Source organism: Pongo abelii, chromosome 2 (genome assembly GCF_028885655.2).
Source record: "Pongo abelii isolate AG06213 chromosome 2, NHGRI_mPonAbe1-v2.0_pri, whole genome shotgun sequence".
Taxonomy (NCBI): Eukaryota; Metazoa; Chordata; class Mammalia; order Primates; family Hominidae; genus Pongo; species Pongo abelii.
This window is the reverse complement of record NC_085928.1, coordinates 126,460,843-126,532,931: the sequence shown is the minus strand read 5'-3', so window position 1 is coordinate 126,532,931 and position 72,089 is coordinate 126,460,843. Positions and strand designations below refer to the sequence as shown.

The window sequence follows — 72,089 nt, the reverse complement described above, 5'->3', positions numbered from 1 at the left end:
ATTAAGTGAACAAGTAAAATCCATAGCTTTCTCCCACTCTCTTGTATATGCAGTGAATTTTTCTGGAAGATGGCACACAACTGTAACTGCTTCTAGACAGGGAAACTAGGAGACTGGAGGAAGAAGAGGAAGGAAGATTGCATTTCACTATACAACAGTTGAGATTTTTAACATGTTTATGTATTTCTAATTTTTAAAATTAATTTAATAAATGTATGTGTCACCATATTCAGAACTTACCAGAGGAGACACCTCACCATACAATGGTGTCATCAAAACCTCTAAGGGAGAAAGTTTTCAAAGGCCAAAATATCTAGACTCCTGAGGAGCACAGACACTATAAAACAGACAAACTGAGCACATGAGGCAGATTTGTAGGGCCAAGGGCTTCACAGATAAATGAGAGTTTTAGTAATTTTAAATAGAACACAATAGCATTGAAATTCAATAGGTAGCAGAAATCATGCCTACTGTCAAGGGAGACAAGTTTGTCACTCATTTGCCATTAAGTCCATGATGAAAACTAAATATTAGTCAAGTTACCATAGTTTTTTGCAAACTATTCCCTGAGGTATTAATAAAAGAGCTAAAAGAGGGGGCCCAGAGTAATAAAAACCAACCAAACCAAGAAACAAACAACAGCCACAGTTAGTATCAATCATGGAGGGCCTCCTAAAGTAGGGCTACGAATTAGAGCTTTAAGATGGAGAAAAATAGGGGTTGATAGACAGAAAAATAAAGATGTTCAGGCAGGCGGACAATATGGATGACAATACAATGGTAGGGCTAAAAAAAAATCCAGACTTGGAAATAGTCTGACTTAAGCTGAAAAAGTATTAAGAAGAATGAGGAAAGAAGAAAACATTGATGCCAGTTATTGAATAAAAGATTCAGTTCAGATTTTATATGCTAGGCAAAAGGAAGCTACCAGAGATTCTTAAGCAGGTAATTGATAGATTTCCATTTTACAACTTTTATATAGAGGAGAAAAAATACACTTAAAATCACATTCTCAGGCTTCCATTTTAAATCTGCCCTCATTAATGACCTAATATCAGCTATACTATTAAAATCCTAAGAAATCACCAATTTTCTGATGGAAGACATGGTGGGAAACATAGGAGTTTTAAGATTTCCATGGTAATATATTTGGATTTTTCTTCTTAGTAAATCTCAGTTTCCAGAAAATTCACCCTAAAAAAGATTACTCTTAGAATTTTTGTATAACCATTGACAACCTAAAATGTCATGGTCAAGATGTTAGGTTTTACTGGTATTAACTCATCTTTGACAAATTGAACATGAAAAAGTATTTCTTGTCAGTCAATTAGGTGGTTTTCTCTGCATGCTTAATGATTTCAGGAGTCTTTATTGTGAATTCTGAAGGTAAGATTTGAAGTGTGACTATAGTTGCTTTATAAAAGGCACAGTTGTATTGTATTCGTGATAGCTATGCATTTTGTGATGTCTTCAAATCCAACCATGAATAAAGGCTCATACACTTATTCATTACTATAACCTGTATATATATGTGTGTGTGTGTGTGTGTGTGTGTGTGTATACACCTTATAATTGGGTAGTTCCCAGGTTTGGGGCCCTGAAATTGTTTGTTTATGTATTTATTCTCTAAACTGAGAGTTTGATAAGAATTGAATATTAAATAATTTGAGGTTATTTTCTTGGAAAGGGTTTTGTTTTTCATTTCTTTTCAGCATATAGTACATTCAAGTAATTTTAGATGTCAGAGTGCTAAAAAGGCTTCTAACAAAAACCCAGCCATTTCTTGTTGCCTCTCTTCCCAACCCTTCATAGCCAAATTTTTTTTTCATATGCTTAATTCAATTCCCAAGGTACCCACTTGATCATGGTGGATACGCTTTTTGATGTGCTGCTGGATTCAGTTTGCCAGTATTTTATTGAGGATTTTTGCATCAATGTTCATCAAGGATATTGGTCTAAAATTCTCTTTTTTTGTTGTGTCTCTGCCAGGCTTTGGTATCAGGATGATGCTGGCCTCATAAAATGAGTTAGGGAGGATTCCCTCTTTTTCTATTGATTCGAATCGTTTCAGAAGGAATGGTACCAGCTCCTCCTTGTACCTCTGGTAGAATTCGGCTGTGAATCCATCTGGTCCTGGACTCTTTTTGGTTGATAAGCTATTGATTATTGCCACAATTTCAGCTCCTGTCATTGGTCTATTCAGAGATTCAGCTTCTTCCTGGTTTGGTCTTGGGAGAGTGTATGTGTTGAGGAATTTATCCATTTCTTCTAGATTTTCTAGTTTATTTGCGTAGAGGTGTTTGTAGTATTCTCTGATGGTAGTTTGTATTTCTGTGGGATCGGTGGTGATATCCCCTTTATCATTTTTTATTGCATCTATTTGATTCTTCTCTCTTTTTTTCTTTATTAATCTTGCTATCGGTCTATCAATTTTGTTGATCCTTTCAAAAAACCAGCTCCTGGATTCATTAATTTTTTGAAGGGTTTTTTGTGTCTCTATTTCCTTCAGTTCTGCTCTGATTTTAGTTATTTCTTGCCTTCTGCTAGCTTTTGAATGTGTTTGCTCTTGCTTTTCTAGTTCTTTTAATTGTGATGTTAGGGTGTCAGTTTTGGATCTTTCCTGCTTTCTCTTGTAGGCATTTAGTGCTATAAATTTCCCTCTACACACTGCTTTGAATGCATCCCAGAGATTCTGGTATGTTGTGTCTTGTTTCTCACTGGTTTCAAAAAACATCTTTATTTCTGCCTTCATTTCGTTATGTACCCAGTAGTCATTCAGGAGCAGGTTGTTCAGTTTCCATGTAGTTGAGCGGTTTTGAGTGAGATTCTTAATCCTGAGTTCTAGCTTGATTGCACTGTGATCTGAGAGATAGTTTGTTATAATTTCTGTACTTTTACATTTACTGAGGAGAGCTTTAGGCTGATTCAATATACACAGATCAATAAATGTAATCCACCATATAAACAGAACCAAAGACAAAAACCACATGATTATCTCAATAGATGCAGAAAAGGCCTTTGACAAAATTCAACAATGCTTCATGCTAAAAACTCTCAGTAAATTAGGTATTGATGGGACGTATCTCAAAATAATAAGAGCTATCTATGACAAACCCACAGCCAATATCATACTGAATGGGCAAAAACTGGAAGCATTCCCTTTGAAAACTGGCACAAGACAGGGATGCCCTCTCTCACCACTCCTATTCAACATAGTGTTGGAAGTTCTGGCCAGGGCAATTAGGCAGGAGAAGGAAATAAAGGGTATTCAATTAGGAAAAGAAGAAGTCAAATTGTCCCTGTTTGCAGACGACATGATTGTATATCTAGAAAACCCCATCGTCTCAGCCCAAAATCTCCTTAAGCTGATAAGCAACTTCAGCAAAGTCTCAGGATACAAAATCAATGTACAAAAATCACAAGCATTCTTATACACCAACAACAGACAAAGAGAGAGCCAAATCATGAGTGAACTCCCATTCACAATTGCTTCAAAGAGAATAAAATACCTAGGAATCCAACTTACAAGGGATGTGAAGGACCTCTTCAAGGAGAACTACAAACCACTGCTCAAGGAAATAAAAGAGGATACAAACAAATGGAAGAACATTCCATGCTCATGGATAGGAAGAATCAATATCATGAAAATGGCCATACTTCCCAAGGTAATTTACAGATTCAACGCCATCCCCATCAAGCTACCAATGACTTTCCTCACAGAATTGGAAAAAACTACTTTATAGTTCATATGGAACCAAAAAAGAGCCTGCATCGCCAAGTCAATCCTAAGCCAAAAGAACAAAGCTGGAGGCATCACACTACCTGACTTCAAACTATACTACAAGGCTACAGTAACCAAAACAGCATGATACTGGTGCCAAAACAGAGATATAGATCAATGGAACAGAACAGAGCCCTCAGAATTAACACTGCATATCTACAACTATCTGATCTTTGACAAACCTGAGAAAAACAAGAAATGGGGAAAGGGTTCCCTATTTAATAAATGGTGCTGGGAAAACTGGCTAGCCATATGGAGAAAGCTGAAACTGGATCCCTTCCTTACACCTTATACAAAAATCAATTCAAGATGGATTAAAGACTTAAATGTTAGACCTAAAACCATAAAAACCCTAGAAGAAAACCTAGGCATTACCATTCAGGACATAGGCATGGGCAAGGACTTCATGTCTAAAACACCAAAAGCAATGGCAACAAAAGCCAAAATTGACAAATGGGATCTAATTAAACTAAAGAGTTTCTGAACAGCAAAAGAAACTACCATCAGAGTGAACAGGCAACCTACAAAATGGGAGAAAATTTTCGCAACCCACTCATCTGACAAAGGGCTAATATCCAGAATCTACAATGAACTCAAACAAATTTACAAGAAAAAAACAAACAACTCCATCAAAAAGTGGGCAAAGGACATGAACAGACACTTCTCAAAAGAAGACATTTATGCAGCCAAAAAACACATGAAAAAATGCTCACCATCACTGGCCATCAGAGAAATGCAAATCAAAACCACAATGAGATACCATCTCACACCAGTTAGAATGGCAATCATTAAAAAGTCAGGAAACAACAGGTGCTGGAGAGGATGTGGAGAAATAGGAACACTTTGACACTGTTGGTGAGACTGTAAACTAGTTCAACCCTTGTGGAAGTCAGTGTGGCGATTCCTCAGGGATCTAGAACTAGAAATACCATTTCACCCAGCCATCCCATTACTGGGTATATACCCAAAGGACTATAAATCATGCTGCTATAAAGACACATGCACATGTATGTTTATTGCGGCATTATTCACAATAGCAAAGACTTGGAACCAACCCAAATGTCCAGCAATGATAGACTGGATTAAGAAAATGTGGCACATATACACCATGGAATACTATGCAGCCATAAAAAATGATGAGTTCATGTCCTTTGTAGGGACACGGATGAAACTGGAAATCATCATTCTCAGTAAACTATCGCAAGAACAAAAAACCAAACACCGCATATTCTCACTCATAGGTGGGAATTGAACAATGAGAACACACGGACACAGGAAGGGGAACATCACACTCTGGGGACTGTTGTGGGGTTGGGGGAGGGGGGAGGGATAGCATTAGGAGATATACCTAATGCTAGATGACGAGTTAGTGGGTGCAGTGCACCAGCATGGCACATGTATACATATGTAACTAACCTGCACATTGTGCACATATACCCTAAAACCTAATGTATAATAATAATATGTAAATTAATTAATTAATTTAAAAAAAAAAAGAAGTGCAAAAGAATTCCCAAGGTACTATCCTCTACACTTCTACAATATTGTGGAGATTAATTTTTTCTCCCATATCTTAATGCTCAGAAGAAATTATCCTGGAAGTCTTGTTTGTCATTCATCACCTCTATATAAAATGTCATGAGTGTGCCAACAGAATATTTAATTATTTTTAAGAAACTTTAAAAAAAATGACCAGAATTAATTGACTACCAATGGCCCTCACCTTTCCAAAGTATGAATGAACTTTTCTACTGTAGGAATAATATTGACTATGTATTAACTAAATTTTAGATAAAATTTGCTAAAATTAACTTTTTAGTTTCAGAATAATTAATATTAAATTCTCTTATGGCAATTATTGAAGAATCCTTTATTCTCTGAGGCACCTCAACATTCACTGTCATAAAAGCACATAATTTATATACAGAAGAAATATTATTTGTTCTACTTGTTGTAGTCAAGAGGCATATATTTACATCATTCTAAAGCAGTTTAAAATCATTGAGATACAGGATTAAGAAAAGTACAAATAGGATGGGAGAGGTGGCTCATACCTTTAATCTCAGTACTTTGGGAGGCTGAGGCAGGCAGACCATTTGAGGTCAGGGGTTCGAGACCAGCCTGGCCAACATGGTAAAACCCCCATCTATACCAAAAATACAAAAATTAGCTGGGTTTGGTGGTGGACGCCTGTAGTCCCAGGGAAGTTGCGGCATGATAATCGCTTGAACCCAGGAGGTGGAGGTTGCAGTGAGCTGAGATCACACCACTGCACTCCAGCCTGGGTGACAGAGTGAGTAAGACTCCATCTCAAAAAAAGAAGAAAAGAAAACTACAAATACCACAGCTCCATTTTGAGCTCAAAAGAGTAAACAGACTATTTCTGTGGAGTCTAATTCTCATGTTAGTGACTAGTAAATAGGTTTCAGGAAATTGTAAGTAACTAGGAGTCTGTATTGATTCTTTGCTGAGTCATCCATTATAGTTCCTACGTCTGGAACCAAATACCAAGGAGATGTATATAAAAGTTGAAAACCACATTATAATAATTACAATGTTATAATAATATAATATATACTGTAATTATAACAAAATAATAATTTTTAACAGATTTCTCCATGGGATAATAAAGTATAAAAGCATAATCAATGATGAAAGAGCCATTCCAGAGACATGCTTCCTCTGTGCAAACTATTGGCCTGGGAGACCCAGACTTGCAGGTCATTGAGGAGTCAGCTGGAATAATGTAAAGCTGGGATTTTCATCAAATCGATAGTTCCACACTTGGGTAGTCATGAAAAATTAACTTTTTATTTGCAATAAGAAAAAATTATGCTGTTAGGATTGTACTCATGGAATCCTAACTACATTCACTGTTCTTCAGTAAAAATTTCTTATCACAGTTTAGTTGTTAACAATAATCATTTTTGATACAAAGGTAAACAGAAATACCAAACAAGCATTTTTTGCATTACAAGGGCCTGATGGTGACTGCTTTGTTATATGTAATATTCGTGTTAAAATTGAAAAGCTGAATACTTACTAGATTCTGCAATTGAGATTATTACCAAAAACATGAATTTTCGTCCCACTTTTAAGCTATTATTATTCTATTGTGATAATTTGTTAGTCTAAATAAAGGTCTACATCTAAATCCCAGCAAATGATGGCCTAAATCTGGGCCCCTGTGCAATGGGAGTGATGTGTAAATCAAACACACTTGTGAAACCCAAGTGTTCTCTGTATACTGAAGGGTACTAATGACTTTAATAAGACTGAAACGTTGTGCTTAAAGCAAACTGATTGACCTTGACAACAGAAGTGTAAACAAGAGTCTAATGAATATTAATTTTTCTTCTTTCCTGCATTAGCTGTAGCTGTTGACTGATTAGCTCTGACACCTACATGGTCAAATTAACAAGCACATTTGTAAGACATTTTCCATTGTTTATAATGTCAACAAAATTTCTGAATGTTGGTAGGTTACTATTAGTAAGTTATCATCATTTCTTAGAAGTCTACCAGATTACATTTAAAACAATAGTATATTTTAGCTCCCATAATGTATAAGATACATATTTTGAAATGGATGCATATAGTTCCAATAATTTATGATGGGATTTCAGATGCTAAGCCAAAATGTAATAATTATTCTGTTATTAGACTTACACATGAGCTGGATCAGTTATCAGCAGCATTGATGCAGGGCAGGTTTGATGTATCCTGAGCTACCATATTGAACTAAGTGCCACTTCCCATTGTGCCCTTGCCATCTGTATAATGACATCAAAGGAGAGAAGGCAGGAGCAGATGGCATCAATGGCATACAAGAGCAAAAGTCACACCCACAGCATGCTGCTGAGTAATGAAAGTGAGGTGATGTGCAGGCAGAGAGCAGACGGAAATTAAGAAAGGTCATGGTGGTGCTATGGACTGCTTAGCTCCTACCATCATTACAAGAGCAGCATGCTTCAGTCATTCCTACCTTCCTTTTTATGGGAAATGCTCTTCTACCATTCCTAGCATGTGCTTCTAGCAGGGGTTGTCATGTTTTACAGGACCCCCACCTTTCTGGCCATAGTTGATTATCTCAGGAGGTCAGACCCTGACCCCATTTGGAACCCTTTTGTCCAGAATTCGAACTAGGTAAAAAGAAGTATTCTCTTTTCAATTAAGACGGGACACAAGATGAAAATGTGTGATCTGTCAGTAGTCATGTCTCCAGCCATGAGTAGAGACCCATTCATTCTACAGTTAGAATGACAAATGACATCACCATGAGGTGAAAAGCAAAGAAAGGAAATATTTGAGGCTGGGTTTCAAAGAGTAAAAAATGTCTGAAATGGAATAGAGATGGAACTCAGTTGAAATTGTTTCTATTGATCCCTGTTCGTGCAAGTAAAGACATAAATTTTTACAGGCCATAGTGGAAATGTGTAAAAACTATAGCATCCAACCTTGTCAGCAACAGTCAAGACTGGCCAGAGCAGCACCTAGATCATTTTCTTCCCCTTACTTAAACCTGTAAAATAGGCTGGGCCTTTTTATAGTTAACCACTTTTCTCCCAATAAGGAAGACAATTTAGCTTATGCCCAACAATGCCTGACTCTCTTCAAATTTTACTTCATTCAGAAAACGGATTTAGGACTCTTGAAGTGTTTAATTCTCTTAATGCTCTAAATCTAGTAGAAGCAGACCACTACCATAAATAGATCCTTAAAGATCAAAACATTGGAATGGTTGGGTTCTCTGTTGTAAGCATAATGTGGGTTATCTCTGCAGAGGACTAGAGTTGGGGAGAGAGGTAGTAAGCAAGAGGGAATCTTCAGTGAATCTATATTGATTTCATTATTTTATAGTGATAATATTGTAATAATGATAAGTGCAAAGTTTCCTGGTAAATAATGTATATATATTAATTCATTATATTCTGGCAACAACCCCATAAGGCCAGTACTAAAATTATCACCATTTTATAGATAAAGAAACTGGGCCACAGCCAGATGAACTTACTCAAGGTCATATGACTAATAATTGACAGATCCCAGGTGCTAATAAGATAATCTAGAGTCTGTGCCCTTAACTGCTATGTCCTGCTATGTCTAACACGAAGGAAATTTACTCATGTGTTAGTTTTGTTAAAATCAAAGTAATAAAGGCTTTATGATTTTATAAGTTTGGAAACATGTACACCAAAATGTGAACAGTGGAAATCAATTTTTAAATTTTAGGGATAATTTTTATTTTATTTATTATTTTAAAAATTATTATTTATTCTTTCCAAATAGGTATGCTTTACTTCTGCAATAAGAAAAAATACTGTAAGTTTTCATAGTAACACAATTCAAACTATCTTGTGAGACTTTCCACTCTGTCACAAGGGAACTGTAAAGTATGCAGCAGCTTCCTTTCCAACTGGTAATTGGGTCATTCTGTTCTATGCTGATTGGCAGCAAAAAGAAGATTTTGCAGAGATGTTGCACATGTTCTTTTTAACCCCTTTGGCACAGTGTGCTGTTTGAGAAAATATATGTTATACCAAATAAATATGAAGATAGATATAACAAAGTTGGTTTGCAACGGATACTTGATTAATACTATAAAATGTGAGCCCTGAAAATTTTCTCATGGTACACTGAATATAGTATCTGTAATTTCTGTAATCTCTGTCTGGGAAAAGTCATGCTTAATGACTAGACTAATACGGAGTAGCAGCATGAAACTGAAAAGAACATGAGATTGGGAATCAGCAGACTGAGATTTATGGAGAATGGGTAATTTATCCTGTTAGAAAAGGTTTTAATTCCAACGGACCTTAAATTTTGTGACCTTGTGCAAGCCGTTTAATCTTGTTGGCTCTCAGTTTTCTTGTAAATATTTAGTAGATTTTAATTTTAAAATTATAATATTCCATGATTATATGCTAATATATTTGGTCATGTCTGTAGAACTCACTGTTATACTTTTGATTAAAAGTGAAGTTTCCTAATCATTCAAAAACTGAAATTTCCCATCTTTTGGACAGATGTATAACACTCCCTCAGGGAAACAGGCTGCTATAGCTACTTAAATGTGTTTCTTTATCTAAATGAAAGTCAAGTATACACATCTATAAAGGCAGGGCTGGCTGGTGAAAGTAACCCATGAGACATGTGAGTTTCAGGCTTGTTATCAACAGCACAATGGATGTCAGCTTTCAGCTCACGTAGAGAAAGCAGCATTTAATATTGATAGCTTCAAGTCAATGCTTTCTGACACAGATTCTAGCAGAAAAGAAAACAGACATGTATAAAAATTAATTTCTGCCTGAAGACAGTTTATTTAGTAATGGGATGGCCTATTTCTAAAAAACTTTATTTATCCCTCTAAAAAGAAAACTGAAAGTAAACGGGATCAGTTCTCAAAACATGGAAATTGCTAATGAACACAAGGGAACTTGAGGGTAATGGAAATGTTCTGTTTCTTGATTATGGTGGTTGTTACATAAGTGTATACATTTGTCAAAACACTGAACTGTATAATTAAGGCGGCTATATTTGATTATATCAATAAAGTTGATTTTTTAAAAAAACCTCATGGGTACACGTCAGCATACTCAAATGGATTCCTTTTCATTTCTTTGTGCTAAAGATAATCAAAAATCCCAAAATGCTTAACTTAAAATATTCCTACCTTTCAACTCAGAAATTTCAGCTCAATAAATTATCATTATAAGGAAATACTAACTGATGAGAACTAAAATTTATTTTCAAGGATGTTCCCTGCAATGCGGCTTGTAAAGCAAAAAAAAAAAAAAAAAAAAAAAGATACCATGTAAATTAACTATGGAGAATGGCAGCAGGGTGAATGATTAAGACCCCAGACACTGAAGCCAGGATCTTCAGTTCAAATCCTAACTGTTGCTTAGTAGCTGGAGACGTTAACAATTTTTTAACATCTCTTGCCTTAGTTTCCACATTTCTAAAATGGGGTTAATAATGGCGCCTATTTAGCGGTATTATTACGAGGATGAAATAAGTTAATATTTGGAAAGTGCTTAAAACCACGCCTCACATATAATAAGTGCTGAATATGCATCATTAAAGTGAGCAGTGTTTTTCTTCTTAGAAAGCAGCATTCTAGCCTTACAATAGTCTAGTTTAATGTAATTTCTTCCACTAGGTCTATGCTAATGTAATAATCTTATACTAAGTGGATCTGAATTTTAAGAATAAAAATAATGTTATTTTTATTAAATAACTTTTTTAATGAGTAGTACCTTAAGATTTGTGAAGATTTGATTTGTGGAACTTTATTTAAGAGCATTCTAAATGCTGTCTTCTTCAAAATAGTATGTATACTGTGCTATCTTTTTGTAAAAAAGGAGGAAGGTACTTGTGATTTTTTTTAAATGAAAGAGTAAACCAAAAATAAATATAAATGGTTATCTATCTACAAGGTGAGATGAAACAGATGAAAGCTAAACTTTTCTGAATGCAATTAGTTTTATACCTTTGTCTTTGGACCCACGTAAATGTTTTATATAACAAAAAAATTAACCTAACATTTAAAAAAATTTCTAAAAAATATATTGAAATGAAACAAACCAATATAACTATGTAAGTTGTTGGCTTAACCACACAGATAGAAACTATTCTAATGACTTTCATTATATATATGCTTTATTTGTAACTATAAATCTCTACATTTATAATATAAATATATTTACATATAATTAAAATAAACATTGATATATCACATGTATATTTAGTAACACATATTTAGTGGAATACTAAAGACAAAGACTATAAATAAATCAAACTATATTTAATAATTATATTGTTGGTAATAATATTGGTATATAATTTTGAAGTTTTATATTGCTAGCATAAAGCAAAGAAATAATATATTTATGTCATTAAAAACAAAGATTTTTCAGTATATGAGAAAGGTACTAAAACTGTAAAATCAAATAAGTTAAATAAAAATTCTAAATTTATGTTGGAAATATTACCATGAACTCATGATGTAATTTTTTTAAAACATAAATATTTTCTACTTCTGTCTGTTGGAAAGGCCTAGAAACAATGACCAATCCTGTGGCAATGAGCACCTTTAGTGCTCAGATTATGGTTTCTAAAAACCACTTCCCATTAAAAGGAAACAAGTTTCCTTGGAGAAATGGCTGATTGTAGACATGAGTAAGTATAAAATGAGGCTCTTGTCATTCCAGAAAGCAAGGAATCCCACGAAGACATCAGAGGAAAGTCAAAAGGAACATGATGCCAACTTGAAGGGCTCCTTAGGGCAAAGATGGATGAATTCGTGCATTTAAAATATATGTTATTTCAATGTATTGAAGCACATCAAAAATTTTTTAAAATTCATGAATTGCTAATAGACAATTTCATTTCTTCTATACTTCTTTTATAAACTATTGCCTCAAGGTACTGGCCAACATTAAAACAGTTGGAACAGACTAACAGCATGTGAATTCAATCATCAACATTACCAAAAAAAGAGATAACCAGACATTAAATGCCTCCTGATATTACACAGTAGGACTCAGCCCCACTCATGAACTACTCTTGAAGAAAAAAATCTAATCTAATCAAGCCTCTAAGTCTAATTATTGGTTTATTGGAAACTCAGAGGCTAGGATAACATGTTACATAATAATTAATCAGTAAATCCAGAAAGTGGAAATTTATACATAACAAATGCCCTGGTTCTTCACAAAATAAATAGCAACCAAAAAAATAAATAAATAAAAACAGTGAAGAATCTGTAAATTAAATGAGACTTAAGTATATTTCATGTGTGATTCTTATTGCATCTTCATTTGAACAACAACAAAGGAAAACTGCTATCAAATAAAAATTATAAGACAACTGGAGAAATTTGAACAATAACTAGATATTTAGTGAATTGATGAATTATTGTTACTTTTATTTTATATATCATAATGGCAAGCTATCTGTTTTTTAAAAGTTCTCTTTTAAAGATAAATATTGAAGTATTTATATGTGAAATAATAGGATGCCTGAGATTTGCTTTCAAATAATCTAGGCTGAGTATCAAGGGTAAAAAGTAGGTGTGGTTATAAATGAAACAAGTTGTGTCATGTGATAATAATTATAGAAACTGAGTGATGGGTTCATGGGGTTTATTATACTAGTGTTCCTACTTTCATATGTATATATTTGAAAAAATCCATAATTAAAAGGAACCACCTTTTTCTGATTTCTAATCTGGTTTTTAGATTCTTTGTTCTTTTTGGACTATTCCTGGTTTAGGGTGGGTGTTTATAATTAAATTGTCGGCTGATGCTTCTTACAATTGAATCAAAACAAGGCATGGGAATGAAGTGATACGTAGGAAGCCACAGGTATATTAAACCTAAAAATCTTCTAGCTTCCAAGTAACACTATATTACTATATAATTAGGTGTGTCCTCACTTTTGTTTGACTTCAAATGAAGCTGCATTTCTTCAATTGCCTGCCACTGGATAATAGTCTGAGATGAATGTCAAACATAATTAAAACATAGCAGAGCACAAGGAGAGACATTGTCAGCAGCCAGTGAATACAGTGCTGTTCTCATCCAGTAAAAAACCGTGCCACAGGCAGATGAACAGATGCTGCATTTACCTCAAAAGAGTTTATAGTAAAAGGAAGCAATTTCACAATACAGTATAACCCTGTTCATTTCATCTCCTTGTCCTTATTATCTGAACTATTCAGAGGGTCTCTTACCTGTTTTCCTTGCTTCGAGACTTTCCCTCTCTAATTCTTATTTTCCTAAAATTTGCCTGGCTCAGATCTTGCCCTTGGATACTCAGATCCCGTATAACCTGCTCAAGTCAATTCTGTTCCTTATCCTATCATTCAAAGCCTTCCACCATCTGCCTGTAACCTTTGTTTCGGGCCCTAACTCCAGCTACTCATTATTTCCTGATCACAACCAAACTCTTCTTGTAGAATTGCCACGAAGTTATACTCATTTACTCCCCAACTTTACACTTCACTTCCTACCTCCCCCAAACCATAGTCACTCCAGTTACTCTGAAAGTTCCTTTAAGAAAGCAAACAAGAAAGACAAAAAAAGCTTCCAATTTTTAGCTTATGTCAGTTCCTATCTCAATGTCTGCCAGTAGTCTTTCAACATCATATATAAATGTGAATTCAACTTTCTCCTTCAAATTCCAAAGCCATCTGTCAGTGTTATTTTATTTTCCTTATATCCTTTTTCTCCTGCCAGTTCCTTCTTTCTAGTCAAACTCCCATTTCACCCTGTATTTGGTGGGTTCGTATATTCTTCCTTTGTGATAATTGCTTGAACAATGTGTATCTCCCCAACTAAACTATAAATTCTATGTGGCAAGGACTATGTTTGTCTTTTTCACATTGTAATCCCAGGACCTAGAGCAAAGAGACAAAACAAGTATTTTCAGTGATTGAATAAATTCAGCAACATAAACATCATTTTCATCCAATATTAATTCTGTTTTCTCCTTATGTTAGGAATCATCTCACTCTATATCAGGAATCATCTTTTTCTTTCCTTTTCTCATTCAAAAACATTTTTAAAATAGAAAGTTCCTTTATAAAATTTTTTTTCAAAGAGAGTTTGTATGAACTCTAGCAATCCTAAAACACCCAAAAAACATATTTTCTTTTCCTTATATATCCATATTAAGGCTCCACAATAGAAAAATTGTAAAATAAGTACAGGTGACCTTCTAACAATCTAAGACTTAGGGGCACCAACCCCTACACAGTCAAAAATTGTAATATAACTTTTGACTCCCCAAAGCTTAATTACTAATAGCCTACTTTTGACCAAAAGCCTTACTAGAAACATATGATCAATTAACACACATTTGGTATGTTATGCATTATGTACTGTATTCTTTTTTTTTTCTTTTCTTTTCTTTCTTTCTTTATTTTTTTTTTTGAGATGGAGTCATGCTCTGTCACCCAAGCTGGAGTGCAGTGGCATCATCTCGGCTCACTGCAAGCTCTGCCTCCCAGGTTCACGCCATTCTCCTGCCTCAGCCTCCTGAGTAGCTGGGACTACAGGCGCCCGCCACCACGCCTGGCTAATTTTTTGTGTTTTTCAGTAGAGACGGGGTTTCACCGTGTTAACCAGGATGGTCTCGATCTCCTGACTTGTGATGCACCCACCTCGACCTCCCAAAGTGCTGGGATTACAGGCGTGAGCCAGCACACCCAGCCTATGTACTGTATTCTTACAAGAAAGTAAACAAGAGAAAAGAAAATGCTATTAAGAAAGTCATATAGCCAGGCATGGTGGCATACACCTGTAGTCCCAACTACTCAGGAGGCAAAGGCAGAAGGATGGATTGAGCCCAGGAGTTCCTGAATTTAAATACAGCTTGGGGAACATAATGAAACCTCATGTCTTAAAAAAAGAAAATCATAAGGAAGAGAAAATATATTTACTATTCATTAAGTAGAAGTGGATCACCATAAAGGTCTTCATTCTTGTCATCTTCATGTTGAGTAGGCTTAGGAGGAGGAGAAAGATGAACAATTGGTCTTTCTGTCTCAGGGGTGGTAGAGGCAGAAGAAAATCCATATATGGACCCTAGAAGCTCATGCCCATGTTGTTCAAGGGTCAACTTTTAATGTTTGGGGTAAAGTTAAACCTAACCAACGACAGTGATATGTGTATAGACTTATTATGGTCCCAGCATGGTGGTATAGACACAATCTGGTTTCACTCCCCTATACAGAAAACTAAAAACAAATGCAAAATGCTGAAATTATTACCAGCAATACCCAAGAATTCAAATGTGAAGATGAGACAGTTCTCAGAGAACTGAAAAAGAGAAGTGAAAAAACTCCAAGCAAACAGGAAGAGAGTCAGGCTTCCACAATTGAGACCTCCTGCCCACATTCTGCCTGGCACCAAGCATGAAGAAAATTTTCTTTCAACTTAGCTTCTACGCTGGAAAAAGTGAGATCAAGGGGAACAGCCAGTAGACGTCTTGGAATTGAGACATATGTTTGCTGAACTGAAAAATTCAATGGCAGAATGAATCAAACAAAAGAAAGGAACAGTGAGCTCAAAGACAAGCTATTCAGAAATATACAGAGGACAAAAAACAATAAAAAGCAACAAAGAATGCCTATGAGATATAAAAAATTACCTAAAATGACCAACCACCAAACAAAGAAAAAACAAGCAAAAAAAACTTCTACATGTTAACTTCACCCCCCTCCCCACATTTTGACTTTTGTCACAATTTATATATTTTTATATTACCCAATAATAGCTATAGGTTCCTGTAGCTATTATTGTTTTTGATAAATTTATCTTTTGGGCTTCACACTAGAGTTATGAGTGGACTGCCACACCACAATTACAAAATTAGAGTTCTGGGTTTCTCTGTTGTACTTCATTATATTAGTGCATTTTATACTTTCAATTTTTTTTGCATGTTAGTATTTTACGGGTATTTTTCTAATGACATCAATGCTGAATTATACCAAAAATTTAAAGAACTATTCCAAATCTGCTCAAACTCTTCAAAAAATCTAAGAGGAGATCATACTTCTAATTACATTCTGCAATGCTAGCATTATCCTTGATAACAAAACCAAACAAGGACACAACAACAACAGAAAAACTACAGGCCAATAGCACTAATGCACATACATGCAAGAAAGCCAAATTCAGCAACACATTAAAAAGATCATTCACAATGATTGAGTGGGATTCATCCCAAGAATGCAGGGATGGTTCAACATATTGTATCAAATCAACAAACATAATACATCACATTAACAGAAGTGAAAACAAGAACTATATGATTATTTTAATAGATGCTTTAAAATCAATAAAATTATACATCTCTTTATAATAAAAACCCCCACTAAACTGGGTATAAAAGAAATATACCTCTAAAAATTAAAGGCCATATTTGACAAACTGACAGCTAAGATCATACAAAATAAGGAAAAATTGTATACTTTTCTTCTAAGATCTGGAACAAGACAAAAGAAAGCCATGTTTATCACTTGTATTCAATGTAGTACTGGAAGTCCTGGCAAGAGCAATTAGGCCAAGGAAAGAAACAAAGGACATCCAGGTTAGAAAAAAAAGAAGTTAAATTAGCTTTGTTTTCAGATGCCATTATCTTATACTTAGAAAAACCTAAAGACCACCAAAAAACTGTCAGAACTGATTAAAAAGTTCAGTAAAGTTGCAGGATACAAAATCAACGCACAAAAATCAGTAGTATTTGTCTACACCAACAGTGAACAATCTGAAAAAGGAATCAGGAAAGCAATTACATTTGCAATGGCTTCAAAAAATATAAAATACCTAAAAATATATTTAACCAAAGAAGTGAAAGTTCTATAGAAGAAAAGCTATGAAATGATAAAAGAAATTAAAGAGGATACAAAAAATTGGACAGATAGTCAATGTTCATGGATTGGAAGAAGTAATATTCTTAAAATGGCAATACTTTCCAAAGCAATTTACAGATTCGATGCAATCCCTATCAAAATACGAATGACATTCTTCACAGAAATAGAAAAAACAATTCCAAAATGTATATGGAACCATAAAAGATCCTAAATAGTCAAAACAATCCAGAGAAAAAAGAACAAAGCTGACAGCATCATACTATTTGATATAATTTGGAAATCACTACAATGCCGCCATGTGAAGAAGGACATGTTTTCTTGCCCTTCTGCCATGATTGTAAATTTCCTGTGGTCTCCCCAGCTCTGCAGAACTGTGAACAACTAAACCTCTTTCCTGTATAAATTACCCAGTCTCAGGTATGTCTTTATTAGCAGCACGAGAATGGGCTAATATGGTAATCAACCTAAGTGTTCATCAACAAATGAATAAATAAAGAAAATGTGGTATATATACAAAATGAAATATTATTTAGCCATAAAAAAGAATGAAATCCTGTCATGTGCAGCAACATGGATGGAATTGGAATTATGTTAAGTGAAATAAGCCAAGCAGAGGAAGACAAATATCACTTGTTCTCACTCATATGTAGGAGCTAAAAAAGTGGTTTTCATGAAGATAGAGGTATATTAAAAGAAAATCAGGCAGAAATTCTGGAACTGAAGAATTCATTGAAGGAAATACATTCAAAACCTTCAACAGTAGACTAGACCAAGCAGAATAAATCATTTCAGAACTTGAAGAAACGTATTTTGAAATAATCCAGTCAGACAAAAATAATTTTAAAAGAATAAAAAAGAATGAACAAAGCTTTTAAGGCATTTGGAACAATATAAAGTGACTGAATTTATGAATTATTAGTGTTCTAGAAGGCAAAGAGAGATCAAAATGTTTAGAAAATCTATTAAACGAAATAGTGGATGAATAGTTCCCAAGCCTAGCAAGAGATTTAGACATCCAGATAAGTAGGCTCAGTGATTCCCATGCAGAAACAATGAAATAAGGACTTCACCACAGCACATCAGAGTGACATAAGACGTCTAAAGGCAAAGGGGAAATAGTGAATTTTAGAAACAGAAAGAGAAAAGTGTCTAGTCACCTGTAAAGGAAATGTCATCAGACTAACAGTGAACTTCTCAGCATAACCTCACAGGCCAGAAGAGAATGGGATGATATATTCAAAGTGCTAAAGAAGAAAAAAATAACTGGCAGTCAATAATTTTGTATGCAGCAAGATTAGCATTTATAAATGCAGGAGAAATAAAGAGTTTTCCAGACAAGCAAATCATGTGGGAATTTTCATGACTAGACTAGACCTACAAGAACTACTGGGAGTCCTAATTTTGGAAATGAATAGACTTGCCATGATTAAAAAAAAAAAAAAACAAGAAAATATAAAACTCATTAGTAAAGCAATCACACAAAGGAGGAAGAGAAAGGAATCCAATGGTACCACTACAGAATTCTAACCACAATGACAAACACTAAGAGAAAAAGAAAGAATTTATAAAACAACTAGAAAATAATAGCAATATGACAAGAACAAAAGTTCACATATAAATAATAACTTTGAATGTAAATGAATTAAACACTCCACTTATAAGAAATAGATTGGCTGAATGGATTTTTTTAAAAGATCCAACTCTATACTGCTTACAAGAAACTCACTTTACATGTAAAGACACATAAAGACTGAAATTAAAGAGTTGGAAAAAGATATTGCATGTAAACACAAACCAAAAGCAAGTAGGAATAGTTATACTTACATCAGATAAAACAGACTTTAAGTCACAATTGATAAATAAATAAATAAAATTTTTAAAAAGAGTAGATATTATTTAATGGTGTAGTTATCAATTCAGCAAGAGCATATAACAATTCTAAATTTCTATGCAGTCAACACTGGAGCATCCAGGTTCATAAAACAAATATTACTAGACCTAAAGAGAAGGACACACCACAACACAATAATTGTGGGGGACTTCAACACCCAGTTCATAGCACTAGATAAATCACCTAGAAAAAAACAACAAGAAAGAAACATTGGACTTAAACTGGACTTTAGACCAACTGGAACTTACAGACATTTACAGAACATTCTAACCAACAACTGCAGCACGTACGTTCTTTTTATCAGCAGATAGAACATTCTCTAAGATAGATCATATGTTAGGTCACAAAACAAGTCCCATCAAATTTTTAGAAATGAAAATCATATCAAGTATCTTCTCAGACCACAGTGGAATAAACCTAAAAAATAATACAAAAGGGACCTTCAGAAATTATAGATACATGGAACTCAAACAACATGCTCCTGAATGACCCTTCAGTCAATGAAGAAACGAAGAAATAAAAAAAATTTTTGAAACAAATCAAAATGGAGACACAACATACCAAAACCTGTGGGATACAGTAAACAGTGCTAAGAGGTAGATTTATAGCACGAAATGCCTACCCCCAACAAGTAGAAAATTTACTAATTAACAATCTAATGATGCACCTCAAGGAACCAGAAAAGCAAGAATAACTCAAACCCCAAATAAGCAAAAGAAAAGAAATAGCAAATATCAGAGCAGAACTAAATTAAATAGAGACTAAGAAAACAAAACAAAGAATCAACAAGACAATAAGTTGGTTCTTAAAAATGATAAATAAAATTGATAAACTGCTAGCTAGACTAACCAAGAAAAGACAAAAATAAATAAACTCAAAAATGAAAAAGGAGACATTACAACTGATACCATAGAAATACAAAAAATATAATCAGAGACTTATGAATAACTATATGCTCACGAACCAGAAAATCTAGAGGAAGTGGATAAATTCCTGGAAACATACAACCTCCCACAATTGAACCAGGAAGAAATGGAAAACCTGAACAGACCAATAAGGATTTCATCAGTAATTTTAAAATCTCCCAACAAAGAGAAATCCAGGACCAGATAGATTCAGATTCATGCCAAATTCTACCAAATGTACAAAGAACTAATATCAGTCCTCCTGAAAGTATTCCAAGAATTGAGGAGGAGGGAATTCCTTCTAATTCATTCTACAAGCCCAGTATCATCCTGATACCAAAACCAGACAAGGACAAAACAAAAAGATAATATCCTTGATGAATATAGAAACAAAAATCTTCAACAAATTACCAAAGTGAATCCAACATTACATCAAAAAGATAATGTACCATTATCAAGTGGGGCTTATACCAGTAATTCAGGGATAGGTCAACATACATGAATTAATAAGTGTGATAAATCACATTAACAGAATTGAGGACAAAAACCATATGATCATCCTAACAATACAGAAAAACATTTGATAAAATTCAACATCCTTTTCAACAACTGGGAAAAAAAAAATCCAGCAATGCTTTACGATAAAACCCTCAACTGGACATAGAAGAAACATACTTCAAAATAATAATTTATGGGCCAGGTGCAGTGGCTCACTCCTATAATCCCAGCACTTTGGGAGGCCAAGGTGGGCAGATCAGCAGGTCAGGATATCAGGACCAGCCTGGCCAAGACGGTGAAACCCTGTCTGTACTAAAAATACAAAAACATTAGCTGGGCATGGCAGCACACGCCTGTAGTCCTAGCTGCTCTGGAGGCTGAGGCAGGAGAATCACTTGAACCCTGGAGGCGGAGGTTGCAGTGAGTCGAGATTGCACCACTGCACTCCAGCGTGGGCGACAGAGTGAGACTCCATCTCAAAAATAATAATAATAAAAAAAAAATAAAGGTAATTTATGAAAAACCCAAAGGTAACATCATACTGAATGGGGAAAACTGAAAGCATTTCTTCTAAGAACTGGAATAAGACAAAGATTCCCACTTTCACCATTTCTATTAACATAATACTGGAAATCATAGCTAGAGCAATCAGGCAAAAGAAAAAGTAAAATACATTAATTTAGAAAGGAAGAAGTCAAATTATCCCTGTTTGCTGATGATATGATCTTGTTTACAAAAACCTAAAGACTACATTGAAAAATTCTTAGATTTGATAAATGAATAAATAAAGTTGCAGGATACAATATCAATGTGCCCAAACTATAGCATTTCTAAACATCAATAATGATCTAGCTGAGAAAGAAATCAGGAAGGCAATCCCATTTACAAGAGCTACAAAAATATAAAGTACCTAGGAATAAATGTAACCAAGGCAGAAAAAAACCTCTACAAGGAAAACTACAAAACATTTTGAATATAACACAAATGGAAAAATGTTGCATGCTCATGGATAGAAAGAATTAATATTGTTAAAATGATCATACTGCTCAAAACAATGTACAGACTTAATGTAATCCCTATCAAAATACCAACTTCATATTTCACAGAATTAGAAAAAAAATCTTAAAATCCATATGGAACCAAAATTAGCTCAAATAGCCAAAGCAATCCTGAGCAAAAAGAACAAAACGGGAGGTATCACATTACCTCACTTCAGAATATATTACAAAGCTATGGTAACCAAACAACATAGTACCGGTAAAACAAACAAAACAGACACATAGGTCAATGGAACAGAATAGAGAACCCAGAAACAATCCACTTATTTACAGCCAACTAATCTTCAACAAAGCCAACAAGAATATACATTGGGAAGGTCAGTAAATGGTGCCAGGAAAATTGGATATTCATATGCAGAAGAAAGAAACTGGATCCATACCTCTCACCATATACAAATATCAACTCAAGATGGATTAAAGACTTAAATGAAGACCTGAAACTAAACAAATACTAGAAGAAAACCTAGAAAAAACTCTTCTGTACATTTGTTGAGATGAAGAATTTATGACTAAGACCTCAAAAGCACAGGCAACAGAAATAAAAATAGACGAATGGGACTTAAACTAAAAACCTCTGCACAACAAAAGAACCAACAGGGTAAAGAGACAACATCCACTTTCCACTGGCCAGAGTTTAGTCATGTGGCTCCACCAAGATTCAGAACATGCTGAAAAAATGGTGTACAGGGCTGGAAACTCCTTTCCTGCAACAATTTAATGCTGTTAAAGGGCAATATGAACTTTTGCCGAGGGCTGACTATACTGCAACCTTCCCTATAAAGGTGAGGCACTATTAACAGTGACATGCATAAATACGTACATGGGATCTGAGTTCTGAAAAAAGCAAGCTTGTCAAAGAAATGCAGAAGTTCACATTTTCTATCACAAAAAGGCTCACTGAGAAATTTTAGTATGCTGTATCAAAGCTTCTGAATGCAACCCATAGGTGATTTCACACCAAAAGCAGAAGAGGACAGGTAGGCATAAAACAAAAGTTAATATGGGTTTTTCTTTTTTTTAGTGTAACTTTATTTTACCACTTTTATTAGATCATTTGGTTGTTTTCTCAAAATTTTTCCTTCTTGGATTTATTACTATAAACTCAGGATGCTTGAATGAACAAATAAATAAATCTCTGTTGGAGATTTGCTTGATGAGCATCTATCATGGTGTTTAATTATATATTAACAGTAACCCAAAAAAAGTCTTAATGGCTCTTTCAATTTTGAACTGTTCATCATGAAATTGTGTTGATCATGTGTTGTTGTACTATGAAGTTTTTGTCAGGAAAAAAAAAAGAAGTTTCTGATATCACAGGAATTCTGGGTCCTAATTATGCAATCAGATTCAACAAAGTGTATATTAATGTAAGATCACATACCTCAGGGGCATTGAAAAGCTGAAGGCTGTTCTCTGAAAGTCATTTACAATTTGTAGTGTCACAATATCACTGTAAAGTGTCCTAAATTATAACTGAAAGTATCTCCAGAGGTAAGTAGAGGGAGAATGTTTTAATCCTGTCACTGTAGGTCACTCAGTCTGAAGGACATTTACTTCTTGATCCATATATAATTTTATTGTGTAATAGTTCTGTCTGCTTTTACCTAACAATGTAAGTATGTAATTATTTATTGATGTCCCTTTTATGTTACATTATGCCAGGTAATGTTGTTTGTCACCTATAATGATGAAATACAAAAAGATATAATATTTAGAAAAGAACACATTTACTGACAGACGGTATGTTTCAACAGGAGCAATAATGTTCCTTCAGGGTCTTCAGAAATCTGTGAGGGCATATTTGGTTGTCCCAATTATTGGAAGGCACTGCCTAGTGGGCAGTGGCCAGGGATGTGAGATATCCTGCAATGTGCAGAACACTTCCATGGAATGCAGAATTGTCCAGGAGTTCACACAGCTTTAGGATCCCTCCAGACATCCATGAAGATGACATACCTTCATTACATAAGCTTAGAAGCTAACTTTGTTTTATATATTAACACAAAGTCTATTTTTGCACAATTTGAAATTTTTTATTTATTTCTTTATTTTATTTATTTGTTTACGATGGAGCCAGGGTCTCCCTGTGGTGCCCAGGCTGACCCCAAACTCCTAGTTTCTAGTGATCCTCCCATCTTGGCCTCCCAAAGTGCTGGGGTTACAGGTATGAGCCACCGCACCTGACCTATGTTTGCACAATTTTTAGATTCACTGACCTTTCCAGAAATGTAACTACCCTGTAAACTGATGGAAGATTACTTTTTGTTTTGTGCAGAACTTTACAAAGAAATATTTATTTCAAAATACCATATATATCGTTTCAACAAATTATGTTTCTAACTGCAATGCTGGTTACGGTATTTGAATCATCAGTACTGGACAGTCAGCATTGTTAGCTCTATCATTTGTGTGGATTCTAATTTTAAGTAAACATGTGACTACATTTTTGTTTTCTTATACAGTCTATGCCTGAACTTTCATAATTCTTTTATTATATACTACTATCCTTTTATTTTGTTTTATCATTTATTTGTGGGTAGGGTTTTATAGTTTTGGGGTTTTTTAACACACAAATATCAGAAGACTTAAAAATCTTTGTGGCACTGAATCTGAGAGAATTGAGAACCACTGTTTAGGACAGCGTAGGTTTTCAGAATTGCAATGAAATCATAATTATAATAATAGCTGCAATTTATTGATTGTTGACTATGTACCAAGCACTGTGCTGATCAGTTAACCACTCTAGAAAAGATTGATTATTGACTGAGGGAATAACCAAAAGCAAGTAATAACTGTAAGTCTGAACTATCATTGCTTCCACTGCAGCAAAACTATTATAGTCTCCTATTTTCAGGAGATGAGAAAGACCCTAAAAAGTACTACTCAAACTTACCTGTGTACTGCTGAACACACTCACCTGGGGATCTTATTAAAATGTAGATTCTGATTCAGTAGGTGGCTGCTGGTCTACAAATCACTTTCTAAGAAGCAAAGACCTAAAAATAAGTTTCAAATATTAATGCATCCCAGGTGTACAAAATTGTTAATATTAATATAATTAAAGCAATTTTTTAAATGCAAATTAAAAAGGACATGCAACACTTTCAACTTTTTCATAAATGAACATCTGCATTATTATGAGGTAAAAAAATAAGAAAATACACTAGAACAAATCAGAGAAGTTTGTGAACATAACATAGAACTTGTATATATAATGAGGGACTCTCACCAAAACCTCAAAACATAAGCTCCCAAATTAGCATATATTTAACATAGAAAATATAAATATTAGAATAATACAATATATGCTAGCATATATATAAAATCATAAAATATGTCAATTGCTCTAATTATATAAATATATTAAATATTATTTGTTGGAATAAAACATTAAAATAAGCAATTAGCCATAATTTTGCTCCCCGTATGCCAGCTAAAATATAGATACATATCTACTAACTTAAAGCCAGTTAAGCTGTGGAAAAATGTGTACATTGGAATTTCTGGTTGCAATATAAACAAATGTGAACATTTTGTTAGGATAATCTGCCAACTATTATTAAAAACCATTAAAAAGTTCATACTGTATGACTAAAAATTATTTTTATACTAAGCTATTTACAGCACCCAATAATTTACTCTGAGAAAAGAATTCACAAAAGAAAAAGATGTCTAGAGCCATAGATTAACAAATATTAATTGAATACCTACTGTGGCCTATGCTTGAGGCATTGTTGTAGGTACCTGGGGTACACTGGTGAATGAAAAAGGTGAAGATCTCTGCCTAGCCAGGGGAACCAGGCAATAAATGAAAAATGTAACAAGGAAATTTATTATAGTATGTTAGAATGTAATCAGTTCTGTAGAAGAAAAAGAAAGCAGAGGAGGTTAAGAAGGATCAGACTTTAAGATGAGGGCATAGTCAGGCATGGTGGTGCATGCCTGTAGTCCCAGCTACACAGGAGGCTGAGGCAGGAGGATCACTTGAGCCCAGGAGTTGGAGGCTGCAGTGAGCTATGATTGAGCCAACTCACTCTGGGCAACAGAGTGAGACCCTGTCTCTATAAAAAAAGGAAGAAGAAAAGAAGATAAAGGGCTAGGGTGAGGTGGGCAGGGATCATCTCAGGTTTTTAAGCTGCATGCAACATAGAACCCGTATAGGGTCCTGAGCAGAGGAGGAGCAACAATAGTTATAATATTGCAAAAATAAAAACAACTTACAATGTGTTTTAAAACAAATTACACTGTTCAAACACAGAAGAAGAGTTTAAGACTTTGAAGATAATAGACTCCATGGAAAAATACAAAGTATTTACAATAAAATAAAAAATAAAAGCACCATTTCTAGATTGAAATCATGGGACATGGAAAAGATAAAATAAAATTGAATATAATCTTTGATTATCACCATATTGAAGTAAGAGATAAGATAGTAAAAAACAGGAGTAAGTGAATTTTTTTACATACATATAGTGTAGGTGTTTTTACCTGACCAAGTGGCAAAATAAAGAAAAAAAGAAAAGAAAAGGAAAAGGAAATCTCTATATCAACCAAGTAAGTCCTCAAACTAGTAGCACTGTACATGTGACAGCATAACATCAAAGTCACCATGACACACATTCCTATGGTCTTCTTTCTATACAATAAAGGTAGATACATTCAGGCCAAATATACAACAAAATTAAATCTTTCTTAAGGTCTGCAGAGTTCTTCCCCCTTGGACTCTTTTTTCACCTTTATATTTTACAGTGATAGATATAAGTTTCTTTCTAACTAAAAATCTATGATTCTTTGGTACTTTTACAATTAATTTAGGTGCAAACCTCTGACCTCTATTGCTGTGGCACCTATGGGAAGGCTCAAAGCTATCAGGAGAGGCAGAAGGAAGAGCTACGGGTATACAGAATTAACAACAAACTTCAAGTATAGCTACTTCTCTTCCCAATTTAAAAGTAAAAATGCAACAGAAGTCTCCAAGGTCAAAATCTCCTCTGTTCTGCTCTTCTCCATGAACAACTTCTTTTTATACTCATGCAAAACCTTTGACCCCTAAGAAGCCTAACAGTCTTCATAATGATGTCTCAAAAATAACTCTTTATATGGTATCCAGTGCATAATTGATTCAGAGACATGAATAAAACATCTTAATTTTCAAGTATTTCTTTTTGAATTAATTTTTGAAAGAAAAATGTCTTGTAAAGAAAGAAGGTTTTTTTAAGGCATGCAGCGCTTGCATAGAAGGATATAGTTTTCATGGCCTGTCTTGTTAAAAATGTTCTAGTACCCATCTGATGCACATTTATTTATGGATTTTAGACTAAAAGCTCTTTTTTGCCGGTTTTCTTCACAAGCACTTATCTCGACATCCTCATTAGGTGGCTTTTTTTTTTTCTTTTCTTTTTTGTTGAGGCGTAGTCATGCCCTTGGTACTCTCTTTTGTTCCATGCTGCAAAAGGAATGGTTTTTAAAGGCTCCCTCTCCACCAGTCCCACCTTTTTTTTCTTTGTAATTAGCCTTGAGGACCAGAAAAGAAAAAGACTGGAAAAAATACAAAAACTATTGAACAAAAGATATGATGTTTTTTCCCCCAACCATATGCTGTACAGCTCATGTACAACCTGGGTCAGATGACTTGCATATATGCCTTTAAAATGAAAAGAAAGTGAAAAAAGAAAGGAAAGGCATTGACTTACACAGCAGCTGCATTGGTATAAACAGGCTCAGAGTAAATGTCACAATGAAAGGAGAATAATACATTTTATCTTTATTGCAAAAGTAATTCACTTTAAAACCAAAGAACATGATGAAACTAGGTGTCTGATGACAATACTTGCAGATAGCCATTTGAAATATCTTAATATTAATTTGGTTTAATTAGAATGAGAGAAACAATTTTCTTTCTTCAAATGCAAATGCTTTTTTATTAGAGCAACACAACTGAAATTGTTCAGCTCTTTCCTTTAAAATGGGTTCATTAGAATTATTTTGATGCAGTGATGATTAACGAAACATTTTTTCTGCCTTCTCTTTCCTTAGTTTACTAGTTAACAGCCTATGTCTAAGTAAAAGGCCAAGGGGTTTATACTATCCCTGCCTCTAGAAACAAAATTCTAGCTTTCAAAATATTAAGATTTATAAATAATAACTGGACTTTTGGGCCTATAATAGAGTGGCTCACTTCAAAAAAATTTTTTTTTTGTACAAATATGATTCTATGAAAATGATTATCAAAGGCAGCTTTAATGAGATAAATGTTAGGAAAACTAAGGATTCTGGAAATACAGTTGTCAAGAAGCCAACCAGTCTTCTTCCCTCCTCTAACCCATGAAGCAAATACTTTAAGTTGATCAAAATATGGGCTTTGTTTGTTGTTTGTTTTCCATGCTGATTAGGCAAGCATGAGTCAATATCCAGAAGGAAACATAGGGCATACTCTAACTGGGTAATTTAAGGAGAGTTCAATACACAGACTATCTCCAAAGCTATGAAACAGGTTCAGGAAAACCAACAACGGGTAGTGTTGATATCAACTTCCAATCCTAGGCCTGAAGGGGAAAAAGAAAGAAACCATTATTGAATCTAGGGAGGTAACTATATGTAATAAATATGGCCTTTGAAAGAGACTTGTGGGCAACCCACAAGACATGGCAATGCAGAAGGTAAAGGAACACATACACCATCCATTCTCTCCTCCTGCCCTCTGATTTTCTGCAGATGTTTCACATTAGACAAACTCACCTGGGAACCAGAGAACAAGGAAAGCTGGTGATGCCATCCACATAGATAAATGTCCCAGGCATCGAGCAGGTGGAGACAGAATCAAAAGCAAATTAAAGTTATCCTTTTTTTTTTTAAGTATTCAGTAAGTACCTCTTTCTCTCTGCTTTTTATTATAGATACAGCCATCTATTCTCCTTAAGCTTTCTTTTCTTTTTACATCAAATCAGTTTAATGAAATTTTTTAGAAACAATTTTGAACAGTGAGCTTATATCCTCTTAATTATTTTAGCAATTCAAAGAGCTCAAGATACCTAAAAACGTTAATGCTTTCTTCTCACCCCTATTGGGTGTACATTGATTAATGGATATAGCCATTTCACTCAGCAAGTATTTATTGAGTACTTACCATATGCAAGGCACTATCCGAGAACCATGGGGTACCCAAAGGTAAATCAAGTAAGGATGCTATCACTAGCATATATCTCTGGTTTTCTCTTTCCTGCATCCCTTTCTGTTTTTTTTCTGCCACCCATGATCAGACACAAGATTGGGCACATGATTTAGGCCTGACAATCAGTATGCCCCTTCCTCCTGACCAAAATGATAAGCCAAGACAGACAAATTGCCTAAGTTAGATCACTACAGTTTTATTTGGAACTTTCCTGCCATATTTATCAAGAAAAAGGTACACTTTCAAACGGAATTGTTCAGTGAAAAACATGCAGTCAAACTGAGATAAAGAGCTGAAAAGGAGACAGAGACTAAGACTCCAGCCCAGCGATTCCTGGCCCCCATTCAACTTCTCAGTGTTCTGAGACAGTGAATTATCTTGTTTTGCATAAGATATGATTTTATCCCTTGTAACCAGATAAGATTTGACTAATATATTATCCTCAAGAAGTTTATATGTAATAGATAAAATATGTGTGTACGCAAAACACAAAATATAGTTATAAATGGATTTTTTAAAAGATAGAGTTCAACCATTTGATTCAGCACTCCCACAACTGGGCATCTACCCAGAGGAAAAGAAGTCATTATACGAAAAAGATTCTTGCACACACATGTTTATAGCAGCACAATTCATGATTGCAAAAACATGGAACCAACCCAAATGCCCATCAATCAATGAGTGGATAAAGGAACTCTGAGAGGTACATATATATATGACGGAATACTACTGAGCCATAAAAAGGAATGAATTAATGACATTTGCAGTGATCTCGATGAGATTGGAGACTATTATCCTAAGTGAAATAATTCAGGAATGGAAAACCAAACATTGTATGTTCTCACTTTTAAGTGGGAGCTAAGCTATGAGGATGCAAAGGCATAAGAATGACACAATGGACTTTGGGGACTCAGAGGGAAAGGGTGGGAAGGGGTGAGGGATAAAAGACTACAAATAGGGTGCAGTGTATACTCCTTGGATGATGGGTGCACCACAGTCTCACAAATCACAACTAAAGAACTTACTCATGTAACCAAACACCACCTCTTCCCCAATAACCTATGGAAATAAAAAATTTTTTAAAAATAAAATAAAAGATAGAGTTCAAAGAGGCTAGGTTTACTTACAGAAGTAATTATCTGAACAGTCAAGGCAATTAAGATGTCATTTGAACTAAGACCTAAATCATAGATGAAATTATAGGCAAGTTGTTCATTGGGGGGAGGGGCACAGAGAGAGGTAGCAGATGTGGTATTTGTGTATTTGTATTTCACAAAGAAAGTGAGGTGAATAATACAGTGGGGAACATGTTACAATCTATTACTTGTGAGAACACAAACATTTAAACAATGTATATGACTCCAAGAATATATAGAACATTATTTAACAATGGTTGAATTTTGATAGTAGGACTGCATAGAATTTTTTTTCTTTGTGCTTTTCTATTTTTCAGACTGCAGTTTGGAATAAGTAGAAAATAGAATTATTTATTACATGAAAAAATGCCAAAATCTATCAAAAAAGAGGAGGGGCGTCACAATTAATGTTGAGTTTTAGAAATATTAATTCTTAAGCTCATTTAGTTTTGAATTGTTTGAAGACTGATGGTGCATTGGTCAACAACAGTTCTTAATTTCATGCCCACAAATTCAAGGCTAGAATTCACTCAGACCATTGCAGCTCTAGGCTTCATGCCACTTACTGTTTTTACAGGTTGCCTAAGATCAATGTATGTGTCAGAGAACTTGTTATCACACTTTTTTATCACTTTAGGAAACTAGATTTTTAGCACACGGTTTTATCAAAGAGAGCCCAAAACTCAAAGAACATAATGGCATGAACCTAACAAAACCATCAAAACCTGATACATTCAAGCAGATTATGTATGTGGTGGGGCTGCATCAAAAACTAGTAAGAGTTTGAGTATTCGTTTACATGAGGGAAAAATTGATTTTATTTGTGTAAAACTAAACAGGACTAAATGTGAACATACCAGCCTCCATCCATTTGAACTAACAAAGTAAAAACAAAAACGCCTTTAAAAATTAATTGAGGTATTTTAAAGACTATGTCCAGTTTAGACTCAAGAGGAGTTAACAATTTTATCTCTTCTGTCACTCCTGAAAAATATTTTTTAAAAAGCCCTCCAGTGTATCTTAGGCTGTTATAGACACTATTATTTTATCAATTAACCTAAACTGGCTTATAATCAGAATTTAGAAAATAAATTATTAGCATCCTTCCTCCTCAGCCGACTTTAATCTTCTCAACAGTCTTCTTTTTCCTTTAGTTTTATGTGGTACTCATTAGCTTTTAAGGGCTAGGGAGTTTGGGAAAGCAGAAAGAGAAGGATTTAGATCCCTCAGAAAATAAAATTGAAGACTATTTTATGGACATCACAGAAATAGTTTGTCAGGTTAATCTTTATTATTTCTTCCAGGTATTGTTTGTTTTGCTACTAGAGCTTCTTTTTATAGTTCCAAGATGAAATATGATTTGTACATATTTCTTTCACAAAATGTCTAAGTATGTATTAGTATTTTGTTGGTGCAAATGTAATTGTGGCTTTTTGCCATTAAAGTGGCCAAAACACCAATCTAATAGATTAGACAGATATATATATATGTGTGTATATATATATATATATACACACATATATATGTATATCCCTGCTGTTTGACATATAGGATTTAATTATTTCAAATTTTGGAGCAGGCTGAACAATTAACATCACTATGCTAAAGAAAAACTCATGATAATTTCAAGAACAATGCTAATGTATGAACAGAAAAAAAATCAATGGAAGAAATAGTGTCTGAAAACAATCTAGGTAACTTTCAGGGTCTTAATACCATTTTAACAAAGCAAGAAAATGGCAAATTATTCAATAAATAGTTTTGGGAAAATTGGTTATCCACTTGGAAAAATAATAATATAACCTTTACAAAAACAACCTCCAGCTAAATAAATATTTAAACCTATTTTTTGAATTGTAAATGTTCTAAAAGAAAATATACTAAAACAATTTTTATATCTTATTATAGGAAAAATCATTAAAAACTTTGCCAAAAAATGTAAAAAACACGAAGGAAAACTCTAAGTCCTGACTGTATAAAATTTTGTTATTTTTTTATCTTTGTAAATTGAAAGACACCATAACCAAAAATACGTGGTTTATATATCAATACATTGGAATAAAATATTTTGCATACTTATCTCAGACAAAGGGCTAATATTCTTAATACATAAATGCTTCTTAAAATCAATAATGAGAAAAGCAAACAACCCAATTAAAAATGGTCCCAGAAGAGGGAAAAGTAGGTGTTAAACTCATATAAAGTTATTTAATGCCACTAATCAAAGAATTCTCATTAAAATAGAGCTTCTAAAAATGTAGAAGCTTAATAACAAAGTATTGGCAAGGATGTAGAGAAATAAGCAATGTAATCAAGTATTGGTATAAGTATAAATTGAAATAGACTTTAGGAAGACATTATGACAATATCAATATGTTGAATCCACATACTCAATTACCCAGTAATCTCACTAGGGAGACTCTATCTTATAGAAATACAGGCATGAGTGTGCAAACATATCTATAAAAGAATGATAATTAAATCTTGTTTAAAATAGCAGAAAAAGTGCTAATCTATATATTAATAAGACACTAGAAAAATGAATTATATTGTATCTATGTGTTTCAGTCATCTATTACTGTCTAATAACACTCCAAAACTTATGGCTTAACGCAACAATTCTGTGGGTTGGGAAGGTTGGGAATATAGACAGTTCTTCCTTTCTATACAGTATTGACTGTGGCCAATCGCATGCCACAACAGCTGGTGACTGGCGCATGCTGGAATTTCCAAAAGCCTTCACTCATTCATGTCTGGTGCCTCAATGCTTCTCCACATGACCTTGTATTAGGCCATTCTTTGCACTGCTATAAACAAATACCTAAGACTGGGTAATTTATAAAGAAAATAGATTTAATTGGCTCATGGTTCTGCAAGTTGTACAAGCATGGCATCAGCATTTGCTCAGCTTCTGGGGAGACCCCAGGAGTTTTTACTCATGGCAGAAGGTGAAACGGGAGCAGGCACTTCACATGCCACACACTTTTAAACAACTAGATCTTGCAATAATTCACTTACTATTGGGAGGACAGCACCAAGCCACGAGGCATCTGTCCCCACAGACCCAACACCTCGCACCAGGTCCCATCTCCAACATTGGAGATTATATTTTACCATAAGATTTGGGTGGAACAAATATCAAAACCATATCAGCCTAGTTGAGCTTCCACACATCATCTCACATGTGAGAAGTCAGACCTCTCACATGGCAGATGACTTTCAAGAGAGAGCATTCCAAGAAGATAAGCCCTGACATGGAAGTTCTTATCAAGTTTTGCTATCCCATCAGTCAAAGTAAGTAACATGGCCAACCTCAGCATCAATATATGCTGATGCAGCATCAGCATCAGCATCAGAGCAACCTCAACTACATATAGGCATCGTTACCAGGAGGTGTGATTCTTTAGGGATCACTAACATAAGTCTCCTAAACATGCAATAGAAAATAGCTGAGCCATTTTTTTAAAGGAATAAGACATTTGTATATTTTTTGATAAATAGAAACTTGTTCTGGATGTATTTTTAAGTGCAAAAAGCAAGTTATAGAACAATATTCATAGTCTGATCACATTTAATTTCTTTAAAAAGCAAAATTACTGCGTGTGTATATAATACATATGATATATATATGTGTGTATACACACGTATGCATGTGCATGGGTATACACACACAAATAGATATTGAGAGAGAGAGAGAGAAAGAGAGAGAGTGATCAAAAAGGATATGCTCCATATACTCCAAACTGGTATTAGTGGTGATTACTGGGGATTAGGATTGGAATGAACAAAGGTTTTTTAAAAAAATTATTGTTTGACTTGGGTTATAATTTTTACTTTATCTCTTGTATTCTTTAAATTTAGTACAACTAGTATACATTATTTCGGTATTTTTTAAAGAGAAAGTATTCAGAACAATCTTTAGTTCATTCTACAGACCTATAAACAGCTGCAATAAATCATGTTGATTGTGGTCTGCCAAAGCAGGGCACTAAAGAAGGGTGACAGATTAGTAAAATAGTACAGGCTCATCAATTATGACAGGACAATCTACCATAATATCTTTTTAAACAGCTTTAAAGCATGAAGAGTTACTTTGGTAATTTCTCCCTTTCCTGAAAGTGATTTGTCCTAGGCAAAACCCAAGTATAATTTTGGTAGTAATTAAAATTGTATTTGTTTTGACACACACACACGCAAAATCTACTAGATGAACTTTTAATTTCTCTTTCCTTGTCGTCTGCATAATAACTAGAATGGAATGATGATAGTGATGATGATGATGATGATGATGTTGATGATGATGATGACAAAAATAGCGCTTACTTACTAAGCATGTCACCTGCACAACAAGCTGATAGGGTATCTACTACTGTTATGCGCATTTTGCAATCAAAGAAACTGACACTTACTCTATATCATGTAATCAGCATTGTGGAAACTGAGATGTGACCTCAGGTAGCCCTGGTCCAGAGCTCTTTTTATACTGCTTCTCCTGGCAATGATGATAGATGATCTCTGTGTATATACAAATATACTTCAAGAATTAGGAGTCCTATTTTTAATACAAATCAAGAAAGAGTAACACAAGTTTTCACTATTTAAAATCCATTTCTGATTACCTTTTAGGGTATAGCTAGTTGAGATTAAGCATTCATTTATGTCTATGATCTTGGTTTTGGCATCACACTAACTCAAAGACAACTCAAGTTGTCTAGGCTGCTTCTAGAACCACATATCAGTCTCTCTGTGCCATAAGAATTCACTGTGCCAGGCTGAATTCAATCTACCAATATTCTAACACTGAAATTAGAGAGCTCAAACAACAGCTGATTGCACACCATGAGATCCACTAAAATCTGACAGCAGGTGCATTCACCAACTTTGACCATAATGATGGCAATAAGGAGACTCTGTTAAAGGGACAAGAGCACAGATATCTGGCACCAGGACCTGGAAAAAAGCAAGACAGTTTTAAACAAGTACCACATGTGGTGACTCCTTAGATGTTGAGAGCTAATAAGAGGCTGAAGATTTTTAGCTTAGCACTGATGCTGTGGACAGCAGGATATCGTAACATCTAGAAATTGAGAATGAATCAGGAGGTAGTGATAAATCCTGTGCTGATACCTGGTATGTAGAATGGTTATATTTTTAGGATAAATGCAAAGATGTAAAAATTAAAGAGCACGCTGGAGTGAAGCAAATATACTGAGAGATCTGCACATTTGCAGATTCATTCATTCACTAAGCAAGTACTATTTGAGGGTAGCATCCCAGGTTTCAAAATATAGAAGCAGAACAAAACGACATGGCCCTTTTCTTATGGAGCTGAGAGTTTAACAGAAATGAAACAACCAGATAATGATTATAATGTGCAATGGGTGTTATGATACTAGAAATATAGGATATCATGGGACCATTGTATAGGGAAGTGAAGAAATTCCAATGGAGGTGCGGGTCCAGGACAAGGACAAGGAAAAATGCATCCATGGAGAAAAAGCCCATAAATGTGGACATCAGCATGTAAGGAGGTCAGAGATGTCAGAAACTAGGTCATAAGTGGTGAGAAATGAGAAGATGGAGAGATGGACGGGGGCCAGATGTTGGTGTTCTGTGAAAAAGCATCTGTTTTTACAGACATGAAAATTATTTTAATAGCCGCTTTTATTTAGAAGCAGCCAGCAAACCAACATTTATGAAACTACTATGTGCCTCACAGTGAACAAGACAGTCTCTGTCCTCAAGGAACTTATCTATTAGTGGAGGGATCCAGACAAAAAAAAAAAAACTCATAGAAAATACAAATAAATATCTAGCAAGTGTTAAGAAGAAGAAGAAATCAAATTCTATGAAGAAGAATGAGTGAAGGGGCACATTTTAGCTGCCGTAGTCAAGAATGACCTCTCTAGTGGAAGAAATATTTGAATTGAGATCTGAACAACTGAGAAAGAGGGAGGCATGTGAAGGTCTCAAGAGAGCATTCAACGCAGAAGGAACAGCAAGAGCAAACAAAAGGGGGATCAAAGCAAGTTTGTGTTCAAAGCCCAGAAATTAGGCCAATGTGGCCAAAGACAGTGAATGAAAGGAGGTGTAAGGGAGTTGATGTCAGAGAAACGGCTAAAGGACAGATCAGGTAGAACCTTGAAGGAAGACCAGCTAAACATCTCACTCGCCCAAGATTATCCCAGTTACCACTCTTTAGCTCTGTTTAATTAAGAAAGCCCCTGCTTTACTCATAAGTTTATAGGGTATGGCAAAGAGCTTAGACATTGTAGTTCTGATGAAAGCCACTGGAGAGTTTAAAGCAAGACAACAACATAATCTGATTCATGCCTTAGAAAAGTTGCTTTGGCTGGTTTTGAGTGAGTTTCTTAATCCTGAGTTCTAGTTTGATTGCACTGTGGTCTGAGAGACAGTTTCTTATAATTTCTGTTCTTTTACATTTGCTGAGGAGTGCTTTACTTCCAACTATGTGTTCAATTTTGGAATAAGTGCGATGTGGTGCTGAGAAAAATGTATACTTTGTTGATTTAGGGTGGAGAGTTCTGTAGATGTCTATTAGGTCCGCTTGGTGCAGAGCTGAGTTCAATTCCTGGATATCCTTGTTAACTTTCGGTCTCGTTGATCTAATGTTGACAGTGGGTGGTTAAAGTCTCCTATTATTATCATGTGGGAGTCTAAGTCTCTTTGTAGGTCTCTAAGGACTTGCTTTATGAATCTGGGTGCTCCTGTATTGGGTGTATATATATTTAGGATAGTTAGCTCTTGTTGAATTGATCCCTTTACCATTATGTAATGGCCTTCTTTGTCTCTTTTGATCTTTGTTGGTTTAAAGTCTGTTTTATCAGAGACTAGGATTGCAACCCCTGCCTTTTTTTTGTTTTCCATTTGCTTGGTAAATCTTCCTCCATCCCTTTATTTTGAGCCTATGTGTCTCTCTGCACATGAGATTGGTTTGGTCTCCTGAATACAGCACACCAATGGGTCTTGACTCTATCCAATTTGCCAGTCTGTGTCTTTTAATTGGAGCATTTAGCCCATTTACATTTGAGGTTAATATCGTTATGTCTGAATTTGATCCTGTCATTATGATGTTAGGTGGTTATTTTGCTCGTTAGTTAATGCAGTTTCTTCCTAGCATCAGTGGTCTTTACAATTTGGCATGCTTTGCAGTGGCTGGTACCAGTCGTTCCTTTCCATGTGTAGTGCTTCCTTCAGGAGCTCTTTTAGGGCAGGCCTGGTGGTGACAAAATCTCTCAGCATTTGCTTGTCTGTAGAGGATTTTATTTCTCCTTCATTTATGAAGCTTAGTTTGGCTGGATATGAAATTCTGGGTTGAAAATGCTTTTCTTTAAGAATGTTAAATATTGGACCCCACTCTCTTCTGGCTTGTAGAGTTTCTGCTCAGAGATCCACTGTTAGTCTGATGGGCTTCCCTTTGTGGGTAACCTGACCTTTCTCTCTGGTTGCCCTTAACATTTTTTCCTTCATTTCAACTTTGGTGAATCTGACAATTATATGCCTTGGAGTTGCTCTTCTCGAGGAGTATCTTTGTGGCGTTCTCTGTATTTCCTGAATTTGAATGTTGGCCTGCCTTGATAGCTTGGGGAAGATCTCCTGGAAAATATCCTGCAGAGTGTTTTCCAACATGGTTCCATTCTCCCAGTCACTTTCAGGTACATCAAGAAACACTCAAAACCACTCAACTACATGGAAACTGAACAACCTGCTCCTGAATGACTACTGCTTACATAACAAAATGAAGGCAGAAATAAAGATGTTCTTTGAAACCAAAATGAGAACAAAGACACAACATACCAGAATCTCTGGGACACACTTAAAGCAGTGTGTAGAGGGAAATTTATAGCACTAAATGCCCACAAGAGAAAGCAGGAAAGATCTAAAATTGACATGCTAACATCACAATTAAAAGAACTAGAGAAGCAAGAGCAAACACATTCAAAAGCTAGCAGAAGGCAAGAAATAACTAAGATCAGAGCAGAACTGAAGGAGATAGAGACACAAAAAACCCTTCAAAAAATCAATGAATCCAGGAGCTAGTTTTTTGAAAAGATCAACAAAATTGATAGACCACTAGCAAGACTAATAAGAAGCAAAGAGAGAAGAATCAAATAGATGCAATAAAAAATGATAAAGGGGATATCACTACTGATCCCACAGAAATACAAGCTACCATCAGGGAATACTATAAATACCTCTACGCAAATAAACTAGAAAATCTAGAAGGATGGATAAATTCCTGTACGCATACACCCTCCCAAGACTAAACCAGGAAGAAGTGGAATCCCTGAATAGACCAATAACAGGCTCTGAAATTGAGACAATAATTAATAGATTACCAACCAAAAAAAGTCCAGGACCAGATGGATTCACAGCCAAATTCTACCAGAGGTACAATGAGGAGCTGGTACCATTCCTTCTGAAACTATTCCAATCAATAGAAAAAGAGGGAATCCTCCCTAATTCATTTTATGGAGCCAGCATCATCCTGATACCAAAGCCTGGCAGAGACACAACAAAAAAAGAGAATTTTAGACCTATCCCTGATGGACATTCATGCAAAAATTCTCAATAAAATACTGGCAAACCGAACCCAGCAGCACATCAAAAAGCTTATCCACTATGATCAAGTGGGCTTCATCCCTGGGATGCAAGGCTGGTTCAACATACACAAATCAATAAACGTAATCCAGCATATAAACAGAACCAAAAACAAAAACCACATGATTATCTCAATAGATGCAGAAAAGGCCTTTGACAAAATTCAACAGCCCTTCATGCTAAAAACTCTCAATAAATTAGGTATTGATGGGATGTATCTCAAAATAATAAGAGCTATTTATGACAAACCCACAGCCAATATCATACTGAATGGGCAAAAACTGGAAGCATTCCCTTTGAAAACTGGCACAAGACAGGGATGCCCTCTCTCACCACTCCTATTCAACATAGTGTTGGAAGTTCTGGCCAGGGCAATCAGGCAGGAGAAAGAAATAAAGGGTATTCAATTACAAATTGTTTGCTGATGACATGATCATATGGTGGTGATTCCTCAAGGATCTAGAACTAGAAATACCATTTGACCCAGCCATCCCATTACTGGGTATATACCCAAAGGATTACAAATCATGCTGCTGTAAAGACACATGAATATGTATGTTTATTGCAGCACTATTCACAATAGCAAAGACCTGGAACAAACCCAAATGTCCATCAATGATAGACTGGATTAAGAAAATGTGGCACATATACAGTATGCAATATTATGCAGCCATAAAAAAGGATGGGTTCATGTCCTCTGTTGGGACATGGATGAAGCTGGAAGCCATCATTCTGAGCAAACTGTCACAAGGACAAAAAACCAAACACTGTGTATTCTTACTCATAGGTGGGAATTGAACAATGAGAACACTTGGACACACGAAGGGGAACATTACACATTGGGGCCTGTTGTGGGGTGGGGGGAGGGGGAAGGGATAGCATTAGGAGATATACCTAATGTAAATGTCGAGTTAATGGGTGCAGCACACCAACATGGCACATGTATACATATGTAACAAACATGCACGTTGTGCACATGTACCCTAGAACTTAAAGTACAATAAAAAAAAAAAAAGAAAAGTTGCTTTGGCTACAATTTGAAAACGTTTTGTAAGGAGGAAGGACAAGGCTAAGAGCTTACACTTTCATTAATTCTGTTTAAGGCCCAGATACCCAAATAACTCTTTTGATTTCTCACAGAACTACAGAATCTTGGAATTTGGAAATAATTTTGGAGTTTACTTTCTCTATTCTCCTATATCCTGTAAGAATGCCTCCTACAATAGCTGATGCCTATAACTGGCTTTAATGAAACAGAAATCAATGTCAGATTTTAAAGAGAAAACTTCCACTGGATAAAAAGGGGGGAGACTTAAAATAAAAAGAGCACAGTCATTGGAGAAAGGCAGAGCCAGATGCGTGTCCTGACTAGTTAGAAGCTTCTTAACCTGAGGCAAATTTCTTAACCATTCTGAATATTCAATTTGCATTGTCAAAATCAGGCACACCAAAGGAAACTTTTATACAGTTTCATAATAAGGAAAGAAGAAAATTATTGAAGGTCTCCAGCAATCACTACAATAATGTTTTTCAGGCCATATGAATTTTTTGTCCTGAAAAACCTAGACAGGGCTGACTGTTGCTGAAATACACATTCGCATGGTTTCCTTTACTGTTACAACTAGGATAAGGCAACCCAAATCTGTGTGATTTACCACTGGTGCCAAGAGACTAGACCACAATCATCAACACCTAAAGGGGCCTCTTTTCTCAGAAAACTATACTAGCTCTAGTAAGTCACCATGAAGATATTACAGACACTTATATTAGTTTTCTAGAGCTGCCATAACAAAGTACCACAAACGAAGTGGCTTAAACAACTAAATTTATTATCTCATAGTTCTGGAGGCTAGAAGTCTAAGATCAAGGTGTTGGCAGAGTTGGTTCCTTCTGAGGGCTGTGAGAAAGGATCTGTTCCGTGCCTCTTTCCTAACTCCTGGTTTGCATCTTTGGCATCCATTGGCTTATAGATGCATCGCCCCAATCTTTGTTTTCCTGTTCACATGATGTTCTCCCTGTGTTTGTATCTGTCTCTTCAAACGGAATTCTTTTCAAATGGACACCAGTCATATTGAATTATGGGCCCACTACTCGGTATGACCTCATTTTACCTTAATAAATTACATCTGCAATGACCTTATTTCCAAATAAGGTTACATCTTATTTGGAAGTACTGGGAGTTAGGACTTCAATATGTGAATTAGGGGCAGGAGAAAATTCAATCCATAACAATGCTGAAATAAATCATCTTTATTTTACTTTAGTTTATGTCCCCTAGCCCCCAAAAAACATTCTGTTTAAACTTTTCTAACGAAGAAAAGAAACATTTTTAGAATTACTTAGGACATTCTGTTTTAAAAATATTTTTAAAAGCATCTGCCTTGTTAAAAAATATATATACAACATTATAAAAAGGAATTAAAAATGGAGACAAATTTGATGCAGACCTCTTCACAAGGCTACCACTGCCACCACTTGTTCTCAAAGTTGACATTTGAATCTCAAGGGCAATCACAAACATAGAACTCATTCTGAAAATCTCTGTTGCCCTGTTGGAACAACTGTTCGTGTTTATAATGCACATGGTATGATGAAGATTACATTTATTTTATATTAGTCTGGGGGCTGGCATTGTTGTTCTAAAAGTCTGAAGATGAAATTACAAATTTAAATAGTTCCTGTTCATAGCAAAGCCTGTTGTTTGCTATAGCAGATGCTGACAGTGTTCTTCCCATATCCTACAGGCACTCATTCTACTGAAAGCACCTGTGAATCTCTGCCAGAAGGCTTTCTTTAAGCCTGTGTGTAGTGCAGACTAGAAGTGCTGGGGGTCAACACCACTGGGAGCACCCCTCAGCCAATGCTAGATGGGAGTTGGCAGATAAATGCTCCATTTTCTTTGCAACTTGGTTGGAAAATGTCTGCACTGACTTCCAGCAACTCTAAGAAATGTCTACCCTGACTTGCAGTGTTCCCAGCTGCATTAAGCTTCCGTTGCCCGTTCTTGCAACTTGATTTATAATGTACCTTTTTTTAGCTGCCTTCCTTTTCTTCTATCACTTCCCTACATACCCAGAATTTCCTAGCTTCATCCCCTAAATAAACCACCTATACCGCTGACCCTTGAACAAAACAGGTTTTAATAATGTGGGGTCCACTTATATGCAGACTTTTTTCAATAAATATATTAGAAAACCTTTTGGAGATTTGAGACAATTTGAAAAAATTTGCAATGAACTGCATGGCCTAGAAATATTGAAAAATTTAAGAAAGTCAGGTATGTCTATTTTATCATTTGCTATCATAAAATAAACACAAATCTATTATAAAAAGTTAAAAGTTATTAAAACATATGCACACAAACACAGATTACACATGGAACCATTCACTGTCAAGAGAAAAGTAAACAAGTGTGATGATGCAATATTAAATCATAACTGCATAAAATTAACTATAGTACATATTGTACTACTATAAAAATGTTATAGCCACCTCCTGTTGCTATTATGGTAAGCTCAAGTGTTGTATTTGCTTAAAATTCCATGTGTATTAGTCCATTCTCATGCTGCTATGAAGAAATACCTGAAACTGGGTAATTTATAAAGGAAAGAGGTTTAATTGAGTCTCAGTTCCACATGGATGGGGAGGCCTCAGGAAACTTACAATCATGGTGGAAGGTAAAGGGGAAGCAAGGCACCTTCTTCACAAGGCAGCAGGAAGGAGAATGAATGCAGGAGAAAATACCAAGCACTTATAAAACCCTCAAATCTCATGAGAACTCACTATCACAAGAACAGCATGAGGGAAACTGCCCCCATGATCCAGTCACTTCCCACCAGGTCCCTCCCATGACACGTGGGGATTATGGGAACTACAGTGGGGACACAGCCAAACCATATCACATGTGAAGCTAATCATTGCCACATGAGCAGTTCATCTCTCCAGTAAATTTCATTTTGCAGTAAAGAGTGATCTCTAGCAGTTCTCACATATTTTTCATTGTGTTTAGTGCAATTTCGTAAACCTTGAAAAACACCAGGGAACCCATAAAAGCTACCACTAGTGATGTTGGAAGTGCTCCCAACAAACAGAGAAAAGTCATGACATTAACAAGGAAAAGTTGAATTGTTTGATACATATCATAAATTGAGATCTGCAGCTGTGGTTGCCTGCCATTTTGAGATAAATGAATATAGTGTAAAAACCATTGTTAAAAAAAAAAAAAGAAAAGGAAAAGAAATTAGGGAAGCTGTCTCTGCAGCTGTGCCAGCAGGTATGAAAACTTTTCACTTTTTGTGTGAAATACTTTATCTCATATTGAAAATGCAACTTTATATGAGTGAGGATTGCTATTAAAAAGTCATACCTACAGACTCAAACATAATACAAAAAAACATGGTTGGCTGGGCATGATGGCTCAGGCCTGTAATCCCAGCACTTTGGGAGGCAGAGGCAGGAAGATCATTTGAGCCCAGGAGTTCATGACCAGCCTGGCCAGCGACCCCCACCTCTACAAAAATTTTTAAAAATTAGCCAGGTGTGGTGGTGTACACCTGTGGTTCCAGCTAATCAAGAGGCTTAGGTGGGAGGATCACTTACGCCTGGGAAGTCAAGGCTGCAGTTAGCTGTGATTGTACCACTGTACTCCAGCCTGAGTGACGAAGCGAGACCTTGTCTCAAAAAAAGAATAAGAGGAAAAGAGGAGTCATTATATGACAACTTAGAGCAAAAGGAAGGTGAAGGATCTAAAGTGGGAGAATTTAATGCCAGCAAAGGATTGTCTGATAATTTTAGAAAGAGGTTTGTCTTTAAAAATGTCAAGATAGTAGGAGGAGCAGCAGCAGACAAGTTCTAGGACTATATGCCATTAAGAAAATTGAGAACAAAGGATATCTGCCTGAACTGGTTTTTAATGCAGATGAAAGTGCCTTATTCTGGGGGAAAAGTGCCACAAAGGACATTTCTTAGTCAGGAAGAGAAGTGAGCACCAGAATTTAAGGCAGGAAAGGATAGGCTAACTCTAGTGTTTTGTGCAATTGCAGTCAGGTTTATCATAACTCCCTTATCTATAGAGCTGCTAATCCCAGAGCCTTGAAGAGAAAAGATGAACACAAGTTGCCAATCTTTTGGTTGTACAACAAGAAGTCCTGGACAATTAGAACACTTTTTCTGGATTGGTTCTATTGATGCTTTGTCCCTGAAGTCTAGAAGTACCTTGACAGTAAGAGACTGCCTTTTAAAGTACTTTTGATATTGGATAATGCCCCTGGTAACCCATAATCCTATGAGTCAACACCAAGGGAGTTGAAGTGGTCTACTTCTTCCCAAAAGCAACATCTGTAAATCAGCCTCTAAATCAGGAAGTCATAAAGATCTTTAAAGTTCATTACACAGAGTACTCTATGGAAAGGATTAAGGTCCGCGGTTAGCATTATGAAAGAGAATCCCTAATACAGAGAACATCCTGAAAGTCTGCAGAGATTAACCATTGAAGATGCTATTGTAGTTATAGAAAAAGTTGTGAAAATCATCAAGGTTGAAACAATAAATTCCTGCTGGAGAAAACTGTGTCTAGATGTTGTGCATGTCTTCACAAGATTTGTGACAGAGATACTCAAGGAAATCATGAAAGAGATTCTGGATATGGCCCCCAAAAAATGGTAGGGAGTGAAGGATTTCAAAATATGGATCTTGGAGAAATTCAAGAGCTAATAGACACCACAGTAGAGGAATTAACAGATGATGACTTGATGGAGATGAGTGCTTCCGAACAAACGCCACATGATGTGGAAGAAGATGTAGAAGAAGCAGTGCAGGAAACAAATGGACATTAGGTAATCCAGCAGAAGGGTTCCAATTATTCAAGACTGCTTTCGACTTCTTTTACATGAACCCCTTCTTTGATACAGGCACTGAAACTAAAGAAAATGGTGGAAAAAAGGTTTGTACCATATAGAAACTTTTAGAGAAATAAAAAAGCAAAAAAATCAGACAGAAATTATGATGTTATATCGAGTACGCCTGCCTCTCCTGCTTCCCATTCCGCTTCCTCTACCACTGCCACTCTTGAGACAGCAAAAACAACTCCTCCTGCTCCTCCTCTGCCTCAGCCTACTCAGAGATAAGATAATGAGAATGAAGATCTTTATGATGATCCACTTCCACTTAATGAATAGAAAATACATTTTCTTTATGATTTTCTTAATAACATTCTCTTTTCTCTAGCTTACTTTATTGTAAGAATACAGTATATAATACATGTGATATACAAAATATGTGTTAAGTTACTGTTTAGTCATCGATAAGGCTTCGGGTCAACAGTAGGCTATTAGTTAAGTTTTGGGAAAGTTAAATATTAGACATGGGTTTTTTTATTGCATGGGGGAATTGGCACTCCTAAACCCCTTGTTGTTTGAGGGTCAACTGTACATTGTTTAAGAGTTTGCCTCTGGCGTAATTCAAACTAAGACCATTATCTTCTTAACAGCTATTCCCTTCTTCCTTATTTACATGACTTCAATTTTGTGAAGCTCCCATCCTCCTCTCCAGTGCCAAAGACTTTAAGAAAGGTTGACACAGTCCCATCTCTGGAAAGGGTCCTGAGTGATCTAAATTGATAATGATTTCTTATTTTTCTAGGCATGAGCAGGCAGCTCCGTTATGATCAATGAGAGACATGCAGGAAAGTCAGCTCTAGGACTTTGGAGACATAGAAAAAAACAGTTTATTTTCAGCCTCTGGATTTTGTCATGTCTAGATGAGACACTAAAACTGTTGCAGCCATCTTGCAACAATGAAAAGAGGTATTGGGAGGACAGAGCCAACACACTGGTAAGGGCAGAGCCATGAGAATACCCAAGAAGAGCCGGAGCTCTAGTTACACTGAACCTGGAGCTGCCCTTTCTTTAGAATTCTTGTTATGTGAAATAACTCTCATGCTTCTGATCAGTCAAGTCAGGGTTTTTTGTTACTTCAGGCAGTAAGCATCTAATTAATACATTTATGAGTAGAGAAAAAAACTTCACAATTCTTAGGCTGTGTAGAAGCTGGATGTGGCCACTGAAGCAGAAATCAAGAGCCAAAAGGGGTCAAACAGACATCAGGACAAACAGACCATGGGCAGGAGGAGAAAATAGGGAATAATGGTCAACAAGTAATAATGGTAAACAAAGCTAAAATGCACAGACTCCAAAAAAGTAGGCATCAAGGTTGGAGAATCTTACAACCTGTCTTATTTCTTTCCTCTCTTCCTTCAACTATTATTCACTGAGCACATACTGTATTCCAGTGCACTTTTAGGAACTGGACATTCAGAGGTGGACAGGAACAATAGGGCCAGAGCCCTTGGGAGGCTTGCATCCAAGAGAATCACTGGCAAGTTAGAGCCTAGGATTACATTGTGGAGCAAGAAAAAGGAAAGTGGACACATGCATAGGCCCAGATAAAACTCTGGATTCAGCTGAGATGCTCTTTCTGCTGCTGTCTTCCACATGTGGATACCTCCATCTAGGCTTCAAAGGAGCCAAGAATGACTTCTGACCCCAGACAAAAATATTAGGGAATAAGCCATGCTAAAGAAAGAAAACTCTTCAGAAGGCCACTGTGGAAACCCTGATATTGGTAAAACAGCCCTCAGAAAGAGAAAAGTCACTTTTATTAAAAATATAACATGAGGTAGATAGTGGTGCTTGGCAAATTATTTTTCTCCTCAGGTAAGCAACAGTCTAAGTTGAGGAGGTCAAATAAGATCAACTGAACAGCTCCGTGGAAATCTGTTGGTAAGTTCATTCTCAGTAGGAGAAAAAAATGGCAGTAATGTCTGCCATGGGTACAGAAAAAATGGCAGCCATTCGGAAACCCATTTGCAATAGCCTAACTGCAGGAAAATGTGAAATAAGAGAATTTTGACTCCTATTCCTATGGGAGAAATTATTTTGTAGCTGAGAGAAAAACAGAGCCAAAATATAAAACTATACTTATTTTTCTTCTTGTGATCAAACTTATGCCATAAAAACTGTGAATCTTGACATTGGCAAGTACGCATTCCTGAGTGTTGAGCAAAAAAATGAATCAGTTGACCTAAGCATCTCTTAAATGCAAAGTGCAATATTACTTATACAATTTAAAAGCAGATTTTACCATATTATTTATGAGCCTGTGAGATTTACTTAAAGTGTACTGAATGCTTATCATTTGTACATTAAATCTGGTAACACCTTTTTTTTGCATTGAATTGCAAATGTCTGTGTTACCTAATGTCGTTCTGCTTTGCATATGCTCTACTTTATTTACAAACGTATTAAAAATATCCACTTATGCACATTTATGCTCTCTTTTCAAGGCAACATGGCTAAGCATTTTATTAAAATGTATAATTATTGCTAAAAATAATTGTGTTTGTTAGCACATTATGAGAGCATAAAGACTAGTTTTTATTCATTTATTTATTCACTCATTCAACAAATATTTGTGGAATTCCTATTAATTGCCAGGTGTGAGAACACTGGGCTAAAAGCTAGATTTATCACCAAAAGTCTGTTTATAAACCTACTTTTCTACTGCAGCCTTATGATGGAACCAGTTAACTATGAATTATTTGTACCAAGGTCTAAATAATGAATCAACACAAGACAAAAAAAAGCCTTGATGAGACATAAGAACTAAGTTTTGGGGGCAAAAGCAGAGTTGGGGCAAGGCCGGATTCAGATCCTGAGAGTATTAGAATGAACAATACAAGATAGCGGCTGGACGTGGTGGCTCATGCCTGTAATCCCAGCACTTTGGGAAGCTGAGGCAGATGGATCACCTGAGGTCAGGAGTTGGAGACCAACCTGGCCAACATGGTGAAACCCCATCTCTACAAAAAAAACACAAACAAAAAAATTAGCTGGGTATGGTGGTGCACACCTGTAGTCCCAGCTACTCTGGAGGCTGAGGTGAGAGAATCACTTGAACCCAGGAGGCAGAGTTTGCAATGAGCGAAGTTCACACCACTGCACTCCAGCCTGGGCAATAAATCGAGATGCTGTCTAAAAAAAAAAAAATACAAGATAGAAATAATCAAGAGGGACTATGAAGACCATGGAAAAATCTAAAGCCAATGACTACAGAAACTTACAAATAGCAAGGAAAGCACGCTTTAATCTGTGCTTGATTGGTGTGAGCAAATTCTCATTGACAGAGAACTGTGTTGAAAGCTCTGAGCTCCATTCTCTGAGAGGTGCATCTAGTAGCACCTACAAATTACTATTTTCAACTACCTGAGACTTTACCACTTTGTCACAGAAAGCTAATCCTTCTACAATCTCTGTTTTATGTTTGTTCCTATCAAGTTTCAGTTGCTTTCCAACTCAGATGCAGAATTCTGACACTATTAGAAAAGGTGTGATACGGATTTCTTCTCCCACATTAGACTATGGTACATCTTTGATTCATGACCTAGCATTCACTTAGGCAAACATCTCTATCCTCTAAGATGCAAAAAACAGAATATCATCATCAAAGCCAACAAGTTAGAAAAAGGGAGACTTGAAAACAGTAACAAGTTCCAAACTAAAATAAGCTCATATAAATGTACAAGGCTTAATGGGTTGGGTAGGAAAGGTTGGCAGGCTAATACTCAGCGAGTCCTGGAATTGAAAAGGCAAACTCTGAGGCCGGGCACAGTGGCTCACGCCTGTAATCCCAGCACTTTGGGAGGCCAAGGTGGGTGGATCACTTGAGATCAAGAGTTCAAGGCCGGCCTGATCAACATGGAGAAATCCCGTCTCTACTAAAAATACAAAATTAGCCAGACATGGTGGCACACGCCTATAATCCCAGCTACTTGGGAGGCTGAGGCAGGAGAATCGCTTGAACCCATGAGGCGGAGGTTGCAATGAACTGAGATTGCGCCATTGCACTCTAGCCTGGGCAACAAGAGCAAAACTTCGTCTCAAAAAAAAAAAAAAAAAAGGAAAACGAAAACTCTGTTCAATGGTATAGACACAGAAATTCTTTATTATTACTGTTCTCAGAGCTAATCAGGCCCTAGAAGCTGACATATATTAACTATCTCAGAAGAGACAGAACTATATATCAGTAAGTCAATTACTTTCTTGTGAGAAAAAATGGTCAATATCCTTACATCTCCTTTCCCAATTTCAAGGGATTTCTAAACCTCATCAACAGTTTTCTTGGGGATCACAAACTAAAAATAACAAAAGTCAAAGATTCTTGATGAATCTTTTATCCAGGCCTGGTGATATGACCATTTCATGTCATTAAACTCTTATGCCTAGCAGGTGGGGCTGTGGGTCTCTGAATAAGGCTTCATTTCCAAGTCCTACAGTTTTAAGAGTCAAGAATGAATACTGGAATGGTGTTGAGCTGACCCAGAAACTAGTTTGTATGAAGCAAGTAGAGAGATAAAGATGGAGGTTTTCAAAAAGAAAGTCATAACTGAGAAAAAGGAATAATTAATCTTTGAATAGACAGGAAATAAGAGTCCAGAGGGAGACTCAAAGTGCTGGGTTAGAGTCCGGGACTCTTTCCTGGGGGCACTTATGGGCCTCATCAATAAATGGAAAAGATCTGTCGAGGTTGCCAAGTAGTTCAGATATATGACACTGGAATTCCATTGACTGGAAACTTTGTGCTTCTGGAGTCTGTTCAATTAAAACTGACAGACTTACTTTTTGTTTTATTAAAGTCTGAAAATCACTACCTTTCTTTATACAACCTATGAATTTTATTAAACATTAATGGCAAGGCCAAAGTACCAAAAAGGAGGGACCTGACAAGCTGTTTGATCAGTTTTACTATGCAATCCTCATGACATGAGAAAATAGATGATAAAAGTATTTAGTAGTATATTCTCATAGGAGTTTTAAAGATTATGGATTAAGCCCAATACAGCACAAAGATCATCTCTGCTAGATGTTCTGTGTTTGCCCCTCAGCATCCACTCTGTACCTCATCCACTCTACCCTGTGCTGCAGGAAGCTGACATTTATGGATACATCAACCAAGTTAGCTCCTCTTCTGCCTTCCACTTCTGTCCAGCAGATGGGAACTACTAGCAGTAAATTAGAAAGTGGAAGAAGGATGAGATTATAGCAGCATAATTGAAAGACTGTGGCCTCAGAACTTATTAATACCCTTAAAAATTATGTTCATTGATAAGAGAAACTAAGACAAAAATTATATCTGTTGATTTTACCATATGAGAAATTAAAACAGAAAAATTTACATTGATATAATTTATTTTAAAAACAAACTCATTGTACATTAATATAAATAAATAACATGTTTATATGAAAAGTAACTCTATTTTCCCACATAATAGTAATTAAATTGGCATTGTTTTATGTTTTTGCAAATCTTCTTAATACCTAGCTTAATATAAAACAGCAGGATTTTCGTATCTACTTCTGCATTCAATCCGTTGCAATATTACATCATGTGGTCCCTGGAAAACTGCACCGTACTCTCATGAGAACATTAGAGAAAATAAGGCAAATAACATCTCAGTATTAGTATAGAGATATTTTTGAAAATAGTTATGAGAGGTCTTGGGAACATCCGGGAGTCCCCCAAAAAACTGCTGGTTAGACTATGCCTCTGGCTTCCTCTCTGCCAAGCTGCAAGTTGGCAGTGGCAATGTTCCCTTATCAAAACTGCATCTCCTATTGGGCAGCCAACCCTCTCCTATAGTTATAGGATAAATATTCCATCCCCTAGCCCTCTCTCCAAACCCCGGGGGTGATAAAGGCTCCCTGTTGTTGCTAGTCCTAGGGTGTTTCAGGATTCCTTGACTTGCCTTAATCTTGCCCATACCTTTGTAAGTAGGCCCTTCATTAAACTCTCCTCAATCTTTGTGTATGTATGCCGGTGGTAGACAGATGTAAGTTGGACCTCAATGATCTCCATCTCCTAGTATTTGCCTTTGTGTAATCTCATCCACTTGAGTGGGGGAGGACTTGTGACTTGCTTCTAACCCATAGAATGTGGCAAAGATGATGAGATTTCACTTCCATAATTATATTGTGTTGTGCAAGACTCTGTCTTGCTAACAGATGCATTGTAGTGATGGACTTGCTCACTTGGTGAAGTAAGTGACCATGTTTGGAGACGTGGCCATATGACAAGGAGCTGTAGGCAGCCTCCAGAAGTCCAAGGCAACCTCTAGCCAACAGCCAGCAAGATGCTGGACCTCAGTCCTGCAGCCACAAGTAAATAAAATGTGCCAACAATGTGACAGAACTTGAAAGCAATTCTTTCCCAGTTGAATCTCCAGATAAAAACACAGCCTCATCAATACTTTGATTGCAACCCTAATAAGACTCAAAGAGAGGAGCTGCCAAAAATGTACCCAGATTCCCTGATTCACAGAAACTGTGAGATACTAAATGCATATTGTTTTAAGGTGCTAAATTTGTGGTAATTTTTTACACAACAATAGATAACTAACACAGTGCCATTTTCTCCCTAAAACCCTAACTCAATACACACCAATTAAAAAAAATTCTTTTTACCACTGTCTTCCTATTTTTATCAGCCTTTCCATTTATTTACATATTACCTAATGTCTACAAAGCCACTAGCAACTAAAAATGTGAAGAAGTATGTAGTGATGTTGGAGTTAAGCATTTTAATCATTTAAAATCTTGCTCCAGTTGACTTTTTGCTGAGTTGAAAAAATTTAGTATATACTAGTCATACACGCAATGCCCATTTGTTTTTAACTTAACAATTATTTGTTGTTCATTTACTCAACACATATTTATCGAAGGCTTACTTTAGATCAGGAAGTATTATAGGAATTGTGGATGCAGGAGTGAACAAAACAAGCCACCTAATCTCATAGAATTGATATTCTACCAGAGGGAGACAGGCAGTAAACAAGAAAAATAGGTAAACTATATAACGCATTGGAAACTGATCAATACAGTCAAAGAAAAAGTGTCACACAAGGAAGGAGCATAGGGTGCATTGGGGTGAGGAAAGAGGTACAATTTTAAATTCGTTGGTCAGGGAAGTATTATCTGAGAAGAAGACATCTCAGCAAAGCTCTGCAAGGAGGTAATAAAGGAGCCATGAGAAATCTGTAGGAAGAACAATCCAGGAAGACCAAATAGCAAGTGCAACAGCCCAGAGATGGTAGCACATCTGGTGTGGCTGAGCAAGGGTAAGAGTAATGGAGTTACAATCTGTAAAAGGGGAATGGAGATCAAATAGGGCATTTAAGTCATTGAAAGGACATTGACTTTTACTCTACATGACACAGGAAGCCATAGAAAGTTTTGAGCAGAAGTATGATATGACTTGACATGTATTTTTAAATGCATCACTGGCTGCTGGGTTGAGATAGTCTACAGGGGACAAAAGAGGGAGCAGGGAAATGTTTAGGAAGTAAAGGCAATAATTTAGGCAATGGATGATGTTGGGTGAACCTGAATGATGACAGTAAAGGTGATGGGATTTCTAAACTGAGCAGCAGGGTTTGCTGTTAGACTGGTTGTTGGTGGAGGAGGTGGCAAACGTGTGAGAAAAAGAGAGTTGCCAAAGATGACTCCACCTTTTTTGGCTTCAGCAACTGAAAGGGTAGACGTGGCATCAATTGAGCTGGGAAAGGGTGTAGAAAGGGTAGGTTTGAGACAGTCAGAGATAAGTTTGGATATGTTAAGTTTGAAATATTCATTAGATGTCCATATGGAGATGTTAAATGCTCACTTGTATATATGAGAATGAACCTCAGCACTATCGGCATTGGGCCAGGTAACTTTTTGTTGTTGAGTGTCGTCCTGTGCATTGGTAGATGTTTAGTGACATCTTTGCCCTATGCCCACTAGATGCAAGTAGCACCTTTCCCCCCATCCTCCAGTTGTGACAGCCAAAAAGCCTCCAGGCATCGCTAAGTATCCCCCAGGTTCAGAGGTGAGGGACATAATCGTCCTGAAGTAAGAACCACTGTAATGAAATGAAGTTATAAAGAGAAGTCTGGCTGAAGATATAAATTTGAAAGTCATCAGCATAAAGGTGGTATTTGAAAGCATTAGACCAGTTGATAGCACCAAAGTGTAGTCAGAAAGAAAAAGAGGTTAAAGAACTCCAATATCTGGAAGTCAAATAAATGAGGAGGGACCAGCAGAGGTTCAGCAAAAGAAACATATAAGGAGCAGTCATGTGTGAGGAAAACCAAGAGACCGTAATGTCAAGCATGGGGGAAAAGATGTGCACAAAGGAGAGAATGTACAACTGTGTCAAATACTGTTGATACACCAAGTAAAATAAGAACTGAGAATTAATCATTGGGCTTAACACAAAGGTTATTGATGATCATGACATTATCTATTTCTGGAGTAAATGGAGCAAAAATACATTCCTAATTGATTTCAGAAAGAACAAATTATAGACATTGACTAAAAACATATAAAAATAATGATAGATGTTGAGTATTTTTTTCAATGAGTTTGCTATGAAGGGAAAGAGGGAAATCAGGCATCAACTAGAAGGATAAATGAAATGATGGGGAAAACAGAAGAGCATGTTTTGGTACTGACGCAAAGACAAATTCAGTTCAGAGAAAAAAATTTGAAGCTGCAGAAGAGAGAGGAGAAAATTATTAGAGTGATTTCATTGGATAAGCAAGAGAGAATTGACCGTGACATGTAAATAATAATATATACATGTCAGTATATATAGTAGATGCCAAGGATGTTAAGTTTGAGATGCATATAGCAGATGCCCATGTTCTCTTGGCATTCTCCATCCTATACATGCCACAGCTCCTACCTCACGCACAACATGAGGGCCTTCACTAACTGGAAGAGCAACTTTAGTCCACAGGTGTTGACCTCATCTCTTCCAAGCGGCCCTCAGCCAATGACAGATGGGTACTGGATATAAATACCTAAGGAAGTTTCTGTACTATCTCTTAGAGGTCTCCAGTAGAACTGGGCTCCAGTTGTCCATGGCAGCAATCTGCTCATTAGCATACACTTCACTTGCTGCTTTCCCTTCTCTGCCTCACTTCATCTGCTGATAGTGCTAGTGCTTCCTGGGATCACCTTCCAAATAAGCTACCTACACTCAGACCCTTGTCTCGGTGCCTGTATCTGGGGAAACCCCACCCAAGACAGTGTAAACTCAAATGATTTTTAACTAAGCCCTACCTACTAGTTAGTAGTACAGTCCTTCCTGTAAGAAAAATTGTCATTCCAGGCTAACTTCAAACAATGCCTTTCTGCCTTAACAAATTTCAATCCAGACTATAACACAATGGAGTATTTATCTTGACTAAAATGGCCCCATATCTGTGCTTGAGTGTCAGTCTTTGTCACATCAGTGTGATAGCACTAAGTGTTTAGCTTGAATAAAGTGGTTCCCCGTCCTTTGATAATACAACATGGGTCCTCGCTACAATTGTACGAGAGTTCTCCTCGCTACAATTTTCACCTCCATCAAGAGTAGCCTAAGACATCTCAGAATTCCCACAGATTTTCAAAGTGTGTTTCATTTATTCTATTATGCACTCATTCTGTCTTGTCCGTTTGAACTGGATTCACCAGGGAATACAATTTAGTTAGCCATTTTTTTTTCTTTTTCCACTCTCTAGCCTGCCATTTTATTTTTAGTTTAAATTGCGCTGCTTCCTCATTCTTCACCCACTCCACCTCACTCAACTTACATTTAAAATCCCACAGAGTTGGGCAACTATAATGTAGTTCCTTCTCTTTTTTCTTAACACCTGAAATTTCAGTTTGCACAGTTACGTAATACCAATATTTACGTGGTGCTTCATACGTGCCAGACACTCTTTTAAATGAATCAACTTTTTCTTCACATCAACAGGTACTATTATTATCTCCATTTTACAAAACTGAATTATTACTGATTTTAATTGGGATTTTGAATTTCATAGCACCTCAGGGCTAGAAACAACCTTGAAAGTTTTGTGTCCGGAATTGGTGGGTTCTTGTTCTCACTGACTTCAAGAATGAAGCCACGGACCCTCGCGGTGAGTGTTACAGTTCTTAAAGGCGGCGTGTCCGGCGTTTGTTCCTTCTGATGTTCGGATGTGTTCCCCTTCTGGTGGGTTCGTGGTCCCGCTGGCTCAGGAGTGAAGCTGCAGGCCTTCGCCATGAGTGTTACAGCTCTTAAGGCGGCGCGTCTGGAGTTGTTCGTTTCTCCCAGTGGGCTCGTGGTCTCGCTGGCTTCAAGAGTGAAGCTGCAGACCTTAGCGGTGAGTGTCACAGCTCATAAAGGCAGTGTGGACCCAAAGAGTGAGCAGTAGCAAGATTTATTGCAAAGAGCGAAAGAACAAAGCTTCCACACTGTGGAAGGGGTCCCTAGCGGCTTGCCGCTGCTGGGTTGGGCAGCCTGCTTTTATTCTCTTATCTGGCCCCACCCACATCCTGCTGATTACTGGTAGAGCCCAGTGGTCTGTTTTGACAGGGCGCTGATTGGCGTTTACAATCCCTGAGCTAGACACAAAGGTTCTCCACGTCCCCACCAGATTAGCTAGATGCAGAGTGTCCACACAAATGCTCTCCAGGTCCCCACTAGATTGGCTGGATACAGTGTCAATTGGTGCATTCACAAACCCTGAGCTAGACACAGGGTGCTGATTGGTGTGTTTACAAACCTTGAGCTAGTAGAGAGTGCCGATTGGTGTATTTACAATCCCGGAGCTAGACATAAAAGTTCTCCAAGGCCCCAGCAGAGTAGCTAGCTACAGAGTGTTGACTGGTGCATTCACAAACCCTGAGCTAGACACAGGGTGCTGATTGGTGTATTTACAATCCCTGAGCTAGACATAAACGTTCTCCATGTCCCCACCAGACTCAGGAGCCCAGCTGGCTTCACCCAGTGGATCCCACACCTGGGCTGCAGGTGGAGCTGCCTGCCAGTCCTGCGCCGTGCGCCCGCACTCCTCAGCCCTTGGGGGTCGATGGGACTGGGCGCCGTGGAGCAGGGGGTGGCGCTCATCGGGGAGGCTCCGGCAGCACAGGAGCCCACGGAGGGGGTGGGAGGCTCAGGCATGGCGGGCTGCAGGTCCCGAGCCCTGCCCCGCGGGAAGGCAGCTAAGGTCCGGCGAGAAATCGAGCGCAGCGCCGGTGGGCTGGCACTGCTGGGAGACCCAGTACACCCTCCGCAGCCGCTGGCCCGGGTGCTAAGCCCCTCATTGTCCGGGGCCGACACAGGGCCGGCTGGCTGCTCCGAGTGCAGGACCCGCCAAGCCCACGCCCACCCGGAACTCCAGCTGTCCCGCAAGCGCCGCGCGCAGCGCCAGTTCCTGCTCGCCCCTCTCCCTCCACACCTCCCTGCAAGCTGAGGGAGTGGGCTCCGGCCTTGGCCAGCCCTGAAAGGGGCTCCCACAGTGCAGACGTGGGCTGAAGGGCTCCTCAAGTGCCGCCAAAGTGGGAGCCCAGGCAGAGGAGGCGCCAGAGCGAGCGAGGGCTGCGGGGACTGCCAGCACGCTGTCACCTCTCAGTTTGTTTAGGTAAGCTTTTCTTTTTTCTTTTTTTCTTTTCTTTTTTTTTTTTTTTGGAGACCAAGTCTTGCTCTGTCACCAGGCTGGAGTGCAGCGGTGCAATCTCGGCTCACTGCAACCTCCACCTCCCGGGTTCAAGCAATTCCCCTGCCTCAGCCTCCCGAGTAGCTGGGACTACAGGCACACACCAACACGCCCGGCTAATTTTTTTTGTATTTCAGTAGAGACCGAGTTTCACCATGTTGGCCAGGATGGTCTTGATCTCCTGACCTCGTGATCTGCCCACCCCAGCCTAGGTAAGCTTTTCTTGATAGAGATGTGTCCAAGCACCTCTAGGATAATTATAGACCTAAATCTTAGAAATAGCCTACAGATTTCTGTAAGACTTAGCCTGGCCTTTCTGTCCTGCTAATCTGCCATAAATGCTCCTTTGCTCTGACACTTCAGTCACAGTGGCCTCATTCTGTTTCTCCAGTGAGAAAAGCTCCCTCAATTTCAGGATTTTGATCAATGCTTTCCCCTCTGCCTGCCACTCTGTAGTAGACATAATAATAGCCAGCAAAGAAGTCCATGTCCTAATCTTCAAAATCTGTGACTATGTTACTTCATGTGACAAAGGGACTTTAAAATATGATTAAGCATCCTGAAATGGGAAGATTATCTTGGATTATTCAGGTGGGGCCAATGTAACCACCAGAGTCCTTATGAGAGGGAGGCAGGAGAATTAGAGTCAGGAAAGAAGATATGATCACAGAAGTAGTGGTTAGGGTGTTGCCATCACTGGAAGAGAGACTTTAGCCCTGGGATGTGAGCAGTCTCTAGAAGCTGAAAAAACAAGGAAACAGATTCTCTCCTAGAGCCCCCAGAAGGAATGCAGCCCAGCTGATCCATTTTAGATTCTGGACTCCATAACTGTAAGATAATAAATTTGTATTCATTTATGCCACTACGTTTGTGGTAATTTGTTACAGCAGCAATAGAAACAAAAACACACTCTATTTCACCCATCTCCCCTCTTCATTTTCACTCTTACTAGTCTTTTAGACTAATAAGACTAAATATCTCTTCCTCAGGGACACTACCTTTATCACACAAACTCACCAAGAAATGCCCCTGTTACATTTTCAAAGCATTCCATACATTCCCTTCACGATACTCAACAATACTGTTTGATTATTTAATTAATATCTTTGTAACCCACCAGACCGCAATTTCCATGAGAGTAGAGTCTATTATGTTTTTTTCTCATCATTATATTCCAGGCATCTCACAGAGTAATATCACAAGCACTCAATAAATTATTGTTTAATGGATAAGTAAATAAGCAAAGTAATTAATATAGAATCTGAAAATGATTTGATAGCTCTAAGGCATGTAAAGATTATTGTTATAACTAACTGGTTAGCCCTCCAAATGAGAATCAATTCTATATACCAAAAGTACCCTAGGAGGGTGGGGCCAAGATGGCTGACTAGAAGCAGCCTCTGACCATCAGTGGCTCCCATTGAAAAGAACCATAATACCGTGTGAATCCCGCACTGTCAACCAAGGTACCCAGGTTCTCCCAACAGGAATGATTAGGCAGCTGCTGTGATCCACAGAGAGGAAAAAAGAGCAGTGTGGTGTGGCAGCCTACCTGAGAGCCACACAGGTCAGGGGAGCCCTCACCCCCCAGCTAAGGGAGGTGGTGAGTGAGCATGCTACCCAGCCAGGGAAACTGTGCTTTTTACGTAGAACTGTATAACCCCTGGATCAGAAGATCCCACTTGCGAACCCATGCCATTGGGGCCTAGGGTCCCAACCCTGGAGCCACGCAGATTCTCAACAGCCTCTAAACTGGAATATGCTTAAGCCTGCTGAGTTCCCAGCGGGGAGGGGGCAACCAGTACCACATCTGTGGCTTCCTGCTCTCTAAGCTGTTTCAGCTCCTTGGGGAAGGGGCAGCAGCCAGCACAGGGACTCATAACTACCTAACATGCTAAGCTCCCTGTACTGGGGAAAGGCAGCATGCATCTCTATAGCTCCAGGCCACACTTTTCCTTTGTTGGAGCCAGTGAGGCTGGACAACTTGGTCCCAAGAGGTGTCCCCCACAGCCCAACGTACCAGCTGTGGCAGACTGTGGCCAGAATGCCTCTTTAGGACTGACCCTGACCCATCCTTCCTCACTACAACGGGCCTCCCTGCAAGAAATCTAACAACTCCAGCCAGAGGCTCAGGGCTCAGGGACAGAACCCTTATTTCCCTGGGCCTGAGCCCCTAGTGGGAGGGGCAGCTGCAGTCTCTATGGGCCAGCAGACTTAGCGTTTCCTGCTGGTAGTTCTGAGGAATCCAGGCAGCCCAGACAAGTGAGTTCCCCCCAGAGAAACACAATCCCTCCACCAAGGGACAGTCAAAGTGCTTCGTTAAATAGGTCCTGTTCCCCATGCCACCTGACTGGGTGAGACCCTCCAACAGGAGTTGTCAGACACCCTATACAGGAACAGTGCTCTAAAAGGGACTCATGGCTGGGTGTGGTGGCTCATGCCTATAAACCCAACACTTTGGGGGGTTGAGGCTGGCAGATCACTTGAGGTCAGGAGTTCAAGACCAGCCTGGCACATGGTGAAACCCCGTATCCACCAAAAAAATACAAAAATTAACTGGGCATGGTGGCGTGTGCCTGTAGTTCCATTTACTCAGAGGCTGAGGCAGGAGAATTGCTTGAACCTGGGAGGCAGAGGTTGCAGAGAGCTGAGATTGCCCCACTGCACTCCAGCCTGGGCAATAGAGTGAGACTCCATCTCAAAAAAAAAATAACTAACTAACTAACTAACTAACTAACTAAATAAATAAATAAATGAAAGAGACTCATTACTTTTTATTATGATTGCTTTGTAAATCTTCGGGCAAAGGGTGTAAGAGCTAAATAATCTGAACAAAATCTGGATCAAAAAATTTGATATAGACCAAATTATAAAGCAAGTCTTGGGAGAGACTGTAGTAATTGTGCAATCACTTTAATTAACATAGTCACTAAGGGGTAAGTGTATAAACTGACATTGTTACTGTCCCACCCCTTTTTGCCCTCAAAAAAAGAAAAAGAGTTTTACAGAAAGTGTCTGTTTTGATGGTATCAAACATGGTAGGAAGAGCCTCTTCCTTTTATCATTTCCTGTTTGTCAGTTTTCTATCTAGATGTCAGGTTTAAATTTGGAACATGCAGTATGCAGTGAATTATTCTCAAGCAAAAAAAGGCAAACAAAAAGAAACCACACCTCAGATTATGCATTTGAAAATAAAATATAATTTAATGCATAAAGCAATGTTATTTTTTATAGTTTAATAACTAATCTGCTACAAATTGAGTTAAAATACGTAATGCCAGTGAGTGCCGGAATTAAATATGGCTCTAATTGTTTGTAAATTGTGAGACTGTGATTTGAAGCTTGATTTGGGAAATGCTGACATTGCAAGATTATAAAGTAAAAGTGATAATGAAGAATGATAAATTCCAAAATGGAGAAAAGTCAAAGTTGAAATGCCAAGAGAAAATATAAGGCAAGAACCTCCAAAGAAAATGATAAGAAGTGAAAGATGGCCAAGCACAGTGACTCACACCTGTAATCTCAGCACTTTGGGCAGGCCAGGCCGAAGATTGCTTGATCCCAGGAGTTTGAGGTTAAAGTAAGCTGTGATTGCACCACTGCACTCCAGCCTGGGTGACAGAATAAGACCCTGTCTCTAAACAAACAAACAATAAAACAGTGAAAGAGTATTCTAACAGAAAATAAGAAATACAATAGCACTGATCAAATCACAGGATTTGTATTGGATTCACATATACAAAAATTCAGCTCCCTCTTAGCTATTAGGCAGAGAAAAGGAAGAGAGAAAAGCCCTATTAAGTCCTCCTGATGATTGACCCTAAGAATAATGAAGCACTAAGAGAATTTTCTCTGTGGCTGTGATATGGTTTGGCTGTGTCCTCAACCAAATCTCATCTTGAATTGTAGCTCCCATAATTCCCACATGTTGTAGGAGGGACCTGGTGGGAGATAATTGAATCACGAGGGTGGTTCCCCCATATTGTTCTCATGGTGGCAAATAAGTCTCACGAGATCGCACGGTTTTATAAGGGGTTTCCCTTTTCACTTGGCTTTTATTCTTTCTTCCCTGCCACCATGTAAGACATGCCTTTGGCCTTCTGCCATGATTGTGAGGCCTGCCCAGCCATGTGGAACTGTGAGCCCATTAAATACCTTTTTCTTTATAAATTATCCCGTCTCAGGTATGTTTTTATCAGGAGCATGAAAATGGACTAATAAAGCCTGTGTGTGCCTGAGTAAATAGTAGAGTATAGCCATATCTGGATTTTCTAGTACAATACCAGTTTATTTATTTTTAAATGTGAAATAATTGACACAGTCAAATGCACAAACCTTTAGTGTATAGCACAATTAATTTTACATATGTATACATCCATGTAACTATTACCCAGGTCAATATATAAAAGATCCTATCACTACAGAAGATTTTTTAAAGTGATCCTTCCTAGTCATTTCCTTTTCCTCCAAAGGTAGCCAGCCATACTACAACTCCTGTTACCGTAGTTTAATTTGCATGTTTTTGAACTTAATATCAATGAAATCATACAATATGTAGTCTCATGTGTTTGGCTTCATTTATTGTTTAATGACATTTCCATTGTTTCCATTTGGGAATCATTATGAATGAAGCTGCTATGAGCATCCAAAAGGTGGACATATGTCTTTATTTGATATTCTTTGAGTATATACATAAGAGTAAAATTGCTGACTCATAGGTCGGATGTATGTTTAACTTTATTAGAAATTGACAAAGTTTTCCAAATTAAGAATTTGTGGTATGCAAAGCCTCATTTCTGATCCTATTTTCTGCTCATCCTTGATTTTTCATATATATTTCTCATATTTTCATACTTATTTTACCTTACTCTTTATCATGACTGGCTAGGTATTTAATTTTCAGAGGTAGAAAGATAACCAACAACTCAATGATAAATTGATAATTCATATGTCATGGTTTTCTGGTTGTCTATTGTTATATAACAAACTCCTCCAAAATTTAGTAGCTTTAAACAACAAAAATTATTTGTTTTGCCCACAAATCTGCAATTTTGTTAAGGCATAGTGGAAATAGCTTGTCTCTACTCATCAGCTTGAATGACTCAGCTGTGGCTGGAGGGTCCACTTCCAAGACAGCTCACTCACATGGTTGACAGGTTGATGCTTATTTCAGGTGGGTGCTCAATTGAAGCTGTTAGACAGGGATCTGGATATCTTTCCCCATGGGAAACCCTTTCTCCATAGGGTTGCTTGAGCTTCCTCACATCATGGCAACTGGTTTCTAAGAATAAATGTTTTGGAAGAAAATAAGAAAATGGAAATTCAGATTTCTTAAGGCCTGGGCCCAAAACTGACAAGTGTCACTTCTGTATTCTATGGGTCAAAACAGTCATGGAGCCTTCCCAGATTCAAGGGGAAGGGATATGAATGCCTACCCCTCAATGGGGGGAATAGCAAAGAATTTTCAGTCACTTTAATCCACACCATATACTCTTTGGCAAAAAAAAAAAAAAAAAAATTATTTATATTCCTCCCACATGTAAAATACACTCATTCTCTGCCAAGAATGTCTTAGCTCATTACAGCATCAGCCTCAGGCTCAAGGCATTAAATATTGTCATCTAAATAAGGTTGTATTACCTAGCTCAGGTCGCCATAAAAAAATACCATGGACTGGATGCCTTAAACAACAGAAATTTTTTTTCTCACAGTTCTGGAAGATGCAAAGTCCAAGATCAAGATTCAACAATGTTCATTTCTGGTGAAGGCTCTCTTTCTGGACTGCAGATGACCGCAATTTCTCAATGTCATCACATGGCAGAGAGAGAGAGAGAGAGAAAGTGCTCTCTTCCTCTTCTTATAAGGCCATAGTCCTATTGAATCGGAACCTCACCCTTATGACCTCATTTATCCTTGATTACCTACTAAGACCCTATCATCAGATATAGTCCCACTGAGGGTTAGGGCTTTATCATATTAATTTTGGGTAACACAGTCCAATCCATAGCACACATCTAGCTGCTGATACTCAGGTAACGTTTCTTGAGTATAGGTCACTGAGTGTAGATCCTGTTGATCAGAACCTGTAAGTTAACAAGAAAAGTGTTCTCAACCTAAAATAGTGAGAAAGAGATTGGATGACCATAATAGACAGTCCCACTCAAAAAGGAAGGGAACAAAAGCATAGCAGTCACAGATCCATAGCAATTCTGAAGCCCAGTCTGGCACATGGCACAAATCCCTTTGATAAGGGTCTAGTTCTGCTGTGAGTGATTATCTGTGGCTCTTAGCTTTGACCTCTGGGCTCTAGGATCTTCCCTCTGAATTATTATTTCACAACAATTTAAAAAGGTCTGTGTTTGCAGCAAGGTAGCTTTCTTAGTCTGCTTCTTAACCATATAAATTAATTTTATGTTATCTCTCATTCCAAACTGCTTTGATTCCTTTAACAATTTTATAGAGTTGTGTATCAATTTATAAAAAACTCCTATAAACAAAGATACACTGACATTTTTCTGAGATGAGCCCTTCTATATCTGGGCCATGTGTAAGTCTGCTATGGAAAAACAACTTTAAGATTTCTAAAATCCATATTCTTTAGCTGAAGGGTCTATAAAAGGCTGTCTTTAAATCTTTTTGAGATATTAACAAAGGGTCTTACATCTACGTACTTGAAATATTTACCCTGAGATCATGTTCTGTTGATAGCTCTAGATTTTATCCTGCTGTTTATTACTCTGAAATATTTTACTACAAGACACAGGGGATGGAAAACAGTTTTATCTTCAAGAAAGCAAGTCCTGAATATTTTCTCTTTCCTCTAAATTTGACTCAAAAACTTAACAGTTAATTCTTTATTTCCTCTCTCTCTTCTTACAAGCAGTTAAGAAGTTAACTTATAAATTATCACAATCAGTAGAAGCAGCCAGTTGGAACTTTCTACATTCTGCCTGGAAATCTCCACAGCCAAGTCCATGAGTGCTTTATATATTTATTCTTTCTATTTTCCCAGTTACCACAGACAGCAGTGTTGACAAACTACGTGACACAACATAACAAGGATCCTTTTCCCCTCATTCTCAAATAGCACTTTCCTCCTCATCATAGGAGCCCTCAGCAGTGGCCTCTTGAGGCCCTTTGAGCTTTCATTTCCAGTCTCCTTGAGGCTCTTTCAACATTCACCCACTGCCCAGTTCCAAAGCCAATATCATATGTTTAACGTTTTTGTTATGGAGCATCCCTTTTCCAGGAACCATTGCTGTACAAGAAATTATGCCAAAATGTAATGGTTTTGAACAACAGTCATTTAATTATACCTCATTTTTTTGTGGGTCAGGAATTTTGGCAGGGCTCAGCAGAGTGATTCTTCTGCTCCATGTTACATTGACTGAGCTAACTCATTGGTACTGAGTTGCAGCAAATGGGTTGGTTTGGAAGGTCCAAGACAGCTTCTTCATATGTCTGAAGCATTTTGGTGGGGGTGGTTGGAAGTCTGGACTTAACTTGAGTACCTACATGTGACCTCTCCAGCATAACTGCCTCAGGGAGTTGGAATTCTTACAAAGCACATTAGGACTTCCGGGGAATGTATTCCAAGGAACCAAAGCAGAAGCTCCTAAGCTTATTCTGACCTGGGCTTGGAAGACCTACAATGTATTCCTTCTGCCACATTCTACTAGCTATGAGTGAGTCACAGGACCTGAAGGCCAAGGGCGAGGGGGTGAGGAGAAACAAGGAAGTTTGGTTCATTGGGGGACAATCTTTGGAGACTTGATATATGGTACAAAATTAGTATGTTACTTGAAGACTAATAAGAAGCATTGCAATGTCACCATTCTTTACCCAACCAACAAATTAGCATCGCCTACTTTTAGCTATTATGGGCATTCTCTGTGTTGTGTAATCATGAGTAAATTATTCCAACTTTCTGTAATTCATTTTTGTCATTTGTTAAGTGTGGTTGATAATACCTATGTCATAAATTTGTTCGGAGATTATAAAGTGTTTAGTTGAGTGTCTAGCACAGAGTACATGTGAGGCATAAAATATAAATATGCAATATTATTCATCATTATTCCTATAGGAATTCTATCAAAAAGGAATTATATGTAACATAATAAACAAAAAAAAACAAACACAGAAAAAGTACTGAGATCTAACAAAACTGATTTTGTTTTATTGTTGAATCTCAGCTATTTATAAATGGTATTTATAAATAGTGAGTAGAAAAGTGAAAGGGCATTAATACAGGTGAGCTTACCTTAGGGCAATACTGATTTATACTTCTAAATCTCTCAATGATGCTGGTAGGTCTCAAAATTGTTCTGGAGAATGTTCCAAAGATGAGGTAAAAAGAAGATTCATGTCATCCATAGAGCCTTCTCTGGTTTAGACTCTTCCTAAGTATGAAAAGTCATCTGCTTTACACCCCCAGGGAACCATTCTGTTTAAGAACCAATTGTGAATTTAAGAGGAACTTCAGAGTTGTTAAATTTTTTACCCCAAATTTGAGAGCCTATAGATAATGAGGCCAGCCAATGTTTGCTCTAATGAGCACATTGTTAAATGTGATGCTTTTATGAAAGTGTGCTCTACTTTTGGAGTTGGTCAAAGCATTCAAAATCTTTTTTTCTTTTCTTTTCTTTCATTTTTTTGAGATGGAGTCTCCTTCTGTCACCAGGCTGGAGTGCAGTGGCACAATCTTGGCTCACTGCAACCTCCGCCTCCTGGGTTCAAGCAATTCTCCTGCCTCAGCCTCCTGAGTAGCTGGGACTACAGGCGTGCGCTACCACACCCAGCTAATTTTTGTATTTTTAGTAGAGACAGGGTTTCACCATGTTGGCCAGGATTGTCTTGGTCTCTTAACCTCGTGATCTGCCTGCCTCAGCCTCCCAAAGTACTGGGATTACAGGCATGAGCCACCACACCCAGCCAGCATTCAAAATCTTAATCCTCAAGATCTCCTCCAAAGAAAGACATCTTCATTTCCCAGACCCCACACAGACCTTTCTGTCAACCCATTTGCACTTGCTCTCTCTTAGGTCTGCAGATGGGCAAGTAGTAGGGCTGAAATAAGCTCATGAGGGCATGGCACTCCCTTTCCTCAGGAGACATGCTCAATGAAGATGAAGTTTCTTTTCTGGAATCTCTTTGAGAGGAACGAGTCACTGGTCTTGGTCACATTTCCCTCTCTTCTTTTCAACCAATTTTCTGCCAACACTGACATGTTTGCTGTCATAAAGTTGTAAACATATCTGTGATGCTGCTGGAGCTAAGCATTTTCAGATGTGTGGTTAATTGAGGCCTTCTAGGAAGGTCAGATTAGGCCTGAGAACTAAAGTGTCCTACATGTAAGGGGGGTCATGGTGATAAATTATAGTCATTCTTATTTATTGACTGGTAGTACAGTAGCATGGAGTTGAGAATTTAGATTAGGAAAGAGTAATTAAATATGAATTGACTAGCCCATGTGCAATGATGCAAAATAGTATGTTACCAATAGACTGATTAGAAATGTTGGAATGCTATGCTCCCGGTCCAGCTACTTGGATTTTTATCTCATTTTTCTTCTACCAAAACCTAGTGGCTTAAATTTGCTTGCCTTATGTCATACCCAAACCAAGAAGAAAGGAGCAATTTGGGGCTATGGATTTATAATGGGAGGCACTTAGAAAACAGTTGGAAAGGCATTGATACAAGCTTGCAGATCTCTGAGCAACAACCTTGTTTGAGTGTCTGTCCATACAGAAACATGCCTGGAAGAATGTTTGCATCCACATATCTAAAGAAGCAAGAAAGCATATGAGATGAAAGAGTCATTTTTCTGAATGAGAGAAGCAAATTTTAGTTTTCATTTTCAGTGCTTGGTTTACGTTTTAAAGAAGACTAACAACATTAATGATCAAGTGTAGGACCAAAGCTAATACTAATCTAGAAATTGTTATCTTTCATGGTGGATTAAAATCTGAGCTTATTTTTACTTCAAAAGTGAATGTGGTTAAAGATCAACTTCTATCCCTTAGTGTCTCATTTCAGTCACAATACCCTTCACTTCAAAGCTAATTCACTGAAATAGCAAAATCAGATCTCCAAAGAAGTGGTAAGGCAGATTCTAAATTAACAGACTTCATCACAAGGGTAAGGGAGCAGCAGCAAATCAAAAGTCAGTTGGAGAGGTCATTATTATTATTGTGCTTATAATAGTAAGTTCTCCATTTATTATTATATTTTCATTATTATTTTGAGTTACTCGACTGCTTAGAAGTTTCGCTGTATTTAATTTACCTTTCAGAGGACAAGTCTATAATTTCTGGCTTTGCCCTATTGAAGTTATAGCAACTGTTAAAACCTGAAAAAGAGTTTCTGTTCCATTTTCTAATTCCATGAAAGACTGACTCATTTGTAAAATGCCTCCACATTTGTAACTGAAGATATGCACCAATTCACTCAGGAAACAAGCCTTGTTATACATGAGAGATCAATTGTTTTATGAAATGAAATTAAAAGTGTAAATGCTGTTAACATTTTAAAGATCAGTTGAAAGTACTCCTTAAGCTCATTTGACCAAGTAGCTTTTTTCCCATTTTTTAAAATCACACCTGTGTTAAGGCTTGCACTCTTTTCCTCTATCTGATAAGCACAATGTGTGGGAACTGTGCAATAGATAATTAATCTCTATTGCTATCTATAGTTTCATAGTTAACACTGTCTTAGCAGAAGTGTGAAAACACATTCACACCTTTGAAAATGGATGATTAACTAATCAAATGACAATATGAATGTCAGACAAAATTACAGAAATGACTGCAAGGCAGAGCTATTTATGATTATAACATTCTATTTAATTATTAAGAGTGGATTGTTCAGTGTAATCTGTGCTCCTCAAACATCTAGGCAGATTCTCAACTTTTTAATTGCAGGACTCCTCAAAAAAGAAAGAAGAAAATTTTAGATTTCCCCCTAATTAAGGAGTTTTAAATACAAGAGGTTAAAAAGGAAAAGAGAGGTACAGTTCAAGACCACCTGCAAAAGGGAGCCAAGAAGCGATAATCACATTTGAGTGAACTGTCAATTTTTTCCTCTGGACCTTGTAATTTCCATTTAAAATGCAGAATAATCTGAATACATATTTGAATATTCAGTCTATCACAGCAAAGTCTCTTTTGATAGTCTGATGTATAAAAATCTAAATTGGGAGGTGTATTAGTTCGTTTTCAAGTTGCTAATAAAGACATACTCAAGAATGAGTAACTCTTAAAGAAAAAAGTTTAATTGGGTCACAGTTCTACAGGGCTTGGGAGGCCTCAGGAAACTTACAGTCATGGCACAAGGGGAAGCAAACATGTCCTTCTTCACATAAGGGCAGGAAGGAAAGAATGAGAGCAGAGCAAAGTGGGAAGCCCCTTATAAAACCATCAGATCTTGTGAGAACTTACTATTACGAGAATAGCATGGGGGAAACTGCCCCCATGATTCAATTACTTCCCACCTGGTCCCTCCCACCACACATGGAAATTATTAGAACTACAATTCAAGATGAGATTTGGGTGGAGACATAGCCAAACCATATAAGGAGGTAGGACCCTATATTCATTATCTTGCTAATTTTCTAAATTACCTGTGTGTAAAGTTTAAGAAATGATCATTGGAAAAAGACAATGACACTCTTGGAGGAATGCAGATCTAATAATCGAATGTTTAAAACCAATATTCTATGTACCTTGTATTAAAAGCCTTTAGAATAAAAGTATCTATCCATATTTATATTTTAAAGCCAAAGTGTATATTAGTGGCACATATATCATATAGCCTTATAGTGTAGTATTTTAAGGACATCTTAACTGCCCTCTAATGCCTTGAAATCTGGCTACATATCTGACTTATTACCCTGCCCCTAATTAGTAGTGTTTCATACTAAGTAAGCACCCTTGTCTATTGAATAAATGCTAATAGTAAATGATGAGACAAAAGTTGCCATCAAGTTGCATTTTTATGAAAAAAGGTGGTTATGAAAAGCAAGAAAAAGCATGATTTTCAATTTATAAATTAGTCACACATTTCTTTGTTATACAGAAAATAAAAATTACACTAATTAGCAATCATTTATCAGCACGAAGTGAATATTCTGTCAACTGTTTGACCTTGTAGTTATTATTGCCCACCTTGAATGTGTGTAGTGATGTAGGTATATACACATACCTATTTTCCCACCTGCAACCCACTGGTAACTTCTGTTGCCCTTTCTTTCCTGAAACCACCCTGGTCCAGATCTTTCCCATTTTTCTTCACCTTGACTTCTTAATAACATTCGACACCACACAATATCCTTCCTTTTTGAAACATTAGTTTCTCACCTCCAACATTAGAGATTATAATTCCACATGAGATTTGGTGGGAACAGATCCAAACCATATCACATACACATATACACATGCATGTACACATAATTAGGGCACCACTCTCTGTCTCCCAAGCCTACTCCTTCACTAGGCTTTCCACTCTTGGTGACTGAAGAGCTATTCATTCAGCCACCCAGGTGGATACCTGGGTGTCGTCCTTTACTCTTCCTGCTTATGCACTCACACACCTAATCTCTCACCATGTTCTATTAATTCTACCTCCCAAACATTTCTTGGATTTGTCTCCTTCCATTCATCCTCACTGGCCCGCCCCAGTTTGGGCAATACCTGTCTTGCTTCATATATCACAACATCCTACTAGCATGTCTTGTTGCTTACATCTTGCCCCTTTCTATTCATTCTCCTAACCAAGCCAAATGTCCAACAATGATAGACTGGATTAAGAAAATGTGGCACATATACACCATGGAATACTATGCAGCCATAAAAAATGATGAGTTCATGTCCTTTGTAGGGACATGGATGAAGCTGGAAACCATCATTCTCAGCAAACTATCGCAAGGACAAAAAGCCAAACACCGCATGTTCTCACTCATAGGTGGGAATTGAACAATGAGAACACATGGACACAGGAAGGGGAACATCACACACCGGGGCCTGTTGTGGGGTGGGGGGAGGGGGGAGGGATAGCATTAGGATATATACCTAATGTTAAATGACGAGTTAATGGGTGCAGCACACCAACATGGCACATGTATACATATGTAACTAACCTGCACGTTGTGCACATGTACCCTAAAACTTAAAAGTATAATAATAAAAAAAATTTTAAATGAAAAAAATTAAAATAAAAAAAAAGATGTTTCAAACGGTGGTCTTTAAGCGTTTTTTGCCTACAAACCCCCCATAGAAATTTTCAAAATTATATGTAATGTTTAATTATATGTAATGTTTAAGTAAAACTTATTTTACTGTAAATTTAAATAATTTCAAAGGCTAAAATATCTGATACAATGTAAACAGTGATACAGAAAATATAAAGAACATTTATTTGGATACATTCAAAAGAGGACACAGTTGTGTCCTCAAAAGTCATTTAATGCCTGCCATTGGCCTCTTTAAAAATACCTGAACAAGTTCACAAGTTCTTCTCTAAGAGTTGGTGATTTTATGGTTTTTTTCTCAAACTTATATTTCTATTATACTTCCTCCACAGATTTTATCTTAACAGAATAATTTTTAGTCTTTTATTGATTATTCTGTTACTGCAGCAAAAGCATATATATATATATATATATATATATATATATATGCTGAAGTTTTCATTTCCTGTATCCATAAGGCTCTAAGTATTAAATAATTTCTTACAGATTGATTTGCTATTATACATATCATTCAATATAATTAATGAAAACAATAAATATATATTTAGAAAAATGTTTACTAAATATAAAATATTGCATGAAAACCACCTCTTAATGAGATAAATATCTTTTTTAAATTAGTTTATGTGCCTATGGATAAACATTACTTATTTCTAGAATTAGGATTCATAATAAATTCTATGCCTATGTTTGACCTTATACATATAATTTTTGAGAAGCGTTGATCCCATAAATACCTATATGGGCCAAGAAAGAATTTTATTATAGCAATGACAGCTATTTCTTTAAATGTTTTCCAAGTAACATACCAAAAATCACATGATATGTTATTTAAAATTACTTTACAATGATTTATGAGTTAGCAACTTAATTAGATCCTCCTTTAATCTTATGAAAAGCAAACCATTGGACATCCTGTAACTTGTGAGTTTTACCAGTCATTAGAGTTCTTTATTTGGCCAATATCTGAGAAGTATACTAAAAAAGCTTTAGCTAAACTTATATGACAATTAGTTTTACTCTTTCATTTGAAGATGTCTGATTCATGAATCTAAAATTAGTCAAAGTCAGGCACATGCTTGTACTCTCTCTCTCTCTCTGTGTGTGTGTATATATATATATATTCCCACATTTCACATTAGGATATTTTCTGTCATCTGTTTAAGAAAATATCTTGGTATTTGTGCCACGGTTTAGTTTTCCAGGTCATTTCCTGATGCTTTAAAAAGCATAGCAGGTTGACATGAAGACAGGCTCTTGAGGATTATTATATATAGATAGTACAGTAATGTCATTTCATGATGAAAACAAATACAGAACTAGAGCAGCAAATGCACATTTGAGACAGTAGAATTAATCATAATAAATGGAGGCAGATTTTAGGTTCAGGACATTGGATAAATGTATTTTGCAAAAATTAGTGGCAAACAGAAGAGAAGGTATCGCCATGTATTAATGATGGCTGGTCATTGTATTATTTATAGTATAAGCTACAGCATATTTATTTTGTTATTCTTATTGTAATAAATAGGAGGAATGTATAGATGACTAAAGATGTCGATGACTGACAGCAGGAACCTTGGTCAAGTAAAAAGTGAGTGTGTTTACAGTATTCAGTAATTTCTTAGGAAAAATAATGAAATTGTTTCTCCACAATCTGAATCAAAATGTAAAACACCAACTTACCTTTGTTATATGTTCCTTTCACTGAAGCTGTAAAATCTTTAGAAAATGAATCAATTATTTTCCACTTTTTTCTCCTTGAAATCAGACCAACAAGACAGCTGAAAACACAGGTGAAGGGGAATTCTCTCATTGGTATTGGTATTCTTTCTCCTTACCCAGGAGGGGGAAAATATCCAGAGGGTTCACTTTGTCGCAGATTCTTACTTCCTAACATGCTTTTTACAATTTGGAATGCTCCAATACTAAAATAGATAAAGCAGGGATCTTTGACTTGTTTCCTGGATGAAGTAAGGTGCCACCCTCATCAATGTGTTTAATCAAATTTTTTTTCTTTTCAGGTGCATTGCATTCTTTGATGATAGTTCAGGAATGAAAGAAACAAAATCAATAGGTAAAAATTATCATTACTCCAGCATCTTTGCTCTGCAAGATATTTGATTCCAAAACATTCTAACACGCTATTTCTGATACCACATTTTGCCCCTAATAAAAATATTTTTAATACAAGGACAAATCTCAAATCTTACAAGTGAGTTTATTGTGTCTTGACAAGAGGAGTCTTCACCAGTACCAATATTTTGAATTGTCCATCTGTTTGGTGCCCCTGGATAACTCACCAAAGCAAGGTTCAGAATGAATGAGTGATATGCCTCATAAAAAAAAAATAAATAAATAAAAATAAAAGAGGGAGAAAGATAATTATGCTAGGGCAAGAGGAAAAGGAAAACCATATGATGCCTTCATCACAGTGTGTGCATTCTGTAGTAGAAAGAGTATGAAAGGAAGGTGACCACCTTAAAATTAATTATAAAAAACTGTTCGTGCCTCTGACACCTTGAACCCCAGTGAATGAGCCTACCCCAGTTGGGAATCTTTTGTTCTAAAGACAATTTCATGTCATCTCACTGCTTAACATTTAAGTGGCCTCCCTTTGCTGTCAGGATCAAGGCCAACCCCATTAATTTTGCCTAAAAAAGTAAAGAGGTCCACATTAACCTCTTCCTGTGTTTGCAACCTCACTTTTTACCCTTGCACTTGATTAGCCAGATTGAAGTTCTTCAGACTTTTCCAAACCTACCAACACTTCTTTCCTTGAGAGTCTTTGCACACTTTCCTCAGTTTGGAACATTTTTCTCTTCTGTTCTTTTTAGCTTGAC

The 72,089-nt window shown here is 36.9% G+C and overlaps 1 long non-coding RNA gene across 1 annotated transcript; it reads left to right on the top strand.

Annotated features, from left to right (window-relative positions):
• Positions 1-21,755: 21,755 nt before the first annotated feature.
• On the top strand, positions 21,756-71,441 carry LOC129058345 (uncharacterized). The gene is made up of 4 exons (XR_008523451.2): positions 21,756-22,491; positions 28,229-28,376; positions 70,778-70,840; positions 71,271-71,441. It is a non-coding gene; the product is annotated as an uncharacterized LOC129058345 (long non-coding RNA).
• Positions 71,442-72,089: the final 648 nt, after the last annotated feature.